The 72,089-nt window shown below is 36.0% G+C and overlaps 2 protein-coding genes and 1 non-coding gene across 5 annotated transcripts; all 3 read right to left on the bottom strand.

Annotated features, from left to right (window-relative positions):
- Positions 1 to 30,765: 30,765 nt before the first annotated feature.
- LOC116106868 (zinc finger BED domain-containing protein RICESLEEPER 1-like) lies at positions 30,766 to 33,810 on the bottom strand. The gene is made up of 4 exons (XM_031393162.1): positions 33,748 to 33,810; positions 33,521 to 33,664; positions 32,897 to 32,974; positions 30,766 to 32,616 (listed from the first exon to the last, which is right to left on the bottom strand). Exons 1-4 carry the CDS (start codon positions 33,790 to 33,792, stop codon positions 30,766 to 30,768), a joined length of 2,118 nt encoding a protein of 705 aa, XP_031249022.1. The 5' UTR covers positions 33,793 to 33,810.
- A 1,721-nt stretch (positions 33,811 to 35,531) lies between these two features.
- On the bottom strand, positions 35,532 to 38,155 carry LOC116106913 (zinc finger BED domain-containing protein RICESLEEPER 1-like). 3 transcript variants are annotated; one of them, XM_031393218.1, is made up of 3 exons: positions 38,053 to 38,155; positions 37,839 to 37,973; positions 35,532 to 37,303 (listed from the first exon to the last, which is right to left on the bottom strand). In XM_031393218.1, exon 3 carries the CDS (start codon positions 36,468 to 36,470, stop codon positions 35,661 to 35,663), a length of 810 nt encoding a protein of 269 aa, XP_031249078.1. In that variant the 5' UTR covers positions 36,471 to 37,303; positions 37,839 to 37,973; positions 38,053 to 38,155; the 3' UTR covers positions 35,532 to 35,660. The 3 variants fall into 2 exon arrangements, with proteins under 3 accessions (XP_031249079.1, XP_031249078.1, XP_031249080.1); XM_031393219.1 differs by having other exon boundaries at positions 35,532 to 37,709.
- Positions 38,156 to 43,126: 4,971 nt separating this feature from the next.
- On the bottom strand, positions 43,127 to 43,233 carry LOC116106934. The gene has a single exon (XR_004124372.1). It is a non-coding gene; the product is annotated as a small nucleolar RNA R71 (small nucleolar RNA).
- Positions 43,234 to 72,089: the final 28,856 nt, after the last annotated feature.

Below are 72,089 nucleotides of genomic sequence, written 5' to 3'. Positions count from 1 at the left end.
GGTTATGTGCCAAACTAGAAATGTCTAAAACCGCATAACGAGAAATTGCACATGGATATTTAATTGAGCCTTTAATCTCACCATCTTCAACAATATGGAATTGTCCTGCAATTACGGAGTTGCAACAATCAATGTCCCAATCTGAAGCACAGTTTCAAATATATTTAACCCAAATCAATCCCTGTGTCCAAATTTGAAAGCAAAAACCTTCTTCAGTTCCCAATTATCATCAATAAACTGGACTCTACAAAATATATACGATCATCAGAAGATCTAAACAAGCAATCAATTGTTAAACTCAAGCGGCAAGAGAACTTACTAAAATATCCACGAAGCTTTTCCTGCTCTTCACTTCATTGTAAGCATGGAGTATGTCATCCTTTATGGAGTTTAAAATGATGTAACTCCATGCTTAACAATTGTTTGTGCTCAGTTACTGATCCGTCACAGATCCTTTTTTTATAACAACATGAGCAGTTGAATCACATGATTCAGTTGGTTTATCTCTGCATATTGCAAATTGATTTTCAAGCATTGTGGCTTTACTCTTGTTTGAATATAATAATATCTCCCTACAACGCTTACATACTCCCCGTCCCCTTCCATGCAATCCTCCTAGACTTTTGCTCCAACTTTCTTCGTTTAGGAGCTAAGATTTCTGCATCTGGGTTCACCTTCTCATTATCATCATTTTGAGTAGGTTGAGAACCAGCATTTTGGTTTCTAAATTAAGCGATTCCCTATCACGAAGATACAAGCAAGTAATAAGCAAGTGCACAGAAGCAATCTAATTTTAAAAGCAATAGATCCTGAAAATGTTAAAAGAGAGCAAAATAAAATTTAATTATATAACAAGCACGTAGAAACTACGATCACATTGAACCCAGAAGTTCAGGAGAGTCACTTAACAATTTTTTTATAGACATAACATAGTATAAATTCCAGATTAACTTGTGATTATTCCTAGTTGCGGGACTCCAGATATGACCCAAAGGCGATGAATTATAGACAGAGGCTTCTTTCCTGTCCATCAAAGGACTCTTTTTTCTCAATTTTGTATACATAAAATGAAGTCTTAGTTTTGTTTGTGTTTCTTTATTATTTATTTATTTATTTTGTCTAGCTGATAAAAGGCATCCCAACCCTTCATAATCAAATCTCAAAGACAAGAAGGAACGTTCCAGTTTCCACTAACTTAGGTAGTGAAAAATTTACGAAGGGCTTGAACTAAGACATTTTCATAAGGAAACAGTCTTAGTAGACAAGTGCCTGAATATTAGACTGTCATAACATTTAAAATGATTATGTCACCTCATAACATTTATAAAACTTTCTTAGTTAAAGTAGAAGATTATATATTCGATTGGCCTAATACACAACATAATTCATATAAAACCTTCAAAAGTAAGAGATAGAAGGAGGGAAGGGTACCTGTCCATGACCACCACGGGATTCCGCCTCATCATCATTACTTGGGTTAAGCATTTTCAAGGTCTACTGTTGTGTTGGTTATGCTAGATGAAAATTTTTCCCCGGGCTTAGACAACCACAAACAATTTCACTCTTTGAAACCCAACTATAAATTTCTTCAAAGATATCATAATTACAATATAATAATATTTCATTTGTTAATCTTTCAAGCCATAAAGCCATGCCTCGAAAAAATATTTTCCTAATCAAAGCAATAGCACCCACAACTTTGAATTCAAACACAACAACTTACAAAAACTGAAATTGTTAAAGAACTTAGATAGAAAAGTATAATGATTGGAGAACAGAAAGTATAATGATTGTAAAAGAACATAATCAAAGCTTATTTGCTTATGTTGGAGAAGTTACTGAGAAGTGGAAGATAAAGTTTTAGGGTTGATAAGAATTAATGTTAGGGTTTGCGCTGGTTTTTTCGCGGGAATGTTGGTTTTTTAACCGCGCTTTTGGTACTTCAGGATAAACCAGCAATGTTACCGGCTCAATATAAGAGCTCAGCCTTTTTCTCATTTAAAAAAAATAAATAAATATTAGCTATTATCAGTAACTGTTTCCCCCATTAAATATCTTGAATTTATAAAAACCCCCTAAAAATATTAAAAACTTCTTAAGTGACTGAAACTTATCATGTCACCATTAAGTACATTTTTGTTTCTAAATTAAACTTCTTTTAAGATGAAAATAAGTAACCCCAAGACTCATCTATACCTGTCTTAACTTTTAATAGTGTAATTTTATTTATTATTATTATTATTATTTTTTTTTTTTTTTGTGATCAGGGGTGTCTCAACCAGCTTACGCGTACCTCAACTAATCCTTCGAGACCTTGAAATTATCGGTCGAGTAAGCGCTCAAGTGGTCAACCCTATTAGAAACCGAAGATGAATTCGAACTAAAGATTTATTGAGTAATACACCTAAAAGTCCCTATATGTATTTTTATCTTTCCTCTCTACATTGTCCTCAAACCCTTTATTTGTTCAAAATATAACACCTCAACATGTATTGAGCAGACTCAAATTCACATGCATATAAACATTGGAGGCCAAAAATTTCAGCCAAAGATAGGGATAAACTTGTTAATTTTAAAGGATAATATTTATCTGTTTATTATGGTGCTAAGAACTAAGAATATGAAGTTGTTGAAAACTTTTAAGTTTGATTTTTATTTTTTCTCAATTAAATGGTTGAAAGAGTTGGACAGATTGCATTTAGCAGGAAGCTGCAATGCTTGGGTGGAGTCTATTCCATAAAAAATTCAACAACCTGGAGTTCTTGCAGGCGAAAAAGCATTTTAAGTTAGCTGAACAACGATTTTTTAGATCAATGGAAAGACAAAAAATAAACAAGAAAATGAAAGAAAAAACTTTTTGAGGGCTTTACAGCCAGCGTTTTATACATGCCAAAGCCTTTTTCAAGTCAACATCCAGGCCATCACAGTAAAAAATATTAGAAAGTTCAGAGCCCAAATGGCAAGATTTTGAAGTAAAACCAAGAGTAGAAATAGGCATAGCCAAGAAATCTCGTGCCATTTTTGCAAGTGTGGGTCCGTTTATTTTATTATTTCCTATCTTATTTTCAATCCTATCCTCAAAATAACTATTTCTTTCATTATCCTCAAAATACTATTATATTTTCTTCAACTATTTTAAATCCCTTAAGTTTATTAATTTAACTAAACACCCTCAAAAAAGTTTAAAAATTAACAAAAACACCCCCAACCACCCACATTTGTCAGATTCCGACCATTACCGTCGGAAGGTGGCCGGAATCTAGTATAATGGTACAGTACCAGCTGGATCTGGCCGGTAGTATGCTGATCTATCATTTTTCAGCCAGATCTTTGGCCGTAGCTGGTCGTCAACGACAACCATATCTTTGGTCGTCAACGGCCAAAAAATGGTTGTAGATTTGACATTTTCCGGCCAAATCCACCACGGATCTGGTCGAAAAATACCATATCGGCACACGAACGGCCAGATCTGGCCGGTCGTGCGCTGTAACTCCAGATTCCGACGATGGAGGCCAAAAGCAATTGTAGGTGGGGGTGTTTTTGTCATTTTATAAAATTTTTATATATTGGGGTGTTTAGTAAATTAGCAAACCTAGAGGGGTGTTTTTATTAATTTTTAAGTCCTACCTCGCTATTCCCATCAAACTCTAAAAATATCAAAAATCCTATCTAAAATACTAAAACAAACACACCCCAGTGGATATTTTGGAGAGTTGGTGCGCCACCAAGCTAATATATCAAACTCTTCAATTGCAGGAATTATAGGTTCATTTAAGTAGAGACCAAGTTCTGAATTTGAGATGGACAAGGCCTCCCCATGGTGACTAGCATTCTTGGAACTTTGGCATATTCATTGTAAACATTAGTAACTTCATTATTAATTTTCTTGAGACAAGCATTCGCATCCCTGCCATAGAGTTCCATGTACCAACAAACTACAATGTCTGTCTTGAATTGTGGATCGAGAATCACCGCAATTATTAGAACCAAGTTACATTTACACCAATATTTGTAAAAAAAAAAAAAAAAAAAAAAAAAAAAATCCTCTTTAGTACATGATGCAATTTCACAACATAATTGATGAAGATCATTATGGAATGTTGATATTTCCTTTGAATGTCAATATTATGTTTCCTTTCATTTTCTTGATTTTGTGTGATTATAGTTTTATGACTAGATGGTATTTCTATTATTTGCTATTACATTTTGTTATAAATGGACAATGTATTCACTTAATTCATACAACTCAATACAATTCAATACAAATAAATTGAATTCATCCAAAGATATCTCTTAAGAATACTCCGATCCTTTTAGTTGCCACTTCCTTTCCATTGAAGCAATTTCATATATATGTCACAAACCTTGGGGAAATATACATTTGCAGTAGTATATTTGCTCCTCGACAAGTTATTAGCAGCATCTTTTGACACATTTGCACACTCATACGCTACGGTTGCCTTATACCATTGTACATTTTTTAAATTTATTAACTTGAAATTTAGGATCTATCTGTTCAAGCTCACAAAATGTTTCTTTAAACCCCAATGCACTCTCAAGCACCTCTAATTCATCAAAAATTCACTTTTTAGGAAGGCCTTGGGGAGTCACTCTCTTGCCCATGGACTTGGCTTTATTTACCACAACTCGAAACTTAATTTCATTTTATAGCGTCTCAAGGACGTAGTTAAATGACTTATTTATTTCACTAAGCAAGCCTGCCATCTGATTTGGTCCTTTCTAAACATTCCGTTTAAGATTATCTACCAATCAATGAATGGGTAACAAACGCTCATTAGAAGGAAGTAAAGCTCGTTCACCGATCCATAAGTTAATGAAACAGAGATCCAAATTGTTTTCGCAAATATTTGTCACCTTAGAGCAAATATTCTTCTCAACATTCAGATCCATAAGTAGACCTTTAAGAACATCTGAGAAATCCCTTTCACACCTTTCATATGCGAAATCAATAATCTTGTTCTTGAATGCCCAGAGATCACCAATAAAGTAGAGTACAATGAAAATGTACTCCATGTCATACAACTCAAATTTTAAATGGAAATGGCAGGATAGTTGATTGAAATATACCCAAAGTTTTTCTTCTCTTCTTTGTAAACGTGGAGTATGTCGCCCTTTATGGGCTTCAGTGATGAAAATCCATAATGATCATTCCTGTCGCATCCAAATGATTCAATTCTTCATCAATCAGATTTTACTTTGACAACAATTGGATCAAACAAATCATTTGTTTCAACAACTGCAGTTTGTCGAACCGGTCGTCACGGCCACAAAATTAAACCTAAATACCGTAGTTAGCAATAACAGGATCGAATCCACAGAGAGCAAGACTAATGACCTAATGTATATTTGAGTTAACGAAAGAGAAATTGGCAATTGATTGATTAAAACTAAGGAAACTAATTAATTACAGGAAATTAAAAACATCAAATAAATTGCTAACTAAAACACAATATTAAAAGCGTTGCGACTACGGATTCGGTTTGACTCGAGATCAACTCTCACAATTCCTCTCCTCGCTCTTCAATTTCCTAAACCTACAAGGCTAGGCAAATCAATAAAAATATCTCTCAGCAATCTAGGTATAATCTATCATGTCTCCCCGTCATCTTAGTTACAGATCGATTGGTTAAAGACTATCATCGACTAACCGAAAAATGCTAAACCCTTAAACACCACTAGTTGGTACAATGTTAACAAGTACAACCTATCAACCTATCAACCTTTATCATCCAATCAACTAATTACACAACAAATGCATTCCTAATAGAAATGATATTAAACGCTAATACAACTTGATTGCAATCAGTATCGAAGCAATTTAAAGTCATAATCAACATTCAATAATCTCAAACCGATATTCAATTATGCGAAAAGCTATACGTCAACATACGTTCTCAATGGACATTATCAATCCAGCACGTCGAGCATCAGAATAATATTAAAGTATCATAAACAAACTGAAATGAAAACAAATATAATCTAAATACAAGAAACTTAACCAAATATCCAACATTCGAGTCATCCAACTAGTCGAGAACTACTAAGAATATCCATGAGTGTTGATCCTGATCTCCCTACACCGTAACAGGCAACTAGGAGCTTAATCGCTCATGGTGGTGTCAACAAAGGCTGGAACGTTTGGGAACGGAGCTGTCATGGCGAAGAGGACGTAACCGACGACGAGATGATGCAAATAAGGGATGAAAATGACCAAGGGAGCTCCTGGAAGACAAACAAACGCAACTCGTCAGAATCCGGCAGCGGCTCACGGTGGCTCAAGGCAGCGATCGATGAAGAGGGATATGAGAAGATAGATCAGGTAATGGAGATGATGGATCTGCTGGTTGGAAGGTGAGATGTCGCCGAAAAGTGAGCGAAATCACGATTGGAAGGTGAAGAGGCGCTATGGCGATTTAGCGAGATGGCGACTGAACGGCGGCAATGGAGCTTGGAGGAAGGTAGATCTGATCGTGGGTAGGGTGGCCGGCACCTGGAGAAGCTAGATCAACGCCAGAGAAGCTCCAAGGTTGTCGAAAAATGAAGATATGTGATGGTGGGAGGCATAAGTCACCGGCGCGGGTTGAATGGCGGTGGAGGGTAGTCGATCGGCATGAGAAGTGAAGGGTCGTCGACTGGAAGATGAAAGGTCGTCGGCAAGCGACCAAACTCCAGTGAAGAGGCTAGGGTTTTGGGTTTGGCGTCCCCCCTATTCACGACCTTTCACCTGCAATTTATACACATTCCAAAAAATATCTTTTGGTCCCTTCATATTGTAAAATGACAAAATCAACCCTAAGTTTTATGACCATTTGACCCCTTAACAACATAAATGAGACAACATCAACCCTAGAAAATAAATCACATCCTAATATCAACTTACACAATCTCAAATTTCAATCCAAACATACCGGTTTCCTTTCATTTTCTTTGATTTTGTGTGATTATAGTTTTATGACTAGATGGTATTTCATTATTTGCTATTACATTTTGTTATAATGGACAATGTATTCACTAATTCATACAACTCAATACAATTCAAACAAATAAATTGAATTCATCAAGATATCTTAAGAATACTCCGATCCTTTTAGTTGCCACTTCCTTTCCATTGAAGCAATTTCATAATATGTCACAAACTTGGGGAAATATACATTTCAGTAGTAATTTGCTCCTCGACAAGTTATTAGCAGCATCTTTTGACACAAGTATCTTGAATTTATAAAAACCCCCTAAAAATATTAAAAACTTCTTAAGTGACTGAAACTTATCATGTCACCATTAAGTACATTTTTGTTTCTAAATTAAACTTCTTTTAAGATGAAAATAAGTAACCCCAAGACTCATCTATACCTGTCTTAACTTTTAATAGTGTAATTTTATTTATTATTATTATTATTATTTTTTTTTTTTTTTTGTGATCAGGGGTGTCTCAACCAGCTTACGCGTACCTCAACTAATCCTTCGAGACCTTGAAATTATCGGTCGAGTAAGCGCTCAAGTGGTCAACCCTATTAGAAACCGAAGATGAATTCGAACTAAAGATTTATTGAGTAATACACCTAAAAGTCCCTATATGTATTTTTATCTTTCCTCTCTACATTGTCCTCAAACCCTTTATTTGTTCAAAATATAACACCTCAACATGTATTGAGCAGACTCAAATTCACATGCATATAAACATTGGAGGCCAAAAATTTCAGCCAAAGATAGGGATAAGCTTGTTAATTTTAGAGGATAATATTTATCTGTTTATTATGGTGCTAAGAACTAAGAATATGAAGTTGTTGAAAACTTTTAAGTTTGATTTTTATTTTTTCTCAATTAAATGGTTGAAAGAGTTGGATAGATTGCATTGAGCAGGAAGCTGCAATGCTTGGGTGGAGTCTATTCCATAAAAAATTCAACAACCTGGAGTTCTTGCAGGCGAAAAAGCACTTTAAGTTAGCCGAACAACGATTTTTGAGATCAATGGAAAGACAAAAAATAAACAAGAAAATTAAAGAAAAAACTTTTTGAGGGCTATACAGCCAGCGTTTTATACATACCAAAGCCTTTTTCAAGTCAACATCCAGGCCATCATAGTTAAAAATATTAGAAAGTTCAGAAACCAAATGGCAAGAGTTTGAAGTAAAACCAAGAGTAGAAATAGGCACAGCCAATAAATCTTGTGCCATTCTTGCAAGTGCGGGTCCGTTTGTTTTATTATTTCCTATCCTATTTCTAATCATATCCTCAAAATAACTGTTTGTTTTATTATCCTCAAAATACTATTATATTTTCTTCAACTATTTTTAAATCCCTTAAGTTTATTAATTTAACTAAACACCCTTAGAAAAAAGTTTAAAAATTAATAAAAACACTCCCACCCACCCACATTTGTCAGATTTCGACCACTACCGTTGGAAGGTGGCCGAAATCTGGTATAATATCATACTATCGACTAGATCTGGACGGTAGTGTGCCGATTTATCATTTTTCGGCCAGATCTTTGGTCGTAGCTGGTCGTCAACGGCTAGAAATGGCTGTAGATTTGGCCTTTTCCGGCTAGATCTATGGTGGATCTGGTCGGAACATAGATCTAGCCAGAAAAGGCCATATCGGCACACGAACGGTCAGATCCAGCCGGTTATGCACAGTAACGCCAGATTCCGACGGTAGTGGCCGAAATCTAGCAACTGTGGGTGGGGGTATTTTTGTCATTTTGCAAAATTTTTATATGTTGGGGTGTTTAGTAAATTAGCAAACCTAGATGAGTGCTTTTGTTAATTTTTAAATCCTACCTCATTATTCCCACCCAACTCTAAAAATATCAAAAATCATATCCAAAATACTAAAACAAACACACCCTAGTGGATATTTTGGAGAGTTGGTGCGCCACCAAGCTAATATATCAAACTCTTCAATTGCAGGAATTATAGGCTCATTTAAGTAGAGACCAAGTTCTGAATTTGAAGATGGACAAGGCCTCCCCAGGTTGACTAGCATTCTTGGAACTTTGGCGTATTCATTGTAAACATTAGTAACTTCATTAATAATTTTCTTGAGACAAGCATTCGCATCCCTGCCATAGAGTTCCATGAACCAACCAACTACAATGTCTGTCTTGAATCGTGGATCGAGAATCACCGCAATTACTAGAACCAAGTTACATTTACTCCAATATTTGTAAAAATAATAAAAAAATAAAAAAATAAAAAAATAAAAAAAATACAAAATAAAAAAATAAAAAAAATTCTCTCTAGTACATGATGCAATTTCACAACATAATTGATGAAGATCATTATGGAATGTTAATATTTCCTTTGAATGTCAATATTATGTTGAGTAATACTATACTTACAAAGAAATCTTACAAAGATTTCCATACAAAGTGAGATGACAAAAAATTAATGGAAGAGTGAAATAAAAAGTCAGACTCATTAAATTCACTCTTCCATTCATTTTTTGTCACCTCACTTTGTATAGAAATCTTTGTAAGTATAGTATTATTATATTATGTTTCCTTTCATTTTCTTTATTTTGTGTGATTATAGTTTTATGACTAGGTTGTATTTCTATTATTTGCTATTACATTTTGTTATAAATGGACAATGTATTCACTTACAATTCATACAACTCAATACAATTCAAAACAAATAAATTGAATTCATCTAAAGATATCTCTTAAGCATACTCCGATCCTTTTAATTGCCACTTCCTTTCCATTGAAGCAATTTCATAAATATGTCACAAACCTTGGGGAAATATACATTTTCAGTAGTAGATTTGCTCCTCGACAAGTTATCAGCAGCATCTTTTAACACATTTGCACACTCATACGCTATGGTTGCCTTATACCATTGCTCATTTGTTAAATTTATTAACTTGAAATTTAGGATCTATCTGTTCAAGCTCACAAAATGTTTCTTTAAACCCCAATGCACTCTCAAGCGCCTCTAATTCATCAAAAATTCACTTCTTAGGAAGGCCTTGGGAAGTCACTCTCTTGCCCATGGACTTAGCTTTATTTACCGCAACTCGAAACTTAATTTCATTTTATAGCGTCTCAAGGACGTAGTTAAATGACTTATTTATTTCACTAAGCAAGCCTGCCATCTGATTTGGTCCTTTCTGAACATTCCGTTTAAGATTCTCTACCAATCAATGAATGGGTAACAAACGCTCGTTAGAAGGAAGTAAAGCTCGTTCACCGATCCATATGTTAATGAAACAGAGATCCAAATTGTTTTCGCAAATACTTGTCACCGTAGAGCAAATATTCTTCTCAACATTCAGATCCATAAGTAGACCTTTAAGAACATCTGAGAAATCCCTTTCACACCTTTCATATGCGAAATCAATAATCTAGTTCTTGAATGCCCAGATATCACCAATAAAGTAGAGTACAATGAAAATGTACTCCATGTCATACAACTCAAATTTTAAATGGAAATGGCAGGATAGTTGATTGAAATACACCCGAAGTTTTTCTTCTCTTCTTTGTAAACGTGGAGTATGTCGCCCTTTATGGACTTCAGTAATGAAAATCCATAATGATCATTCCTGCCGCATCCAAATGATTCAATTCTTCATCAGTCAGATTTTTCTTTGACAACAATTGGAGCAATCAAATCATTTGTTTCAACAACTGCAGTTTCACCTGGATTTCTGTTAGCATGATGGCATCTTTCTAAATGATTTTTCAGATGTGTGGTTCCTTCCTTGCTTGAACCATGAAAATTCCTCTCACAGTGATTGCATATAGCCCATTCTTTCCCATGTTCTTTATGTCTTGTAAACTCCTTCCAAACCTTTGAATTCAACTTTCTTCGTTTAGTACGTGACAAGTTCTCCAAATCTGCAGTCACTATCTAATTGTCATGATTGGAAGTGGGTTCAGAACCAACATTTTGCTCTCTAATTTGGGGTGATTTCCTGTCAAAATCATAAAAACAGTGACGCTAACTCCACGTAAAGGTAATGTCAATAGTGACAGGACCCATTTGCTTCTATTGAATTGTCTCAATGAAAAAAGCAGAGTTGAGAAAAGAAATATATGCTATGAAAATAAACTACTGTCTCTCTGCTTCGTATTTTTGGAGTCAAAATATGTACCAGTATTCACCCTGATCAGATTATTGAGATTCAAAAGAGGCACGCGAAAGACTTAAATTTACAGAGAATTGATCTCGTATATAGCTATGGTGTACAGAAAACTTGAAATTATGCGAAAAATACAGGAAAACCAGAAATACTTCACTTTCAGAGCTCTATGAAACAAGTTCACTTTGTGAATTTGAATCCTTTGTGCTTCTTCTAAGTCTCATTTATCTCAAGATAAATCCCGCCACAAAAATTCACTTGGGATTCGTTAATAATCACAGGACATAGACTTTTGTCAAAAAGATTAAAACAAAAAATGGAGAACTTTTGCATGTACACTAATTAATTTTTATGAGCAAAGAAGTAAATATTCCTCTGATTAAATTCAAGATTCAATCAAAACTTAAAAAGTAGATAGGGAGAGACCCACCTGATCATGATTTGGAAGTGTTTCAACTTCATCACCATTACTTGTGGAAATAAATTTCTGATGTTCCTTTGGCCGATTGAAGGATTCTACCAGGCCAAGACATCATCAAAGCAAAAATATTATTTCCAGAAGTGCTATAAAAAAATTTAACGATTTAAAGAAGAGGAGAAAACAACTGGCATTAATATATTGCTATATTTTTATAAATATTTACAATTTAGGTACAAAATTTACATGAAATGACAAAAAAAAGACACAAGTTTTTAATTCTTCATAAAAGGGAGAACTAACAGTTGATTGGTGTTAGATTTAAATTTACATAACAGCCAAAAAGTATTTTCCACCTTAATTTCAAATTTGGTTTAAAAAACAAATTAAAATTACTTTAAAAATGCTTTATGCCTGCTGACGTGGGAAAGTACGTGAAGAGTGACCCGCTCCCGTCAGAACAACAAGCACACGTCAGACCTGCAATGATATGGAGCTCACAAGTGTCCCTTCCCCTGTATAAATCGTGCGAAATCAGCTGGAAGAGAGCAATGGGAAGTAAAGCGCGATTATATCTGACAATCACACCAACCCATGGATTTAATGATGATTACACGCTTCAGTTGATATAAAAAGAAGAGAGACCCCTTCATAAGGGATTCGGCCATTTTTACACTGAGAAGCTCTCTCTCCTGAAAACAACACATTTACTTTTCCAAATCTTTTGTAAGTCAGTCCGCTGTTGCGACCTGACCCACACTATCAATATCAATACAAATCAGTGGACGTAGGACTTGCTACCTTAGCATTCGAACCACTTTAAAAACTCTCTTTGCATTTATTTCGCTTTCTATATTCGTACTCACGTGTGCTTCTTGACCAATCAACGCTGCGCACGTGACAATTAGTTGGTGCCAAAATCCAGCATCAACAAAAAATAAAAAACCATAAACATAAAAATAAGAAAAAACCAACAAAATTAACAAATAGAAATAGAAAATATAACTAATTATAATAGAACTTCAAATTAAAGTAAATAATTCAAAATAAAAAATAAAAGCTTAACCATGGGATGACCAGGTCGGCCTGCCGCCGATTTGGCCTACACTGGCGTGGTCAGCCGCTCCAAGTGTGGCCATTCATCTAGCCGCTTCACACTTCAGAATTAATCTTACTGATTCAATCCATATTCTCACACCATGAAACAACCCATAACCCATCTAAAAAATTCCTTCACTAAAACAGTCACAAATCAAATAGTAAATTTTTATTTTCCAAAACGATGTGCTAACCTGACCACCTTCATCATGATTACAAGACGGTAAAAGAAGTTAAGGAGCCAAGAAGCACATGCATCGGATGGAAATGGTAAATAGGCATTTTTTCATCTTTTTCTACATATAGTAAAACCTTTTTATAGTAATACTTTATATAAGAATAATCTCCATGTAATCATAAAAAATTATAATCCCAACTTAGAATAGTTATAAATATAAATAAACTTCACGTTGTAATAAGTTATAATTTTTCTAATTTTGTCTTAAAAAAGTTGTCTGCACATAGTAATAATTATCTATATATTGCAAAAAATATATATATTATGTTCCATTAAAGGTTTAAGATGAAATAAATATTTATTTAAAATATAAATTATAAAATAAGAAATAAAGTAATATTAAAACTAAATAATAAATCTTAATACTACTAAAACAATAAATTAATATCTTAATACATACTACTAAAACGTGAATTATAAAATAAGAAATTAAAACAGTAATTTTTGTAACCACACCTTTATTAAATTATAATCTCCTTATAATAATAAATTTGTTTAATTCCATCATTATAACTATATAGAGATTTTATTGTATTTGTTCAAATCTCAAACTCGGGTCTATGAAATGCTCTCTTTTTATTTGTTTTCTTATGCCCTTAATCAATTTAGAATTTATTTTCAAAGCAAAAATGCCAAGGGGTATATGAGCCAATAAAATTTAGTTTTTAAAATTTATAATTTGTACACTAAATTTTCATCTTTTTTAAAAAAGTTGAAAGTTTTAAACGATACCATTATTTGATCTTGCCTCTTCTCAATTGAATTCCTGACNCTGACTTACAAATGATTAGGGAAAAATAAATACAAAGTTTACAAGAGAGAGAGAGAGAGAGAGTTAGTTCAGAGTGCAAAAATAGCCGAATCCCCTTAATGAAGGGGTCTTCCTCTTCTTATAGCGAGATGAATGCAAGTAATCATCATTAAATCTATGGGTTGGTGTGAATGTCAGGACTAAATCCGGCTTTATGTCACATTACCCTCCTTCCAAGCTGATTTCACGCGATTTGGAGCAGGGAGTGGACACGTGGGAGCTCCACGACGTCTTGCAGGTCTGACGTGCTCTTACCGTTTTGATGGGAGCAGGTCACACTTCATCACGTGATTTCCCACGTCAGCCCTTGATTTCCCAGGCATAACAAAATCCCCTAGTTTTTAAGGTTTGAGAATCGAACCTTGGAAACTAAGTCATGCCGCGATTGCAGGTTCTGATAATTTCGACCTAAATGGAAGAAGCTCGGGACAGGGCCTTTTGCGAACACAACCTCGCACATACTTTGCCCAAACGACCTGACAATCATCATCCTAGCGACCTGGATTCATCGGGCATTTCTTACCGTGGCTTAGGGTTGGAGATTCAATGAGCCTGTTTCTGCGCGGTCAGGCGCTCTGCACGTGTTAAAGCGTCTGGCAGGCGCATTAAATACGTTGTGTGCTGACCCGGCGTTGTTTTGACTGAGCATTAATTGCACGACACACTCAAAATGACAAACCCTCTTCACAGCAATAAATGTGGCGTGGGGCACATTTAATGTGGAGAGAGAAAAATGTCGTTTTGATTCCCAGAGGCGGTAAACGCCAGTTCATAGTCCATATAAAAGCCAAAATTTTTCAGATGATGCCACCAGAATCCCTTCTGCCTCGAGCGAAAAATCTTTGCAAACCGAAAGTTCTTCTTTTTCGATTGGCATCTCTCCGATATCCGAAACAAGAACCGTCCTCGGTCACGCGCCCCAGAAGGTAAGGTCTTTTTCTTTCTTTATTTTGGGGGTGTAATGGCGTTGGGTCTCCCGGTGTTTCATCAGAGACGCGACGCTGGCGTCGGGTTCGAGCCGTGGATGGTGGCTCGAGTTACTGTTAGGGTTTAGGGAATTTGTTCCATGCCGCCGTGCGGGGCAACGTGCGATGGTTAAAATGACCTTCTGTCTGTCGGTGTTGCAGACTGTGGAATGGAACCTTCAATGTCCAGACCCAAGAAAGGAGCCAGTTCGTCTTTGTGGGACGTTTCCGCGGACGCATCCCTTGATGTCTTCTCGGTTCTCAACCGAGAAAAGTTCGAGAGGATAAAAAGACAATTCAACGTTCGCGCAGAGGTGTTCCTTGACGCCACCCGGTCGTCGCGGCATCTTTCCGATAGCCTAGCTGCGATCTCCGAAGAGATCTTCAAGGGTGGAGGGATGATTCCTTTCCACCCTTTCATTAGGTCGGTCCTGGATCACTTCAGGATCGCACCAATGCAGTTGACGCCAACTGCGTATGTCATCGTCGTTGCAATGTACATCACGTGCCGTGAGAGTGGCTTGGGTGAGCTAACGGTGGTGGAGCTTGGCGTCGCCTATTTTCTAAAAAAGAGTAAGGACAAGGACTCCTATTACTTGTCCTAGCGACCTACCATCGCCGAAGGGATACATAGCTATCCCAGCAACGCGGGGGCCTACAAGACGAAGTTCTTTTTCTGCTACGACAGCTACTGCCACTTTCAGAAACCAAGTAGGTTCTCCTTTGCTAGGTTCATTAGTTGTTCGCTTTCCTTTATTATAACGACCTGCATTCTTTTGTAGTTAACAAGACGACCAACCAAGACCTGCTCACCGACCCAAACAGGCTCATGTCTTTTGGAGTCCTTCCCGAGGAAAGTCGGGACGCGAGAAAGCTCGTGACGACCGCAAACTTGCGAAAGAATTTTTTTTTAGTAACAACGCATCTTTGGAGTCCCCAGAAGGTAAGTTACACTGATTCCCTTCTAGTCGTAGAATAATTTTTGTTTAGTTACTAATGTACTTGCATGCAGCGACCATGCCTCCGAAAGAGTCCGAGCAGCCCCGGCGAGCACCGTTCATTTTCCCCCGATCGAGGAAAGAAAGGGCGGCCGAAGCTGCTCGCCCTATAACAGCACAATTGGTGTGAACAGCCATGCCTTCTCAGTCCTATCCTGAGTAAGAAACGACCAGGACAGAACAGGTCGCTCAGCCACCACCTGCTCGCCCGAGGCGGAAGGCTCTGGCCCAGCGATCGAAGAAGAGGAAGCAGATTCAGGTCGATGAGTTAGAGATCGAATCTGAGGAAGAACCCTTAAGGTCGCGGTAGGACTTAAGAAGGAGGTCGGGCAAGGAACCTGCAGACGAGATGATTGCTGTCGACAAGGCGAAAGGCACACCAGTGCTGGACTCGTTGGGGAACCTGCCCGAATACCTGCAACTGATAGTCTACTCTCTGCTTGAGTGTGGGCTATCAGAGTCATATGATGAGTTCGCTAATATGGGCGATGACCTAATGACCACGTTGTTCCAGCATCTAAGCAAGGTAAACGAACTGTTCTTAAAGTTTGTCCGCCATTTTCATTCTAATTCACTTCTTGCTTGCAGGCTTTGCTTGCGATGAGGATGTCTATGGAGAAGGCTCGACTGGGGGCCATGAAGGGGGCAAATGATCTGAAAGAGGAGGTCGCAAAGCTCAAACACAGCCTGGAGACCGTCGAAGTGGAAAGAACGCAAACATTTGAGGTGGCGAACAGGTACTTGAACCAAAAGGAGGCCGCTATGCGGACAGTTGACTTCCAAAAAGTGGAGTTTGAACGACGTGTAGAGGAAGTAAAAGAGCTTCAGAGGACAACCGCTAGGCTTTCTAAGGAGGTCGGAGAGAAGGGCCAAGAGCTCCAGACGACCTCCATACGGGCTCAACGAGCAGAACAAGAAAGGGAGGCCTCCGAAAAGGAAAGGCTAGCTCTCGAGGCTGAACTCTAGGAGAGTCGGGGAAAAATTGCTTCCCTGACTGAAGAAATGCGGATCCAGTCAGAGGAGATCGAGGATAAGGCCGCCGACTGGGCAATTGGGTCCATTTATACCTTACGAACAAAGAATCCAGATCTGGATATTTCCAACCTCCTAGAGGGGTGGCAAGAGACTTGCGGATCTTGGCGAAGGAAGATGATCAAGTAGCAGCGGCCGCTCGAGGATCCGACCAGGCAGAGGGTTCGGGTCTTGCTTCGAAGGATCCCCCCACCGACCAAACATAATGCGATGAGACCGACTTCATAGGAATTAATAGGGTCTTAACAACTTTTGTACATGAAATACATTTTGCTTTCAATTTCTGTTCGCTTAATCATATATTTGTGCAGTCTACAGTTCAGTTTGTTTTACATAGGCAATATTACTTGCTAATTGTTACAAGTGAACAGAATAAATGCGAACTGTTTCTAGTGAACAAAATAATACTTTACAACAAAAAGGGAACTAACAAAATCAAAAACTAATTTATAATGAGAGCTGAGTTTGGGATTACTGATAGTATGGCCGGAGGTGCTCGGCATTCCAAGCTCGGGGTACTTTGGAACCGTTCAACCTTTTGAGATGGTAAGTCTCCGGTCTGATCACCTTGTCGACCCAGTACGGACCTTCCTAGTTAGGTCCTAATGCCCCCGCACTCGGCTCACTGGTTCCAAGGAGAATTTCTTTTAGTACAAGGTCTCTGACCTGGAAGTTCTTCGTTTGACCTTTGAATCGAAGAACCTCTTCGCACGTTGCTGGTAGGCTGCTATCCTTAGTGAAGCCTTGCTGCGGTGCTCTTCAACAAGATCCAGACTTGCCCTCATAAGTGCTTCGTTTTCAACCTCATCGTACAAGTCTCTCCAAAGAGAACCAGTTCCCACCTCCACAGGAATCATTGCTTCGCAGCCATAGGCTAGCAAAAAGGGCGTCTCTGAGGAGGAGGTTCTTGGAGTTGTCCTGTATGCCCACAAGACTTTGGGGAGATCGTCGGCCCAATTTCCCTTGGCTGCCCCAAGTTTGGCCTTTAGAGTGTGCTTGATGGTCTTGTTGACAGCTTCAACTTGGCCATTTGCTTGCGGTCTGGCAACTGAGGCAATTTTTTTATGAATGCCCAGCTTGTCGCAGAAGTGCTTGAACTCTTCGTTGTCGAATTGCTTTCCATTATCCGAAATGAGGGTATGAGGAATTCCATAGCGGCACACTATGTTCTTGAAAATGAAGTCTTTCAGCTTTCTGGTCGTGATCGCGGCTAGCGGTTCAGCTTCCACCCATTTTGTGAAATAATCTACCACAACCACGATATACTTGACTCCTCATTTTCCGACTGGCATGGGACCGATAAGGTCGATCCCCTATATGGAACATGGCCAGGGGTTAGACATCGTTATTAGCTCGTGAGAGGGGGCTCGCAGAATGTTCGCGAACCGTTGACACTTGTCACATTTCTTGATAAAATTGTACGTATCTTCTTGGATCCGGGGCCAATAATACCCTTGACGAACAACCTTGTTCGCAAGAGATCGAGCATCTGTGTGATTACCGCAGATCCCTTCGTGAATTTCCCTCATGACGTAGTCTGCTTCTTCACTGGTTACACATCGGAGGAGAGGGGCACTGAATCCTCTCCTGTACAGCTGGTCCCCGATGAGTGTGTAACGAGCAGATCTTGCTCGCAGGACCCTTGCCTCGACCTTGTCGTTTGGCATGGTCCCATCCTTGAGGTACTGGAAAATGGGAGTCATCCAGGAGTCCGGTTGAGTCACATTTACGGCCTGTTCGATTGAGCTAATAGTTGGAGCATCGACGAACTGAACAAGAATGTTATCTGGAGCTTCTGAATCCAACGATGAGGCTATCTTTGCTAGGGCATCCGCTATGGAATTGCTATCTCTGGGAATCTGAGTGATTTCAAAGTGTTTGAACGACCCAAGGGCGGCCTTACACTACAAGAAAATTGACATTTTGCAACCAATTTTTTAGCAACTAACCAAAATTAGTTGCAAAAAGGCTACATTTATCAACCAAATTGACATTAGTCGGCAAATCGTAAGAAGAATCTAATAATATTGTTTTAAAATTTTGGGGCCCACATGTTCCAACATTTGGCATCTAAAGTTAATTTTTTGCGACTATTTGTTGTCATAGAACCGGTTGCTTTAGTGACTAATAATTAGTTGCAATTTTTCCGGGTAGTTTTTCCCTTCAAAATTTGATAATTGCATCTAAATTGGCTTTTTGCATCTACATTTTTGTTACAAAACACTTTTTTGCAACTACTATAGTTGCTAAATTAGTTGCGAATATTAGGGATTATTAGTAATATGATTAGTTATAGAAAAATGAAATACACAATCATCCATATTTTGGACAGTAATTACAAGGGCCCACAATATATACAGAGCTAATGATTTAGTTGCTAATTTAACTTAAATATTCCCCCCAATTATTGTTCCGCCGGACCTCAATTATGGCAACTAACACTAATTCTTTACTGACTAAATTTTTAGTTGCAAATCGACTTATTTCCATAATAGAATTATATTTCAAAATATCTATTTGGACAGTAATTACAAGGCCCCAAAGTTATATAGCGGTTGATTTTGTCTCATTTTTTGTTTGGGGTCAAATGATATTATTTAGGTCTACCTTGTCACTTTTCATTCATGTAGGGACCTCATAAATGTTTTACATAAACCTACTCACAAAATCTCCAAACTAATTTTACCCTAAACCCTAATTGTCACTCCGTCCGCATCTTCTTCTCCATTTTTTCCCTAAAATCTGGACTTTCGTTGTCCTTGTTAGTTCTGACTGTCGTCCATCGAACCTCATCTGTTTCAATCTTTTCACGGCCGGCTTTGACCCTAAATGCTCTACAACAATGTTCTTATTAAACGATGACAGTAGAAGCGTTCGTTCTTTCTACATGCAGTTATAGTTGCACTCTAAAATCGTCATTCCAATGCAAATACGAATCTGATTAAATAGGAGAAAAAAACTTGTTATCAAGAAACACAACCACAATCAGAAATGTGGATTCGATCGCAACTGCTACACGCCTAGATCGCCACTAACCTCTTCTTCGATCCAGTTGACGCTATCCCTTTGGTTTAAATCCAATCTCTTTCTCTCCCCAACCTTTGACTCCGAATCCTATTCTCGGAGCTCCGAAATTTTTTTCCTTCCGACACTCCGATCCAAGCTACATCTCATTTATCTTCCCTCAAGCATGAACTTATTGATTTAATTGACCGGGACTGTGCTGATTTCGTTAACTTGAACACCAAGCTCGTCGATGTCGACGCGGCCATCATACGGTGCAGGCCCCAATTGGAGTTGAGGGAGGAATCGAGGGTTTTAGGTCACTATTGAAGGTTCCATTTTGGCGTTGCAGAGTGGTTTAAAGAAAAGATTGGAGGCTGCTACGGCTAGGGAGGCTTTTGAACTGTTGCTTGACACATTTCATGTTGTTTTAAGGTAATTCATTACTGCGTTTTTAGAGCTGATATATTATTCGTTGAATTAAACTCAATTATGATTGCGTTGATATGGTTGTTGGATTATAGCTAATTTCAGTTTTGGGTGTTGACTTGTTGGCGAATAAGTGTATAAAGATGAAAGAAGCATGGATCTAGAAGTTACAGAATTTGGGATTTGGGAATAGATATCTATGTTCACTTGAGTCAATTTGATTGATAGCATCTAGCTTATAATGCCAATATTTTATTGATTATCAAGGTTTTCATGTGAGTTTCATGAATTGCGTGAGATGGGTATGCTGTTAATTACAGTATTTTTTATTTTGCATTGTACTCACCATGTGCTTGAGGAAATGAGTCAAAGAATGAGTTAAAAGTGGAACCATGAGACTTATTTAAGTGGCCGTGCTCGGGTTAGTTGATGTTCTAATCAAATTTTAATGCGAATTTTAATTATGGGGTTCAAAATTAAGTTTATGCTTCTAGCCAGAGATTGGACATTATCAAACTGTAAAGAAACAAGAAATCCCAAATGGGATCTTCCACCTGTACTACCTAAGAGAAAGAAGAAGCCTTTCCATTACATAGAGAAGATGAGCGCAGGCTGCGTAACGGGTTCATCAATGTGAGTTTTCAGTTAAACAATCCCCAGTTCCTAAAGTTAGGAAAGTTGAGTCTGTGGCTCTACCTAACAATTCTGTAAATGATAGGTTCATTTAGCTCCGGAAGTAAATTTAACTTCCCAAAATATATTAAACGATCATTAGAGGATGACTTCAAGATAGTGGTGGGAGTAAGGTAATTTTTATTCATGTGTTTCTTATCATGCTATGTTTTGCAGTTTTCTTGTACCACTGTTGCCTAATCCATTACAATAGTCTATGTTTCTTCCTGCATTTTTTTTTCTTTTTTTTTTGTATTGGCAGTCCTGTCTTGGGGCATCATTTGTGCTTTTCTTGTTGTAAACGTTAATGGTGAGTTATTTCTCCTCCATAATGCCTTTTGAACTAAATGATTCTGCACTTTAATGAACTAGAAGTTGATATAGTTCATTAACATATTTATTTTCCTTTTCAGGATGGCAAGCATTATGTGGGCATCCTTAATCCTTGTGATTGTAAGAAATTATTTCTCTGCAACCTATCATCTTGACTTACTGGAAGAGTTGAAATTCTGAATACTTTAATTGGTTGCAGATAATCTTAGCTATTGGAATGGAGCTTCAATCCATTTTGACACAGATGGCTCTGAAATTACCGAAAGACATGTGGTGGTGCAAGGGATGCCACTTGTAAGGGCTCAGACAAATACTTTTGTTGGTCGGCCTCATTAGTGCTTATCTCATTACTTCGCTTTGTTTTAGGTACTGAATGACCTCCTCTTTCGCAGATAGAAGATCTTTAATAAATATGATTAGAGTGAAATTGGAGTAAAGTAAGATCAAACAAGTGAACTAAATTACTTCTGTAGACTTTTATGCATGCTGTGTCTAGATTATGATAAACGGAAGCTTCTTTATAACTTAAAGAACATTCAAGGGTTGTCTTTTGCTCTTCATCCATCTGTTCTTGTAAGAGATCAATAAGTGAAATTAATTTGGTTTGGATACCCTTACTATTAAATGCATCCATTCAATTGATGCGGCCTTAGTGCTACATTTCATCTTCGAGATGTTAATGCTTTTTGCTAGTTAAACTTGAAGTAAGTCCTGGTATGAGTTAGCTATATCTAATACCTTTATCTTCTAAAATTAAATATTGTTTCCGAGCTGAGAACTACAGATATACATTATTAAGTGCTTGGGCAAGTAAAAATAATAGAAGGCTTTAATTAGTAGTGTAATTTGATGAATCATCAGTTACATTCTTTTTTTTAATAATTTTCTTATAAAAAGTGAAGATAACAAAGTTGGTTATGAATTATATAATTAATTTTTATCTATAAGATGTGAGGATAAGGCATGCTCAACGAAAAAAATATTAAAGTTGTAAAGCTTGCTTTTTCCTGCCATTCTACAAGTCTGATTCTATCATTTAAGACTTTATATGTCTAAATCATGGTGTTACTTGTTAAACCTTGTAATTCTTACCTAATTCTTTAATTATAGCCAGTTGCATATGCTTTTTCTTTTTTATTGCTTGCCTCCATAGCCATCTTTGTCTCCATTGACTTCTACGGAGAGTTGACGTTTTTTATATGTATTTAATTAGGTACCAAAGAGAGACCTCCTACATAATAATTTAGAGTGGTGATATTTCTTTTCATATAAGAAAAATGACATATTCTTGATAAATTATAAAATTAAAAAATTATTTTTTGTTGTAAAAGGTTTTTGAGGATTTAAAGTTGACTTGAAGACCGAGGCTAAGAAGACTGCGGGCACCACAGCTACTACAACCATAACAAAAAAGGTATAAGTTACGTAAATTGATATTTAATTAATTTATTGATCATTTAGACCATTTACATATCACTAGACTATATTCTTTGCATGGATGAATGTGGTTTAATGGGTTGAGTATTGTCTTTGTGATAGAACATATTTATGATACTGAATTTATGTTTTGTTTGTGAATTTAGAAGGTCACAATGGATAGAAGATTAAACAGTTGGAGGACCAGCTAATCTTATTGATAACAAAAAGAGAAAATAAAAAGCCTTGAACACCAACAATTGGTCCTGTTAGATGAGATGAAGCAGCTAACTATAGCCCTTGAACTAGAGAAATCTGATAAAGCTCCAACTCGATAGCACTTGCCTTTGAACTGATGAAGACTCGTCCTCATCAACTACCGCTATTTCAAATACCGGAACGTGGACACTTGAAGTGCTAACGGTATTGATGGTTATTTTTGTGTTGTATGGACAATAGATATTTTGACATGGGGGTAGAACCATCTTTTTAGGATTGTTTGCTATATGTGTTGTTAGATGGTGACATGGGGTGGGCATTTTTTTGTTAGTTATGCACAAATAGATAGGTAGAAAAAGGAAAATGTGGGTGCATGTTGTTCTTTGGGTTATGCACAGTGATAGTGCATTTTGGATTTTTATTGCTCATCATGCATAAAAATCCATGTATTGACTACATATATATGTATGAAAATATGATTTTTGATTTTTGATTTAGTGATCAAATTTTAATATTGTGTCCATTATTTTGTTCATGTTGAATGTATAATGTAGGGCAATACGAAATGCTCTAAAAAAAAAACATTCTGCAACTAATATTCTAGTAGCAAAAAGTATTTAGCATAGTTGCATTCCGCTGGAGGTCAATATGAAATGCTCTAAAAAACACATTCTGCAACTAATGTTTAGTAGCAAAAAGTAATTTAGTATAATTGTTTTCATATTCAGCATCTAAAAAATAGTCGCGATAACATTTCGGATTACATTCAGCTCTAAAATGATTACAATTAACCACTAATTTTTTGTCACTAAAAGATAAATTCGGCCACTAATAAATAGTCACAAAACCTATTGGATCCACATTCAGCGTCTAAAATGACTATAATTAACTACTAAATTTTGGTCACCAAAAGATACATTCGGCCACTAATAAAATAGTTGCGAAAACCGTTTGGATTCTAACATCAGTGTCTAAAAGAGTTACAAGTAGCCACTAAATTTTGGTCACAAAAAGATACATTCGTCGACTAATAAAATAGTTGCGAAAGCCTTTGACGAAATACCCTTACACCTTTGGCGACTAATTTGCGTGGGATTCGCGACAAATTATTAGACACTAAAACCGACATTGCAACTAATTGATTAATCGCTTATAATTTTACCAAATTACCCTTCAACTTTTAGCGTCTAAGTTGGGGGACTATTTTGAACAACATTTGCCGACTATTTTGATAGTCGCAAAAAAAAAAAAAACTTTTGCGTCTAAACCACAATATAGACGCGCTATGAATCTGCGACCAGCCTACTGCAACTAAGGGGGCGACTACCGAATTTAGACGCTAAAAATGTTTAGCGTCTAAATGTGACTTTCTGCGTCTAATTTTGCTAGACGCAGAAAGTCAGTTTTCTTGTAGTGTTAGCTTCTTTCAGATAGCAGACCATGTTTTCTTCCTTTGCTTGATATTCCCCTAAAATTTGGTTGACGACCAGCATGGAGTCGCTGTAGACATTAATCGCGATTGCGCTCATTCCTTTGGCAAGTCGCAACCCGGCGAGCAGGGCTTCATACTCAGCCTTATTATTGGTCGCTTTAAACCCGAACCGGAGAATACCATGAATTCGAGCCCCTTCGGGGCTTACAAGGAGAAGACCTGCACCGGCTCTTTTTTTGTTCGATGACCCGTCAACGTAGAGGTTCCAGGTCGACAGGTTCTGAATACTTTCCTGGATGACTTCGCTAGGCTGTTGCTCGCTTGGGAGATAGGAAAATTCTGAGATGAAGTCGGCAACAACTTGCCCTTTGATGGTCGACCTGGGCTTGTACTTCAGGTCGAACTGGCTTAATTCCATGGCCCATTTGAGCAGTTTACCCGAGGCTTCTGGTTTCTGGAGGACCTACCTGAGGGGGTAATTAGTCATTACATGGATCGTATGGGCGTGGAAGTAAGGTCGTAACTTTCTGGACGCGATCAGCAGAGCATAGGCTAATCGTTCCATTTTCGGATACCGCATCTCGGCATCCGCCAGGCGCTTGCTCTCGTAGTATACTGGCCATTGTGCCTTTTCCTCCTCCCGTACTAGAGCTGCACTGATCGCGAACTGAGAGACGGACAGATAGAGGAGCAGGATTTCTTGCGGAAGAGGCTTAGAGAGGAGAGGTGGCTTCCCTAGGTGTTCTTTTATACTCTGGAACGCCTGTTCGCATTCGGGAGTCCATTCGAATTTCTTATTGGCCTTCAAAACATTGAAAAATGGCAAACAACGGTCTGTTAGCCTCGATATGAAGCGACTAAGTGCCGCTATTCGCCTATTTAGACTCATGACCTATTTTTTGCTGGTCGGGCTCTCCATATCGAGTAGAGTTTGAATCTTCTTGGGGTTTATTTATATCCCTCACTGATTAACCATGTACCCTAGGAACTTTCCTGACGATACTCCGAATGAACTCTTGAGAGGATTCAGCTTCATTCTATACAGCCGAAGGATGTTAAACATCTCAGCGAGATGTGCGATGTGTTCTGAGGCGACTTGGGATTTGACCAGTATGTCATCCACATAGACCTCCATTGTTTTTCTGATCTGGTCGGAGAACATTCGGTTAACCAACCTCTAGTAGGTCGCGCCAGCATTCTTGAGGCCGAAAGGCATAACTTTGTAATAATAGAGCCCTCGGTCTGTAATGAAGGACGTATGCTCCTCGTCCAGCCCATACATCAGGATTTGATTGTATCTTGAGTATGCGTCCATGAAACTTAGCAGCTCGTGCCCCGAGGTGGCATCCACGAGTTGGTCGATTCTCAGCAGAGGGAAGCTGTCTTTCGGGTAAGCCTTGTTGAGGTTCCTGAAATCAACGCAGGTCCGCCACTTGCCGTTTGGCTTTTTTACCAGGACCAGGTTGGCAACCCAAGTCGGGTAGAGTGCCTCTCGGATGGACCCATTTCGGAGGAGGTTTTCCACTTCTGATTTTAATGCAGCATACCGCTCCGGATCAATTACTCTTCTTTTCTGGCGAACCGATTTGGCCTCACTGTCGACGTTTAATGCATGGCAAATAACGTCCGGGCTAATCCCGACCATATCTGCATGCGACCAGGCAAACACGTTAATGTTTTCTCTTAAGAAGCTTATCAGTTCGGACGCAAGCTGAGGGTTGAGGATGCTCCTAACCCTTAGTATCCGGCTTGGCTCTTTCGGGTCGACTGACACTTCAGACAAGTCCTAACTGGGCCGTTGGAAGGGATCTCCTGAATTTGAGGATCCAAATTATCCTCTACTAGGCCAGGCTGCGGCTCGATCCTGCTGATCGCCATAGCCTGTCGGGGCGCACTTCCGGAACGCCCTTTCCTTTACTTGCCATCTACACCGCTCTTACGTAGCAGTTGCGAGATGCGCTTTGCGATCCGCTCACTTCCCCTATCCCTATTGGGGTGGGAAACTTCATCTTGAGGTGATATATGGAAGTGACTGCCTTGAAGTTTCTCAACAGAGGTCGCCCCAAGATTCCATTGAAGGCTGATGGGCAATCCACGACCAAGAATTCAGTAAGCCTAGTTACCTCGTCGTAGTCACCGAGCGTGACTGGAAGCTAGATTGTTCCTTTGGGGATCAGGTGGTCTCCTGTAAAGCCATAGAGGGGGGTTGAGGCGGGCTTCAGGTCGGCCTCGTCCAGGTTCATTCTTTCAAAAGCGGTTTGGAACAGGATGTTCACAGTGCTTCCGTTGTCTACAAGCATTCTGCAGACGTTATAGCACCCTATAAGGGGCGTGATCACCAGGGCGTCGTCGTGAGGATGGTGCAGGCGAGCTGCTTCCTTTTCGCAGAAGGTGATCGGCTCCTCCTTTCGAGCCTTTTGTGGTCGCTGCGATGTGTTCATTAACCTGATCGGGTCTTGATATGCTTCGCGAGCATACCTTTCCTGCGCGCCTTGCTTGTTTCCCGCGAGGTGCGGGCCTCCGAAGATTATGTTAACACTACTGTATCCACTGCGATCACGATGCTTTTTCTTTCGCTCCTCTTGGTTCTCTTTTGGAGCAGAGTCATCAATATACTCCTTGAAGTGCCCTTTCTTGATGAGCTCTTCGATTGCCTGCTTTAGAGCTCGGCATTCATCAGTGTGATGCCCATTGTCCCGATGGAAACGACAATACTTTTTGCTGTTTCTGGCCGTAGCAGGGGTTTTCATGGGTTCTGTCTCACCAAGCAGGCTGGTCTCCTCGGATTTGTCAAGAATTGCAGATATGGACACATTCAGCGGAGTGTATTGAATTCTGTCACGGTCGCGACGAGGAACAGGAGCATAGGACTTTTTGTGCTCGTAGTAGGGTTTCTTCCCTTTTCGCTGATCATTAATGTCTCCTTTGCGATCAGCTCTCCTACTTTCTCCCCGACCAGACATACTACTTGAAGTGCCGTGATCGCGATGGCGGAGTGCCGCCAATGAATTCTCTATTCGGAGATATTTTTCTACAAGGTTGTAAAATCTGGTGAGGGAAACATCGTCCTTAGCCTGTAATTCTTTCCACAGGTCGGTTTGCGGGCGAACTCCAACTATTATGACCGTTCGGATGGACTCTTCGAGGGCATGAGCCACCTTGTTGAGTTCCCTATGGAAACGGTCGATGTAGGATTGTAGGGATTCGTCCCTTTCTTGTCTTATGTTGCTGAGATAGCTCAAAGGCATCGAAAACTTCCTATTTGCTTGGAAATGTCATAGGAACGTCGTGCTCATCTGAGGCCGTGAACTGATCGATCTCGCTGGGAGCAACCTTAGCCACCGCTTGGCATGAGAAGTCAGCGTCACAGCCAAACAACGGCATTTTGCAAGATCTGAAACCTGGTGGAGCTCCATCAGGTCGTTGAACTCATACAAATGATCCTGCGGGTCATGGTTCCCATCAAACGGCCACATGTCGGGCATTCTGAACCCTGGTGGGAGTGGAGCAGCTAGCACTTCGGGAGAGAAGGGGGATGCAGAGGCGACCTGGGCCTGCTTATTTTGTTGCTCTCTCAGCCTGTCCAGAGCTCGCTGTAGCTCCTCAATTTGTGGTAACAGAGCCAATTGGGGATTGCTTTCACCTATGCGAGTCCGGCCTTCTCGATTACGGTTCAGGAAAGTCCGGAGGTCAGACTCCTCTTTGCCTCGGTCGGCATTTTCGACCGCTCTTGGCACACGCTGACTAGAGGTGTGTGAAGGCGATGGATGGTACAGGGTATTTTCACGACCCTCGCGGTGGTATGAACCACCCCGCGAGGTGTGGGGACCACTCACATGATAGCGATCAGGATCGCTCTGCTAGCGGTGATAAGAATCGTCCCGCTCAGCACTTTTGCTTGGGTTCATCTGTGACGTGGCGTGGGACAGCTCAGGATTCACTTTTTTTGTCGAGTCTCAGCTTTGTCGGCACCCTGCTTGGGGCATGGTTTGTGTTCGCTGGCCCTTTGGAGCCCGTAGGCTTGCTTTTTGCCACTTGCTTATCCTTACGTCTACGCGCTGCAGTGCTCGCAGCACAGGCTATTTCCCTTTGCCGCGCTTTCGTGCGACCTGCAGGCATTTTTGGCGGTTGCACCGCCCCAACTGTTCTGGATGGTACGCCTTGGTCTAAACGGTCCAGCCTTTGGTTGACCGTCTGGAGGGTGTTGTCGAACCTCTCCAGGTAGCTTCTGATGACAGGGTCAAGCTGCGAAGCTGCTGGGATATCTACCGCAGCATTTTGCGAAACTGGAAGTATTCTGGAAGAGGTATCCCCTTGGGTCAGGGGGACTCCCTCAGCGCGCTGGTTGGCTTGCTCAGGTTCAGATTGGTGGGCCATTTGCTGCTGTAGGACTAGTAGGTTAGAGATTCTCCTGATGAAGGATGAACACTAAATATGGCCCCTCCTTCTAGCGCCAAACTGTTGATGCGTGATTTTAACACCAACTAATCAACATGTGCGTAACGTTGATTGGTCAAGAGACACACGTGATTATGGATATAATGTAGAATAAATGCAATGAGAGTTTTTTAAAGTGGTTCGGATGCTAAGGTAGCAAGTCCTACGTCCACTGATTTGTATTAGTATTATGGGTCAGGTCGCAACAGCGGACTGACTTACAAATGATTAGGGAAAAATAAATACAAAGTTTACAAGAGAGATAGAGAGAGAGAGAGAGAGAGAGTTAGTTCAGAGTGCAAAAATAGCCGAATCCCCTTAATGAAGGGTCTTCCTCTTCTTATAGCGAGATAAATGCAAGTAATCATCATTAAATCCATGGGTTGGTGTGAATGTCAGAACTAAATTTGGCTTTATGTCACATTACCCCCCTTTCAAGCTGATTTCACGCGATTTGGAGTAGGGAGTGGACACGTGGGAGCTCCACAACGTCTTGCAGGTCTGACGTGCGCTTACCATTTTGACGGGAGCAGGTCACACTTCATCACGTGATTTCCCATGTCAGCCCCTGATTTCCCAGGCATAACAAAACATAAACATAAAAATAAGAAAAAACCAACAAAATTAACAAATAGAAATAGAAAATATAACTAATTATAATAGAACTTCAAACTAAAGAAAATAATTCAAAATAAAAAATAAAAGCTTAACCATGGGGTGACCAGATCGGCCTGCCGCCGATTTGGCCTAGACTGGCCTGGTCAGCCGCTCCAAGTGTGGCCATTCATCTAGCCGCTTCACACTTCAGAATTAATCTTACTGATTCAATCCATATTCTCACACCATGAAACAACCCATAACCCATCTAAAAATTCCTTCACTAAAACAGTCACAAATCAAATAGTAAATTTTTATTTTCCCAAACGGTGTGTTAACCTGACCACCTTCATCATGATTATAAGACGGTAAAAGAAGTTGAGCCAAGAAGCATATGCATTAGGTGGAAATGGTATGTACATATTTTTTGAACTTCTTCTTCTACGTATAATAAAACCTCTTTATAGTGATATTTTATTTATGAATAACCTCTATGTAATCATAAAAAATTCTAATCCCAATTTGGAATAATTATAAATAAAAATAAACTTTTTATTGTAATAAGTTATAATTTTTCTAATTTTATCTTAAGAAAGTTGTCTACACATAATAATAATTATATGTATATTACAAAAAATATATATGTTATGTTCCATTAAATGTTTAAGATGAATTAAATATTTATTTAAAACATGAATTATAAAATAAGAAATAAAGTAATATTAAAACTAAATAATAAATCTTAATACTACTAAAACAATAAATTGATATCTTAATACATACTACTAAAATGTAAATTATAAAATAAGAAATCAGAACAATAATTTTTGTAAATACACTTCTATTAATTTATAATCTCCTTATAATAATAAATTAATTTAATCCCACTATTATGACTATATAGAGATTTTATTGTATTTGTTCAAATCTCAAAGTCGAGTCTATGAAATGCTCTCTTTTTATTTGTTTTCTTATGCCCTTAATTAATTTAGAATTTATTTTCAAAGCAAAAAATGCCAAGGGGTATATGAGCCAATAAAATTTATTTTTTAAAATTTTTAATTTGTACACTAAATTTTCATCTTTTAAAAAAAAAAAAAATTATGGGAAGTAAAACCCTGAAAATTTTAAATTTAATTGTGAATTGACTTTTTTTTTTTTTTTTTTTTAATAAAAGAGTGATGATAAATAATTTTAAGTTGAAAGTTTTAAACGATAGCATTATTTGATCTTGCCTCTTCTCAACTGAATTCCTGACTCTACCACTTACTCTTGCAATGGCTCCAACTCTTCTGTGATTTTGAAGGGCTTTGTAAGTGAATTAGAAAAACAAAATGATAATATTAGAATATATATGACCTAGGATGAAAAATTCACTTACATATAAAAAGACATGAGTTAAAAGATGAAAATTTGAGAAGTTTAATATTCTCAATTTTTCATTTATTTTTATATAAATATGTTGATCCCTTGTTTTAATTTTAGCTGAATGTTTACTTGTATTAAAACAACAAAATTAAGTAAATGGAAAAAAATGAGAACACATATTTATTCGACAACTTGATTATTTAATTACACTGCTATTCAACCAAACTTTTGTACATGCCAAAGGCCATTTGAGGTCATCATCAAGATTACTACAACGATAAATATCCATAATTTCATGTAACAATGAAAAATATAAACCAGACAGAGGAGTATAAATAGGTAATGATAAGAAATCACGTGTAATTTTAGCTAATATTGGATAAGTTGGAGAATTGACACGCCACCATTCTAGTATATCAAACCCTTCACTTGAAGGACACTTAGAATCTCTCAAATAGCAGTCGAGTTCTGATTCTGGTGTAGCAGTATCATTGACATGTTGAGAAAAGGCAGATGATGTCCTTATGATGTGTAGCTTTTGTGATAGAGTAATTGAAGAATTACTAGCACCATGGCCCGAATGAGATGATGATTTAGAATTGTTAGTGCCCTCTGCATATTTATTGTAAATATTTGTAACATCATCCATGATTTTCTTAAAGTATGCATCTACATCGTTACCATATATCTCTTTGTAAAACTGTTTTACAATATCTGTTTTGAATCGTGGATCCAAAATTACTGTAATTACTAAAATCAAGTTAGACTTGTCCCAATATTGATCAAAATATTTTCCAAAACGTGATGCAACGTGGCAATAGTAATGATTTTCACTTTTTCCCAACTGAACCAATTTCAAATATATGTCACAAAACATTGGGAAACACACATTTGCGGTTTTATGTTTAGGATCCAACAAGTTACGAGCTTCCTTTCTCAAATCTTCTAATACTTTCCAACTGTTGTACAGTAAAGTTGCTTCATCCCAATCATCTTTCATAAAATTTATAGACTTCAAATCAGGATCTATATGCTCCAGTTCACAAAATGCTTCTTTACATCCCATTACCCACTCAAGCATATCAACGTCGAACCGCGAATATGAAGTAACACTGTTGGAAGTTACTATTTTGCCCATGGACAAAGCTTCTTTTACAGTATATTGAAACTTATTTACATTTGATGACATGCTGGCATAGTAAAAAAGCTTCAACGCTTTAGTTGAAATATTATTTCGCGAAACTCTTGTCAACTGATGAAAATTGATAACACATTCAAATTCATGTAACAAAAGAGAAATTGGCCAAAAATACCCAATGAAAGGAAGTGAACCTCGTTCATTGACCAAGTTGTTAATATTCTTAATAACTTCCTCACGTTCAAATACATCAAAATATCCAACTCTTACCATAGAGCATAATTTCTTGTCTATTTTCCAATCCACAAGCCAAGACTTCACAATTTCATAGACAACTTCATCTTCATCTCTGTATCTTCCCAATAAACTAATCATCTTTTTCAATTCCCAACTATCATCGATAAACCAGCTTGTCAGAAACCATAAGCATGACTTGTTCTCAATTGTTACATTAAAACGAGATGGGAGTTTACGTAAATATCTATAAAGCATATCCTTCTCTTGTTTGTAAACATCAAGTATATAATTCTTTATGCTGTTTAGCCCATACTTAATAATTTTTAGCACCAAATCATAACCATTCAGTTTTAGATCTATCACACTTTTCTCTTTTGGTTTTTCTACACCTCTACCTGGATTCTTTGAACTTGAGCAACTTTTTAAATGATTCTTGAGATGTGTGGTTCCACTCTTACTTGAACCTACAAAGTCTTTCTTACAGTGTTTACATTTAGCCCATTCCTTCTTATCTATTCCTTCATACTTTGTGAAGTCCTCCCAAACCTTTGATTTCAACTTTCTTCTTTTAGCATTTGATGTGTTCTCTATATTTTGATTCATCACCATTTCAATCTCTTGATTTAGAGTAGGTCCAAAATTGACATTTTGTTCTCTTATTTGAGTGATTTCCTGTTAAAATACAAACAACTCTATCACTTAATAAGCAATAAAAGGAAAATAAAATTGAGCTCAATGAGAGAGACTCGATCTCTTAAACATATTTAAGGCAACCAAGTCAACTTATATATTTTGCTAGCGAAGATGAAGACATTGGCCAAAAATTTCTAAATATATGCTTTTCTTTTTTAATTGAGGCATGTATAACTATACTAAAACTAAACAAATTACATAAGTTTTATCTGATTTTAATTTCTTTCATACATATAATATAGATAGAGAGAAAAAGAACCTGTCCACGTTGCAAATCTGTTCCATTGACATTGGAAGATACAAGTACTTCTCCTTGTTGTGCTAAAGATTCAATCTCCTTCCCATATTTTAATGGAAAAAAAAAAAAAACTATGTCATTTCGGATTAGACAAACAGGATATTCACAGCCAAAACAGAGAAGCATATTTTATCCCCTTCTATTAAATTTTCTGCTTTTTTTTTTTTTTTTTCAATACTATAAATGAGATTTTACAAAAGGAAATATACTATTGTTAGTGTAAACACAATAAAAATAATTTGCATTATATATCTTTTTTTTTTTATAATTACAATTAACATTTTAATTTATATTATTTTAAATAATAAAGTTATTTAGTATAACAAATAGATTAGGATATAAAACATTACTGAAATTTTCTTTTCAGGACCATCCTCTGGCAGTGCTGTGCACTTGTAGTCAAAGCCTGTGATTAATAGATATGACCTGGGGACTAGTTCCTATTATTTTGATCTATAACAGGTAAGAACACTTGTGTGAAATACTGGCATTTTATTTTTCAGATTTGAACAATTTTAGCTCAATCTAAGGACCCAAAGGCTAAAATTTGAAAGAAACGTACTTGAATTAGAATTAGAAGGTTACCTGTACTACTTGTTGTTGAAGGGATTTAAGATAGGCCATGATTTCATTAACCCTTCCATCACTTTCTGGGGTAAAGTTGTCCTTGTACCATTCTACTAAATCTAGCAAACACTTCATTCCCTCACTGATTTTTATCTTTCCCACCTACATAAATTACATAAACATCAGACAGATAAAATTTTGTGGAGCAGTGGAGGTTGAACATGAATGAGAAAACAAATACTTACTTGAAAATAAAGATGAGGATCAGATTCAATGGATATCGCTTCCATCTCTCTCCTCACGAGATAAGTAAGTTTTTGAGAGATAAAATTTGAGCAATCCTTCGGTATATACCTTGTTTTTGTTTAACCTCTGCCAGTCAAAAAGTTAAAAAGTGGACTGGTGGTTGGATTTCATTGTCACATGTTTTTTTTTTTTTTTTTTTTTTTTAAAGCATTATATATATATTATATATAATCAATCACCCCTTAAAAGAAAAATCAATTTTTTTTTTTAATTGATATCACTTATGCTATGTTGTAAATTTTCAACATTAGAATTCTTTCAATTACTAGAAAATTAACCTATTATATAATTAAAAACCCAACTTACAGTAAGATTTATTATTAATGAAAACACTATTTTGACCAATTAATTAATTTCTTATATGATATTCTGTCTAGCTAAAATCTAAAACTAAAATTTACAGTTATATCAGTTGAAATATAAAACTGAAATCTCAATAAGTTTAATATAATTGTTAGAGATTTATAATCTATTTATAAAACAAAATAAGTAACATTATATTTAAATATGGGACATAATCTTTTAATTTAAATTTTTTACACAAATTCATGGTCATTGATCCATCACAATCCAATATTTTAAAAGTTGAAGAGACGACAATGAAAATAATCTCCCTCAACTTTTATCTGATATCCGTTAGATTACAATAAATTCTTAATCATAAATTTATATTTCAATTAAATCACCAATTAAGTTATAAGATTTTAAGTATTTAATTTTGTGTCTGTGTCACATGATATGTATAGAGATAAGATTAACTTTTACTAGTGTGAAGACAAAGTTTGAAACAAACCACTAACTTTGCATGGGACCCTCTTTCATTTGAGATCAGATCTCAATCGGACATATATCATTATGAGATGCCTTTTGTAAATAGTCAATCATGCCCTTTAATTTTTTTTTGTTATTTTATTATTATTATTTTTTTTTATAACAGAAGTGTCCAGATCAACTTACGCACACCTCAACAAATCCCCCAAAATTTATTAAATATCTTATAAACCTAATAAACCGAGTAAATCAAAATTATACATTCAGGTAGATGACCCTAAGATTTGAACTCAAGAAATCAAAGAAAGGATGACACCTCCTTGACCATCAAGCCAACCTCTTAGGGTTTGCCCTTTAAATTGTTAGCTTTCACTGACTGTCAATTACTCAATTATGAAAGTTTTAGGTGTCATTTTCTGAAACCTATAAGTATCCTTATTTCACCAACACTAAGGATGTTCTTGCGATAGCGCCCAATTATGGGACTCTTATAAATTAATGTTTCTTATATAAATTCATGCATGGGTTCACCATAAGCTAACTGTAAACTCTCTGAGTTTTAAGTCTCACTTGTAGTTTGCAGTGTAATTAATGTTTCTTTTTCAATCATTCTTTTATTTTACTTTCCTTTTCTTAAAAATTTTGTAGAAACAATTACAACTGTTTCATCTTCTAATAGGCTTTTTCTCTTCGATTTACCAAACAAACATGCATGCCAATCAACAGTATATCATATTCTAACTTATCCATCATCAACATTTGGTAATCTACCTTAAGAATTTAAATCTTTTAGCATAAATAGAATCAAGATAAGATTTTGAGTTTTAAATATCTAACACATCAACTCTTTTAATTAGTGGATTTCAATTGTATGATGATTGGATTTTTCAATAGAGTTTGTGACGAGGTGAAGAAGTTTGTGAAACAAAAGTGTTATCATATATTGCACTAATATAATATTGAGGTACGCGAAGACCGATCCGGACACTTTGGATCATTAAAAAAACAAAAATAAAAACAAATAGACAAACAAACACTTTTGTTGTCTCTTTCAACAACTTAGTTGTTTACTTTCAAAGCTTTACAACCAAACTTTTGTACATGCTAAAGCAACTTTGAAGTCATCATCCAGGATTTGACAGTCAAAAATATCTTCAATTTCAGTCACCAAGGGAGAATCTAAAACTTCAATTGGAGCAGAAATAGGTATTGCTAAAAAATCACAGGCCATCCTCGCAAGTGTTGGAAAGGTGGAGGAGTTTAATCGCCACCAAGCCAATATGTCAAACTCTTGGACGGGACAAAATTTAGAATCTCCCAAATAGCGATCGAGTTCTGTTGAAACAACATCATTAACATGTTGTGAAGACATACATGGCCTCCACATGTCGTCTAGCATTTCACCGCAGCCCCAAGAAGATGATGATTCAGAATTGCTAGCGCGCTCTGCATATTCATTGTAAATATTTGCAATAGCATCAGTGACTAACTTGAGGTGTGTGTCTACAACATTGCCATAAATCTCCTTGTACCAACGTTCTACAATATCCATTTTGAATCTCGGATCAAGAACCACTGTAATCACTAAAATCAAGTTAGAAATTCTCCAATATTCATCAAAATCCTTTCTCAAACTTGAAGCTATGTCACTAAAATAATAGTCACCACTTTTTTCCCAATGAAGAAATTTAAAAAATATGTGATACATCATTGGAAAACACCCATTTGCAGTATTATATTTGCGATCAGACAAGCTACGACTAGCATCTTTTAACACTCTCCAACTGTCGTATAGTGCAGTTGCCTTATCCCAATCCTCTCTTACAAAATTTATTGACTGAAAATCAGGATCTATACTCTCCAGTTGACAGAATGCTTCCCTAAATCCCATTACCCACTCAATTAGTTCGAAGCCCCATAGCTGAAAATCAGGAATACCTTGAGAAGCTACTTTCTTGCCTATGGACTTTGCTCACTAAACCAGTTATTAAATTCTTCACTGGTTCCATTGTAAAATGGAATCGTATTATCAATCATACAACATATTTTTTTGTCTATGTTCCAATCCTGCAGTGAACGCTTCAAAATTTCATAGAAATTCTCATCAAATCTATATTTTGGCAAATTAATAATCTTCTTCTTCAATTCCCAACTATCATCAATAAAACAGAGAGCTATAAACCAAAAGTTATCTGAGTTCTCACAGCACCACTCCATTGTTACAGAAAAACGACACGGGAGTTTGTTGAAATATCTAAGTAGCTTTTCCTTCTCGTCTTCGTAAACTTTAAGTATATCATCCTTCCTGGACGCCACTGATGGAACCCAGTACTTAATAATCATCCTTGTCTCATCCAAATGACCTAATTCTTGATCAACCATAGATTTCTCTTAGATAACAACTGGAGTAGTTAGAGAAGCAATTGTTTCAATCGATTTATCCGCACCTCCAGGACTACTTTTACTTTTGCATCTTTCTAAATGATTTTTGAGATGAGTGGTTCCACTCTTACTTGAACCTACAAACTCTTTCTCACAGTGATTACATTTAGCCAATTCCTTCCCATCTTCTCCTTCGTACTTTGTGAAGTCATCCCATAATTTTGACTTCAACTTTCTTTTTTTAGTCCGTGATGAGCTCTCCACACTTGGATTCACAATTTCATCGTCTTGATTAAGAGTAGGCTCAAAATTAGCATTTTGGTTTCCGATTTGAGTAATTTCCTATCAACATATACACAAAGACAACCTTAAAAGCAATAAAAAGCTAATTTATTTAGGCTCAACGGGACAGAATGAATCTTATAAAAATTGAAGGATGACCAAATCAATTCTTACAACTGTAATCAATATATTGATCTAGTTATATTATAGAAAGAATTTTTTCTGACCTCTGACTCAAATTTCTTTCATAGATATATATAAGATTTAGAGAGAAGGTACTAAGATAGAGACATGCCGCTAAAGATTCAGTCTCCTTCATATTTTAATGGAAAAGAGAAAAATAAGAAACTATGTATGGATTGAACTATAGATGAAATTGATGCTTGATCCTCATCTGTTTGTTAAAGATGTTGTACTCAACTCGGGGATTCACAAAAGCTGGGTTCTTTAATAGGACATGCAAGAACTGTTTAATGTGATGATCAGAAGATCCAATTAATTAACATTAAAGAATCATATAGACCATATAAAAAAAAAATAAGAAACTATTAAAAAAAAAAAATTGAAGACGATTAAACGTGTTAGTAGTTGCTACCTCTACTTGTGGTTGAAGAGATTGAACATAGGCGATAGTTTCGTCAGCCTTTCCACCCTTCTCTGTGATCATGTTGCACCATTGTACTAAATCTTGCAAACACTTCATTCCCTCACTGATTCTTTCCCTTCCCACCTGAGTACAAATTGCACACAACATGAGAGATTTTTTGTGAAGACTGAAATTGAATTAACATGAGGAAACACGTACTTACTTCAAACTGCTGCTGAGGATCAAATTCAACTGTTCTTTCGTCCATTTTTTCCTTACAAAATTAATATGTAATTAGTCAGTGTGCATACAGCAATTAGAGTCAGTGACTGCATGTTTCTTTTTGTCTTCAGTCTTCAACGTGTTTCAGGAGTCAATGCACGATTAAGAGTCAACAAGTAAAGGAGTGGTGGTGGTTGGAATTCGGAATTTATTATCCGAAATATCTATCGTAATTTCCTTTGTGCGTGGTGGAGGTCCGCGTGTTATATTTTGACCAAAGCAATGAACAATTGAACTTAAAATTTAAAACTTTCACGAAATTCAAATCCGAAATACTACTTATTTTACCTTAAGAAAGAAACTACAGTCATAAGATCATTCAATCTAAGGTCTCAAATTAAAATTAAAATTATTTTATGAATAGCGAAAGGGGAAATGTGATTAGAGTAGTAATTCTAATATTCTTTTATTGTGTTGGAGGATTACACAACATTTGAAAACAAAAGAAAAAGTTTTGTGTTGGAGTCCCACAAGTGGTCACCCATCACATTTGTAACTTACCTAACTTATTGAACTTATAGGGTGTTCAATAGACCTCAAAGACTAGTTGAGATGCGCGTAAGCTCTTGGACACCCAGGTTATCAAATATATATATATATATATATACTGTAGAATATTTTTGTCAAACTTATGTGTGTGCACAAAGGTTGCCAAACGTATGTTTTGGTTTGTTTCATATCGAGTGTATGTGCACAATAGTTTGTGCTAGCACACTCGCTCTAGATATTTGCAATCTTGCACGACTTGCATTTCTGATAAAGTACCAAATATATTTATTTATCTTGTTGTTACCTTTTTAGGACCTTTTACAAGTGTCAATATATCCATTTGTGTTCTTAAGGAATAAAGTTGTTTTTTCCCGATTTGTCTGTGGTACAAACCAAAAGAATGAATCTTTTTCCTATTTGGACAAACATGGGTCAACCCTTGTTGGCTGACTTGACACAAATTGTTGAACAAGAAACCCTCTATATAGAATATCTTCTCTTGCATTTTTTTAATCTAACTTTTGATATTTTATACTTCTTTGTGCTCTGAAATTACTTTAGAGTGTTTTTCTCTTCAAAGGTTCAAAGGTTCATTTCTCTTATGCCAAACCTTACTTGTTTGAATGGCTTTTAGAACGTGGTTCCTTTGTTGATGCTAGTGTGTGGCGTCGGTGATTGAAGCTTAGGTGGTTCTCAAGTTGTGTTCGGGTGTGAACTGTTGAGTGAGAAATTATTCTAGAACAATTTGGAATGAAAATTGAGTGAATTTAGTAGAATGATTGAACTAGTTAATACACAACTTTACTCCTCTTTTATATTGTGTTAAGAGAAGAGCGGAGAGATTTGGTAAAACGGTTGTAGTGAAACTACACCGTTTTACACAATTACATATTGGTCTTGACGTTTTAACAAATAATGATCTGATCCCGTTTTCTTCTAAATCCTTACACAATTACATTTGCTTCCAGCAACTTCCTTCATGAGCATTCAGTATATATACTGAAAACTAAGTCGAAAAACTTCAATTTCCAGCTACACAGCTTCAACTTCCAGCTACAACAAATTTAAACTGAAGCAAAAAATCTAAACCAAGGACATTCTAAATCTAAGATTCTCTGAAACCTGAATTAACAAAACTTCAATTTCAGGCAAATCTTTTAGCAATTCTATAACACAAAAGATTTGAACTAAGGACATTCTGAATCTAAGACTCAAGTTTTGAAACCTAAATTAACAAAGCTTCAATTTCCAGCTACACAACTTCAACTTCCATCTGCAACAAATTTAAACTGAAACAAAAATTCTGAACCAAAAAAATTCTGATTATGAGATTCAAGTTCTGAAACCTAAAATAAAGACTTCCTGCACTTGTCATGTCTACAACACAGAAGCTTCAATTTCCATCAAATCTTTTAGCAATTCTACAACACAAAATATCTGAACCAAGGACATTCTAAATCTGAGACTCAAGTTCTAAAACCTAAATTAACAAAGCTTCAATTTCCAGCTACATAGCTTAAACTTCTATTTGCAACAAATTTAAACTAAAACAAAAATTCTGAACCAAAGTCAAAACCAAAAACATTTTGATTCTGAGATTCAAGTTTAGAGACTTGAAATAAAGACTTCCTGCACTTGTCATGTCATCTCTGAGTTTGAAACACGCAATCTGAAGTCTCATAATCTAAAGTCTAAAATAGAAACTTATTGCATTTAGTACCAACACAGTAACTTCTGAGAACTTTTTGCAACTATTTTGCACCAATCTTCAAGCAAAACTTGTACATTACTCTAAAAATTTATCTTTTCTACACTAACACAGCAACCACTAAAACGTTTCAAGCAATCAATCTGCTCATCCAACAACTATTAAGAACATTCTACACTAAAAGAACACAGCAGCTACTAAGACATTTCAAGCAATCAATAACTACATTCATTTTGCTTCTTAAATCAGTAAATTGAACAACACGTAAGGCTTTTGTGAGCAGATCAACAGTCTAGAGCTTGGAGGGCACATATTGAATTTTTAACCTTTTGGCTAGGACTTGCTTCCTAACATAATGAGCATTAATCTCCATATGTTTAGTCCTAGCATGGAAAACTAGATTAGCTACCAAAGCTACAGCACTTACATTGTCACACCAAATAACAGGTGTGACTTCAACCAATAACCCCAACTCTTCAAACATGCTCTACAGCCAAGCAATTTCTATTGTTGTTTGAGCTAAAGCCCTGTACTTTGCCTCAGTTGAAGAGAGTGCAACAACCTTTTGTTTTCTTGAACTTTATTGTATTAAGTTAGGACCCATATAGACACAATAGCCACTAGTGGACCTCCGATCTTCCATATTGCAGCCTCAATCAGCATCAGCATAGCATTCCACTCTTAAAGTGCTTGTTGCCTTGAAATGTAACCCATAATCTATAGTGCCTTTGATATACCGTAGGATTCTTTTACATGCCTGCCACTGAAGAGTTGTAGATGCTTGCAAAAACTGACTTAGTTTATTAACTGGATAACAAATGTAAGTGATAATCTAGGATTATACAATTTTATCTAGGCTTTTTGGCCGGATTTTGGATACTTCTTATGTTGTTTTTGCCTGAATTGCAACTTAATTTCATATGTTTTATGTTTTAGGCCAAAACATGCACTTTGAGCAAATAAAGAGTGAAATTGAGTTTCTGGAACTAGAAGCAAGCGAATCTTAGGATTCGAGGAAATTTTGACGCGGATTTGAAGCACTATGAAGCTTGTTCCTATTGGAGAGAACCAAAGATTAAAGATTCAAGTAAGGAAGCAAGCGGAGGGTAATTTCGTAATTTCAAGAATGGTTCAGAACAGTTCGCCGCGGCGATAAACTCTCGAGAATTCGTTACCACGGCAACGTTTATTCTTCGATGCGACGAAGTCTGTGATTTCCAGTTTTATCAAAATACACAGTTTTATTTTAGAAAATTTTTTAGGTTTTTTGACCGACTATATAAGAAAGACTTAGCCATTTTTAGAGGAGTTCGACATTTTGGGAGAAAGGAGAGAGGATTTGAGGTTGATTTGAGATTGAACTCTTTGGGATTCATCAAATAGAGAAGATTTTTGTTCTCTTCTTCATTCCAACATGTTGAATGCTGTGTTTACTGTTTTTATTGCGATTTGTGTTAATTTCATTATGAACTAACTCACTTTGGGTTAGGGTTTTGACGTAATTAGGATTTCTATGGTTAATCAATAGATTATTGTTGCTTTTACATTCGATTGCATGGATTGTGTGATTATTCTTGTTTTTATTGAATTTATTTGTTGAACATGATGAGATTGAGAAATGAATCATGTATGAGCTTCTTAGGATAATCACCATTGTTGTATCGAATGTTAGAGATAGGTTTCAGAATCAATGAAATCAATTTAGGATTCCTTTAGCTTAATGAACTTAGATCTATTAATCTTTAAATTGTTGGGTGCGGAAGCTTAATAGGGAAAAGTAGGAAAACATAGCCTGAGAAGGTATGTTTTACACCTTAGGGAGTTCGATTTATAATCTGTGCATGTGAGTGTAGAAGTAGCATAATTTGTAGATTAAATCATAGAGGCCTAATGAAGTCAAAACCCTAACCGTTTGCTTTAATTGATATTTTCTCTCGAATTAGTTTTACTATCATTAATTAGCCTTTTAAGTACATAGTAAATTTTGTTTTCATTTTAGCTTAATTTTTCCCACCAATCCAACATTTTTCGATTTCCCCAACTTGACAAACAACAAGGAAAATCAGTGCTTAACAAACAATCCTCGTGGGAACGATACTTTTCTTATCACTTTATTACTTTGTGCGACTAGTGCACTTGCTATACATTGCATGTTGTAGTTACAACGCATCAAGTTTTTGGCGCCATTGCTAAGGATCGATTTTGTGTTAACATTGAAATTTTCTTGTGTTAGCTAGATTGGGGTTTAATTTTTGTTTTAATTGTTTTATAGTTTAATTTTTGTTGTTCTTTTCTATTAGCTTCTGATCTCATGTTTTCTCTCTTTCTGTGTAGTTTATGCGAAGAGGTAGATGTCAGCCAGTGGTTCTTGTTGATTCAGATATTGAAAGAACCGCAAGAAGACATAACAAAGAGAGAAGAGAACGAGAGGCGATAGTTGTTGAGATGGCCAAAAATAGAACATTGAGGGAATTCTCAGTTCCCACGATTGATGGCAGTTGTTCAAGTATAACTAGACCCAGTACAAGCCTACACCTTCGAAATAAAGCCGGCAATCATCCAGATGATCCAATAGTCGATACAGTTTAAGGGAGATTTGAAGGAAGATCCAAATCTGCACATTGCAAACTTTTTAGAGATCTGCGATACCTCCAAGTCAAATGGAGTGTCGATGACACCATCAGATTGAGATTGTTCCCTTTTTCATTAAAGGATAAAGCAAAGATGGTTAATGGCACTACCACCAGGAACGATCACAACTTTGAATGAATTAGCACAGAAGTTCTTGACCAAATTCTTTCCTCCAGCAAAATCTGCGAAGATGAGAAATGATATCACATTGTTTCTACAGGAAGAGTCTGAATCATTATATGAGGCTTGGGAAAGATACAATGAATTACTGAGGAGGTGTCCACACCATGGTTTGCCAGTTCGGATGCAAGTCCAAATGTTTTATAATGGATTGATGGTTAATGTGCAAACGATGGTGGATGCAGCATCGGGAGGAGCATTGTAAAACAAGACACCTAAAGAAGCTTATGAGTTGCTTGAATTTTTGGCAAGTAACAACTATCAAAGACCGAATGAGAGAATGCAATCGAAGAAATCTATGGGTCTTCATGAAGTTGATGCATACACGGCCATTTCAGCCCAACTTACAACACTTCAGAAACAATTGGGAAGTATGCAAGTAAACTCTAATCAAGCGCCTCAACTAACTTGTGATTTTTTTGCAAGTAATCATGTGAGTAGTGAGTGTCAAGTGGGGAACACTTTTGCTTCAACTTCATCATCATCAAAACAAGTTAACTACTTGGCAGGAAATCAGAGGCAACAGAACAATCCTTTCTCTAACACGTATAATCCTGGTTGGAGGAATCATCCAAACTTGTCTTGGGGCAATCAGAATCAACAGAATCAGCAGAATTACCAATGGAACCAAAGAACGATACCAAACAATCAAGCAGGGGTGAATAATCAACCAGGGGATCAAAGATTAACAAAACTGGAGGATATGTTTGGAAAATTCATGCAAGAAACCATAGGTTTCATGAATGAGATAAGGGTGAATTTCAGAAATCAAGGCATGTCGATTCGAAACTTGGAGGTACAGGTGGGTCAATTGGCCAATAAGCTAAATGAGAGGCCACATGGGTCCTTACCAAGCAACACAGTGACAAATCCACGAGAACAAGTGAATGCAATAACCTTAAGAAGTGGAATAGTCTTGGGAGAAGTTGAGAAAAAAAGGAAGGATAAGAGTCCACCAAGTAAAGCAAATGAAGATTCTGATGAAGAAGTGGATGAAGAGATAATTGTTGAAGAGAAACCAACTAGTCTTAGGGAAGATGAACCAAAGCGGGAAGAGAGGCGAAGGCAAAAGAAAGAAAAATTTCCATTTCCTGAGATACCACCAGAGTTGGCACAACACACCCCTCCTGTGCCTTTTCCTCAGAGACTCGGAAAGAAAAATCAAGATAAGCAATTCACTAAATTTCTTGATGTATTTAAAAAAATTGCATATTAACATTCCTTTTGTAGATGCCTTGCAACAGATGCCAAGCTACGCAAAATTTCTTAAGGAAATCTGTCGAACAAAAGGAAGTTGGAAGATGAGGAAACAGTGATGCTCACGGAGGAGTGCAATGCCATTCTACAGAAGAAGCTGCCACCGAAACTCAAAGATCCAGGGAGTTTTACTATTCCTTATATTATAGGAGACATTACTTTTGATAGAGTTCTATGTGATTTAGGTGCAAGCATAAATCTAATGTCTTTTTCTATTTTCAGGAGATTAGGGATTGGTGAAGTGAAGCCAACAACCATATGCTTGTAGCTTGCAGATAGATCTATCAAGCATCCGAGGGGCAATGTTGAAGATGTGCTAGTTAAGGTGGACAAATTTATTTTTCTGGCATATTTCTTTGTGTTGGATATGGAAGAAGACAATGAGATTCCTCTCATCCTGGAAATACCATTTCTAGCTACCGGAAGAGCTTTAATTGATGTACAAGAAAGGAAGTTAATTATGAGGATGCAAGAAGAAAAAGTGACATTCAATGTCCTTGAGACTCTGAAAGTTCCACCGAAGCTAGATTCATGTCTTAAAATTGACTCGATGGATCAGTCAACAATCAAAACTCTCTAGCTCGACATTCCTAATTTGCCAATTAAGGGGCGCATGATCAAGTCAAGACAAACCGCGGATGAGGACCATAACCCAAAAGGTTACACAACATTCTGAGATGGGCCACAATCGAGCTCGTGTCTTCACAAGGGACGGATTCCTCAGCTCAAAAAGGTTAATGGAAAGTCAAGAAAACGGAAAGTTGTTGATGAGAATGTTTAAACCCTAAAAGAAATGACCAAGGGATGGAAATGGATGGTTAGGCTCTCAACCAAAGCTCGATGTGACAAAAATAATCAATAATTGAAGCTTTAGTGCAGGGAAAATGTTCGAGAGATGATGTATTTGGATAGTCCGGATTGATGAAGGACTTGAGAAAGTCGAGCTTCCGACTATAAACAAGCGTTTCTTGGGAGACAACCCAAGTGTTCTAATTTATTTGTTGTTTATCTGTTTTTTTGAATTTGTTTAGTTGTTTTATGATTTAGGATAAATTTAATTTCAGGTTGTTTTTGCATGTTTCAGGTGAACGATCTAATTATGGTGACAAAGTGGAAATTTCCTGTTTTTGCCGCGGCAATGTACACTTTGCACAAAGTTGGATTCAAAAAGTTCCAGACTTTGTTGCGGCATTGTTTTCTTTGGAATTTTTAGCCATGGCAAGAAATTTTCTTCGCCGCGGCGTAAATGGTATTGCGGAATTGTGCTAAGAAAATTTCGGCGTGGTGATGTTTTCACTGTATTTTTTCACCGCGATGAGAATTTTTCTTCGCTACGGCATCAACTGGGTCTTGCAATTGAATGAAGAACTTCGCCGCAACGAAATCTGTTTTTTATAAATACCCACCGTGACTTTTCATTTTCACGAAAAGTTTCAAAACACACCCAAGAGCCAAACACTTCCACCTTCAATCCAGAGATTCTCCAGTGAATTTTCATCCCTATACTTCACTCCTTAACCCTCACAAACACTAAATCAACTCACTTTGCCAAAGATTTTTGCGAATTTTTGAAGAAAAGTTTGGAAACCCTAGGTTTTCAAAAAATGGGGATCTTGCAATCTAGGCCGAAATTGGTGAGATTGGTGGTGCATTCATCTTGGGATTGGTAAGATTTCGAGTTCTCCAGCCTTTAATTTGATCAATTTCGATTGTTAGAGCTTTGAATTTGAGATATTAATTAAATGTGTTGAGTTGTGAATTTTGGTGAAGTTTGTGGTTTGATTTTGATTAAAGGAGTGTGGATTTTTATTTGTGTGGTGTTGAGGAAGTTGGGTTTTCGATTTGGAAGTGTTTTGATTGAGTTTGGAAAGGTAGTGAATTTGGGGGTGTAGGTGCAATTTTTGAAACTTTGGTGTGTATTTAGGAGTGATTGTGGTTAGTAGCAAGAGTACTTTAGCATTGAATTGTCGGGTTGAAAATTTAGTTTGGGGGTAGATTTGAGTGTTCACTTTTGAAAACCAAAATGCTGCTCAAAGTGTCTTCCAAGGGTAAAGGGAAACAAGTCGAAAATAGGTTTGTTAATGAGAAGGCTCGGCGGCGTTATGAAGGCGCAGTAAAAAGAAAAGATAAGGGATTTATTGCCGGGAGGGGATTGACCACAATCCATGCAGAAGCTTGGAGAGGAGGGAGAAATTGGGATTTCTTCATAAGTGCACCCGAACATTTAACCAGGAGCCAATAGCGAGAGAGTTTTATGCCAATTTCCCTGAGTGTGATCCCGGGCATGTTTATGTCAGAGGTATTGATGTGCCAATTGATGCGAAAGTTATCAACGATTTCTACAAACTAACTCCCATTGACTGTGATGAGTATCAGGAATTTAGGAAGAGACAGTTTAAAGAGGACGAGATTCTTAAGGTCATAGCAAAGTCAGGTACCTTTTGGGAGATCTCGAAGAAGGGGAGAAGAAGCATTAAGGGAACGAATTTGATACCTATGGCTAGATTGTGGCAGTATTTTGTTTGTGCGAGGATGGTTCTGGAGACGCATTATACTACAGTGGCTTTTGACCAAGCAATGTTGCTTTATTCTATTGCCACTGGAAAGAAAATGGATGTGGGTAATATTATCATGGAGAGTATATGGCATGCAACCAAACTAGGGCGAGGGAGCTTCGCCTTCCCACATCTCACCATTGAGTTGTGCACTCAAGCGGGAGTCAAGAAGGCAGATGATGAACCACTTATTCATCTTGCCCTACTCCTCGACACCAATTACTATTACAAGCTACCTGAGTGTCCTCCCAAAGAAGGACCCAGCTCCGAAACGAAAAGACAGAACCACAAAAGCTGTCACATCATCCAGTTCAACATCCTTGACAAAGGAGCTGCTGCAGCAAATTTTAGATAAGGTGAACCGGATAGAATTACGTCAAGATTGGATGGCAGGGCAAACCCGAATGCTATACGATATGCAACACAGCTGCTGCACCAATCTGGGGGTTGATGTTTTGAACTTCCAATGGGAAGACTGGCAAGAAGAGGAAGAAGATGATGACACCGAAGGCGAGGAGGAAGACGGGGAATGAAATCTGAAGCATTTGTTATGTATTTTATGTTTTCATTTGTTCTTGTTCTTGTTTGGTACCTTGGAACTAATTTTCTTTTCTTTTTAGATTGTTAATTGTTGTTGAATTTTCTAGTTAGTTGTAAGGGCGAGATTAGGTTGTAATATTTCCATATTATTCAGTGAAATTTTCTAACACAGTGGACACCACAGAATTTCAATTGTTTTACAGATGATGATGGGAAAGCCAAGGAATGTGTGTGCATGCTGTTGAACAAAAACCAGACTCCACGGAATAATCAGGGAACTATCTCGCACCCTTTTAATTATTGTTTTTCTATTCCTAAAATGTGCATGATGTGACGTGACATTGAGGACAATGTCATTTTTAGTTTGGGGGTAGGAAAATTTGGAATTTTGATTTGTGTTTAGTTTTTTTTTTTTTTTTTTTTTTTTTTTTTTTTTTTTTTTTATGTTTTTGTATTGTTGTGCCAATGATGAATTGCAAAGTCTATGATGAGAATATGATTGTTGGGATTTTATTTATGAAAAATGTTAAGCATTGCTTCAAGTTTAGGTTGGTTGACTTGATTTAGCTTGAGGTTTGTTGAGTGGTTCAACCTCCATTTTCATTATTTTGACATGTTTAGAAACATTTTATGTGGTTAGGTGAAGCCTTGATAATGTTGGTGGACTCTAGAACCTAGTTGAGAAGTGCTTGAGGCGAAATTCTAGGAATAGGCATTATTGAGGAAGTGATTTAGGCAGTTTTTCGGAACGTTTGTGCCTTTCCAACCAACCATGAAAATTTATCCCTAATCACCTATTTGAGCCTTATGAAATCATCATTGTCATATTCTTCGTGTGCAACCAAAAAAAAAAAATGCCCAAACACTTCACCCTAAACAAGTATCACGACCTTTAAGAGAATTCTAAACCTAAGGCAAACATAAAAGAACTTGGAGAGTTGTGTGAGATGTTGATGAACCAAAATGATAAGTTTGGGGGTCGCAAAAGGGCGAGAATAAGGAGGTAATGGACCTCAATAAATTTTTCATGCTTTTAAAAAAAAAAAATTGAAAACTTCATTTTAGAATCAAAAATAAGAATTGCACATGTTGAGGTGTATAAAGAGTTTTCACCTTGAGCGGTGGTTAATAAAGAAAGTGGAAATTGCTATAGTTCTTAGTGTTTGCTTAAAGGAAACCGAATTCTCTTGTTTTGTTTATCTTACCTTTTCTTTGGAACCCACTAACCGAGCCTAACGTTACAAGCCTGTAAAGACCTTTAGATTCTTAGTGATGTCTAATTCTCATTAGTAGAGAGTAGTTCGATATTTAGGCTTATAGAGTCTACCACCATTTGATAAACTTCACATTTCTGCATGAAATAATCCGGGAAGTCAGAATGTGGACTGAAGTGGAAATTACCTACTCAGGGGACTAATAGAGAAAGATAGTCAATTCAACTTATAACTTCTTGGCGTGTTGAGCATTTTCCAGTAATAATTTTTCAACAACTTTTTAGACTAGTATAAATTCTAGGCAGTTCTTTGTATTTGAGTTTGAGTATAATTTTTCTCATTTCATTTTCAATTTTGTTGTTTTGTGTTTTTGTTTGTTAGTTTTTTTTCTTTTAGTCACGTTTTGTACCTGATGCTTGGGGATGAGCATGTCTTCAGTTTGGAGGTATTTTATAATCCTAGGATTATACAATTTTATCTAGGCTTTTTGGCCGGATTTTGGATACTTCTTATTTTATTTTTGCCTGAATTGCAACTTAATTTCATATGCTTTATGTTTTAGGCCAAAATGTGCACTTTAAGCAAATAAAGAGTGAAATTGAGTTTCTGGAACCAGAAGTAAGCGAATCTCAGGATTCAAGGAAATTCTGACGCGGATTTGAAGCACTATGAAGCTTGTTCCTATTGGAGAGCACCAAAGATTAAAGATTCAAGCAAGGAAGCAAGCAGAGGGCAATTCCATAATTTCAAGAATGGTTCAAAACAGTTCACCGCAGCGAACTTCTTTCTTCGCTGCGACGATAAACTCTCGAGAATTTGTTGCCGCGGCAACGTTTATACTTCGCCATGGCAAAGTCTGCGATTTCCAGTTTTATCAAAACGCACAGTTTTATTTTGGAAAAGTTTTTAGGTTTTTGGACTAACTATATAAGAAAAACTTAGCCATTTTTAGAGGAGTTCGACACTTTGGGAGAAAGGAGAGAGGATTTGAGGTTTATTTGAGATTGAACTCTTTGAGATTCATCAAATAGGGAAGATTGCGATTCGTGTTAATTTCATTATGAACTAACTCACTTTGGATTATGGTTTTGATGTAATTAGGATTTCTATGGTTAATCAATAGATTATTGTTGCTTTTACATTCTATTGCATGGATTGTGTGATTATTCTTGTTTTTATTGAATTTATTTGTTGAACATGATGAGATTGAGAAATGAATCATGTATGAGCTTCTTAGGGTAATCACCATTGTTGTATCGAATGTTAGAGATAGGTTTGAGAATCAATGAAATCAATTTAGGATTCCTTTAGCTTAATGAACTTGGATCTATTAATCTTCAAATTGTTGGGTGCGGAAGCTTAATAGGGAAAAGTAGGAAAACATAGCCAGAGAATGTATGTTTTACACCTTAGGGAGTTCGATTTATAATCCGTGCATGTGAGCGTAGAAGTAGCATAATTCGTAGATTAACTCATATAGGCCTAATGAAGTCAAAACCCTAACCGTTTGCTTTAGTTGATATTTTCTCTCGAATTAGTTTTACTGTCATTAATTAGCCTTTTAAGTACGTAGTAAATTTTGTTTTCATTTTAGCTTAATTTCTCTCACCAATCCAAACATTTTTCGGTTTCCCCAACTTGATAAACAACTAGGAAAATCAGTGTTTAATAAACTATCCTCGTGGGAACGATACTTTTCTTATCACTTTATTACTTTGTGAGACTAGTGCACTTGCTATACATTGCATGTTGTAGTTACAACGCATTAGTAAGGCCAAGTTAGGGTTAAGTATTGTAAGGCACCAATTGTGCTTCTATACAAACTTGGATAAAAAAAAAGGCTCACTATTAGTTAAGTACAGCTTAGTTCCTACTGCTATAAGTGTGGCACAAGCATGACAATCCATCATTTTGGTTTTAGACAGAAAATCAGAGGCATATTTGTTCTGTTTTAGGTGAATTCCAGCAGTATTTCTTATGGCTTCTAAACCCAAAAAGTAGTGCAAAGATCCAAGAGTTTTAAGAGAGAACTCATCATTTAGATCTTACATAAGATGAGCAATAAAGGAATTGTCTGAGCCTGTGATTAAAATATCATCAACGTACACAAGTACATATGTTAAAGTGGAGTTTTGTTTAAGAACAAATACTGTTGTCTGACACTGAATTCAGAAAGCCTTTGGAGTAGAGGGTTGCCTTTAGCTTGTCAAACCAAGCTCTTAGGGCTTGTTTTAGTCCATATAAAGCTTTATTTAGTTTACACACATAGGTAGGATGAATAGAGTCTTCAAAACCAGTAGGTTGCCGCATATAAACTTCTTTATTTAAGTTACCATTCAAAAATGCATTATTTACATTCACTTGTTGAGTGTCCCACTTATTTGTGACTGCTAGAGTAAGGATTATGCAAATTGTGGAGGCTTTGATTACTTGACTAGATGTTTCAAAGTAATCAAGGCTAGGGGTTTGTTGAAAACCCTTGGCTACAAGTTTAGCCTTGTATTTTTGTAAAGAATCATCTGCATTAAACTTGGTTCTAAATACCCATTTATTTCCTACAACATTCTTATCAGGAAGAGCACAAACCAAGGTCCATGTTTCATTCTTCAATAGAGCATCAAACTCATTTTTCATGGCATTCCTCCATTCAAGACTATTAAGAGCCTCAAAGACAGTGGTTGGTTCAGGAACTACTTGATAAACCTCTAAGTTAAGAACCTTTATAAGAGCTATTATGGAGGTCTTGAGTTTCTATCTTGGACTTGGTCATCATCAGTTGACAGTTTTGGGTAGCATATGGAATAATTTCCAAACCAACAGGAGTAAATCAACTTCCAGTGAGCAAGTAGGAATCGAGATAGATGAAGGAATTATTGGAAGTGTTGAAATTGAAAGGTATATATGTGAGGGTGATTGTGATGACTGAGATGTAAAGGTGGTAGTCATATTAGTATGAGCAGAATCTAAATTGGAATTTTTGATAAAGGATGGGGTAATTTGAGTAGGCAGAGTATCAGGTAGGATAATAAGAGAAGGACAAGAAGTAGTTGAGGTTTTAGTGTCAATTGTTATGCTGACTATGGATTAACTTTTAAAGCAAACTACTATAAGAGGATCTTTCAAGGTTAGTTGTGGAGCTGTGTTACTTGGAACTATAGTGGATGGAAATGAATTAGTGATGGTAGAGGTGGAATTATCAAGAACAAAGGATACGTGGTAAGAAGCTAAATCAAGAAAGGTATTAGAGTGAAAAGGAAACCCTTGCTCATAAATCTGACACTAGGAGTAACAAAGATTTTTCCATCTGACCTTAAGCACTTGTAACCTTTATGGACAAGACTATACCCAACAAAAACACACTTAGTAGAGTGAAAACTGAATTTATGATGATTAAAGGTTTTAAGAAAAGGAAAACATGAACATCCAAAGACCTTTAGACTATTATAAATAAAAGGTTTCTTGAAAAGTTTTTGATATGGAGAAATGTTGCCCAAAACAGGTGTAGGCATTCTATTAATCAAGTATACAGTAGTTTCAAATGATAACCACCAAAATTAAAGAGGCATATGTGCTTGTGCAAGAAGAGTGAGACTTGTTTCCACTACATGCCTATGTTTTCTTTCACATCTTCCATTTTGTTGATGAGCATGTGAACATGAATGCCTAAATTGAATGCCTAAGTCTATAAGATAGGAATGTAGGGCAAGAAATTCCCCCCTTTGATCAGATTGAAGACACTTTAACTTAGTGTCAAATTTTCTTTCAGCCAAATGGTGAAATTTAATGAAAATGGATTTAACCTCTACTTTGGTTCTTAGTGGAAATAACCAAGTATATCAACTAAAGTCATCCAAGAATTGAATGTAGTACCTAAAACCTTCAGAGGATGTTAAGGGTGTAGGACCCCAAACATCATTGTGGACTAATTCTAGAAGAGCATTAGCTTGTGTGTATGAGGAAGGAAAAGTGGCATTATGCATCTTTCCTAGTTGACAAGCATCACGGAAGAAATAATGAGTAGTACTGCTTGAACTAGTGTGCTGTGATTTTGGTACTGAAGATAAAATTCTATTAATAATACTTTGATGTGGTCTATGCCAGGTTATAAAATTCTGATCAGTGGTGTTCACATGTAAACATGAGCCTGAGATATGTGCATGAGACGGATCAGTACTACTTAGGAGATTATGTGACAAAATAGCATATCTTGGTTAAAGGCCACTAGGAGTAAACAGTGTAATTGTATCAAACTTCGCAAGTTTATTAACAATAGCAGAGGATTCAGTTTAAGTATCAGACAATTTTCCACATAATGGTTGTTTATTATCATCTAACTTATCATGAGCAGAAGACACAGACACAACAGTATTATTGACAAATTCAACATGAGCAGAGGGCATAACCATAGCAGACTTGGTGTTTGTTTTATTAGATAATAGAGAAGATGCAAGTTCAGGTGAAGTAGCAGGCAAATTTCTATACACACGCAGCTCATTATTAAATAGTCCAGCATGCAGAGAAGATAGATCAATGCAGTTTTGCAAAGATACAACAGTCTGGTCATTCTTGCTAACACATTTTTTTCAGTTATATCAAGTTTTGTTATCAAGGGATTTAACATGAATGATAGGTAAGACATTGTAATCTTGTGCAAATACACCAGAAGTGGGAACTTTATTGGCACTAAAAGTTTGACAAGTACTAGCAACAATAGGACTCAAAGATCCAAAATCAGAGTTACAAGAACTGACATCTGCGGTACAAGAAGAAATATCTATAGTACCATTATTTGAACAATAGTTGGCAGAGTTTTGAACATTTTGAACAACATAATTGGTTTGACAAGCTAACCTTGAGTCATCATTAAGAAAATCTTTACAATTGACATTGTAACAAGTAAAATTAGAGTTCTTTAAGACGGATATGTAGGCTGGTTTTGAGGAGGAGATCTAACAAGGGATATGAAACACATGGTCCATCGCCCCTGAGTCCATGACCATATGGGATATGTGGGAGTGGATTGAGAAGCACATGGAAGTTGTAAAGTGTGATTCAATCTAGAAGAGGTTGCAGCCATAAAAGCTTGATTTGCAGCCAAGTAGGCTTGATTATGAACGAGTCCAGCAGATTGTTGACTAGGCAATCCAAAAGTGGATGTTGAAGAAGTATTGTAATGCCACATTACTTGGTTCTTGGGAGATACCAATATATCCAAGAACAAAGGTTGACAGTTCAGATTAAGAATCAAACTGCAATCGGCCGACTTGAGGCATTTGTTTAAAAGAAGAGCCAGATGTGAACTGATCCTGATTGAAATTGTTGTTTGTGTTGTCGGATTGTTGGGGATTGTGACTAACAAACTGTGAAGAACCGGGATATTGAATATTGGCATTGTAGGTGGAGTTAAATTTGTGATAACATTGAATTGCAGAATGACCAACCTTATTGCAAACTTGGCATATCAGCCTATTTCTATTATTGCCACGACCTTTTCCTCTGCCATATGGTACAACTTTAGGAGGTCTAGGATGGAACATGGGACTATTATTGTAGTGAAAGGCTTGAATGTTTGGATTAACAATATAGTTGTTGGGTGGAAGTGTATAAGTGTTTGGTAAATGTGGATTTCCTAAGGAGTTAAGAGAAGGAACATTGTTGTAACTACCAGTGAATACTCCAAAGGATTTGTCACTATTTTGACATTGTTGAGAGCTATTATTAACTATATTTCCAGTGCTTCCAGTAGTATTAGTAGTGGAAACACGGGCTAAACTATTATACAAGTCAATTGAGTTGAAATTGTCAAGCCTAATTTCATATTTTTGAAGTAAAAAATGGGCTTCCTAAAGCGTAACTGAATCAATTTTAGACTCAAGTCTAGAGGTTAGGTTTACAACCACAGGATCATATTCAGGACCTAAGCCATCTAACACAAATTGCAGCAAATCTTCATCCGAAATAACCATACCGCTAGCCGTTAGGCTTTCACTTATTTCTTTCATCGTTTTGATGTATTTGCCAATACTAAGATTACACTTCTGAGTTGTTTGTAGTAGATTCTTAAGATGCAAGACCCTAGCTTTTGAGTCTATGATAAATTCGTTCTCTAAACTCTCCGAATATCAATAGAATATCTACACTTAGAGACTGTACCAAACATGCTTTCTAAAATTGCAGCTAACAACCAGCTGACCAGAAACTTATCTGTCCTCTTCCACATAATATAGCTTGGATTAATCTTGTCTTTAACAGACTCATTTTTAGCTCTAAGTTCTCCACTAAGTTGATTTAACTCATCTTCAACATTAGAATCAGATAGAACAAAGAGAGAGGGACAAGTGATTTTACCTAACAAGTGATCTTCTAGTTCGTGCGATCCTATTGCAAATAGGACTTGTGAGCTCCAGAATCTATAATTGTCACGAGTAAGCTTCAAACTTATCACTTGTAAGCTGGAAACAATCGCAAAAGTTGATCGATTAAGAGCCTCTCTTAACATTTCCTCGAAGCTGTTAGGTAGAGAAGATGAAGTTAAGCTAGGAGACTTGGCCATTGGACGTTAGTCACGACTCTGATACCATGTTAGGGTGAGAAATTTAGAAAGAATTCTAGAAACATTTGGGATGAAAATTGAGTGTATTCAGTAGAATGACTGAACTAACCAATACACAACTTTACTTTTAACTTTTATATGTGTTAAGAGAAGAGCAGAGAAAGAGAATAGAGAGATCTGGTAAAACGGTTGTAGTGAAACTACACCATTTTACACAATTACATTTTAGTCTTGACGTTTTAACAAATAACGATTTGATCCCTTTTTCTTCTAAATCCTAACATTGATACCATGTTAGGGTGAGAAATTTAGAGAGAATTCTAGAACAATTCGGGATGAAAAGTGAGTGTATTCAGTAGAATGACTGAACTAACTAATACACAGCTTTACTCTTCTCTTTTATATTGTGTTAAGAGAAGAGCAGAGAGAGAGAGTAGAGAGATCTGGTAAAACGGTTGTAGTGAAACTACAACGTTTTACACAATTACATTTTAGTCTTGATGTTTTAACAAATAACGATTTGATCCCTTTTTCTTCTAAATCTTAACATTCCCCCTGAAACTGAACTACATTAACTAAAGACAACAACTTCCATCTAATTTGCTTCCAGCAACTACCATCACAAGCATTCAGTATATATACTAAAAACTAAGTCGACAAAACTTCAATTTCCAGCTACACAGCTTCAACTTCCAGCTACAACAAATTTAAACTGAAGCAAAAAATCTAAACCAAGGACATTCTGAATCTGAGATTCAAGTTCTGAAACCTGAATTAACAAAGCTTCAATTTTCAACAAATCTTTCAACAATTCTACAACACAAAAGATCTGAACCAAGGACATTCTGAATCTGAGACTCAAGTTTTGAAACCTGAATTAACAAAGCTTCAATTTCCAGCTACACAGCTTCAACTTCCATTTGCAACAAATTTAAACTGAAACAAAAATTCTAAACCAAAGTCTAAACCAAAAACATTTTGATTTTGAGATTCAAGTTCTGAAACTTGAAATAAAGACTTCCTACACTTGTCATGTCTACAACACAAAAGCTTCAATTTCCAGCAAATCTTTCAGCAATTCTACAACGCAAAAGTTCTAAACCAAGGACATTCTGAATCTAAGACTCAAGTTCTGAAACCTGAATTAACAAAGCTTCAACAACACGTTAAAGACTTAGAATTTGGTGCTAAGTGCAACTAGAACATGATGTTCTCTTTTACTATAACTTTGATCAACTTTGAATGTTGTCTTTGCTAGGGCCAAAAATCGTCTTTGGCCCAAATAGGAAAACAGGCCCACACTGAAGAAGAAGCCAGACCCAATCCCGATATGACCCACAGCCCCCTCAGAATACTTTCTTACTCCTGATCAGTCTCCCATTCAAGGTCACCTTCCTATTCCTAATCACTTTCCTACTCGGTGTTACTCTCCTAATCAGAATCACCTTCCTATCCGAACGCTGATAAGAGAGCATACAACGGCCCTAATTCTTCTAGGGTTTGCATCAGAGTCACATTAGGACTCCTACTCCCACCAAGATTGGGAGACCAGACAGTCACTACATAAGCAGAGGCCAACCCTCTCACAAAGAGAGATTACATTACACCTTCTCACTGAAAGCTCTGACTTGAGAGCTCCACACCTCCGCCGTAGTCACAGTCCCCGACTAGACTTCTGGTAATCTCTACTCCCTAGCCCTCACTATAGTAGCCTCTCTTAGCCTTGCTGACTTGAGCGTCGGAGTGCTTACGGCAAACACCACCCCAGTGTTTCCCATTCGCTTCATGCGTGTGTTTCTCTACATGTGCAGGTGCAATGGATCGCTAGTGGCCTCAACCTCACGGGATCAGACCCCCCATTCGCACTGGTAGAATTTTACGTCTACAGTCTTGTAATGTGTTTTTGACTTAGTGGATTGCTTCAATCTTGACAAGGTTCCATAGATGCAGGCTAAAAGTGGTTTTTAGATGAACCATGTACATGATTGTATTCTATATTTTTTGCATTTGTCTTTGATGAATTCAAATCAGAAATCTCCTTATCAACTTGGTAAATCTATTCCACTGCAGTTAAATATGGGTGACCTGACACCAAATAGAGCTCACTAACTCTAACAAATACAAATTAATGAAATGAAAATTAGGAAAAACTAATAATTATTTCTACATCATCCATCTCCAATTGATATTTATCTATAAGCTTGCTAAATGTTTAATTACCCATATTGAAAGCACAAGATTAAGTGGTGGAGAAAACGACACGATCCTACTTGTTTATTTCAACAACTTAATTATTATCTTCTAGGTGATACAACCAAACTTTTTGTACATGCCAAAACTTGTCTTGAGCCACCACTTAGTCTTTCGCAACATCTGATATCTTCAATTTCATTTTGCAACGAAGAATCTAATACATCCATTGGACCAAACAGAGGTATTGCTAAGGAATCACACACCATTCTTGCGAGTGTTGGTTTGGTGGGGGAGTTGAAATGCCACCAACCTAGTATGTCAAACTCTTTGACCAGCGGAAATTTAGAGTCTCCCAAATAGCATTCGAGTTCTGATTTTGAAGTCCCCACAGCATCCATCATTTTAAGAAAGTTGAAGAATTACTATCTCCATCATCCAAAAAAGATAACGATATGTAATTGTTAGTGCCTTTTACATATTCATTATAAATATTTGTAACAGCACCAACGATCTTCTTAAGGTGGGTGTCCGCATGAGTGCCATAAATTTTCTTGTACCAATGTTCAACAAAATCCATTTTGAATCGTGGATCAAGAACTACTGTAATTACTAAAATCAAGTTAGAAATGCTCAAATATGCATCACAAAGTACTCTCAAACATGATGCTATCTCAGTAACATAATGATTGTCACTTTTTTCCCACTCGAGCAATTTCAAAAATAAGCCACAAACTATTGGAAAATACTCGTTTGTAGTGTCACATTTGTCGTTAGACAGGTTACGGGTAGCCTCTTTTAACATTTTGTAATAGTCGTATATTACTGTTGTGTATCCCATTCCTCTTTTGTAAGACTTACTAACTTGAAATTGGGATCTTTAAGTTCCAGTTCATCACAAAATGCTTCTTTGCTTCCCATTCCCCACTCAAGCAGTTCGAGTTCGAGGAGTGGCCCAAATTCGGGATCTGCGTGAGAAGCTACTCTCTTGACCATGGACTTGGCTTTATTTACTGCCATTTGAAAATTATTTTCATCTGATCATGTTTTGTTGACGCAGTTCCAAAGCTTCTCAAGTCTATTAAAAATGTCACATTTCCATTCATCGCTCCTCCGAAATATATCATATTGACGTTTCGTTAATAACGAAGAAACTGGAAGAAAGTTCCAATGGAAAGGAAGTGAACCTCGTTCACTTAACCAGTTGTTAATCTCAATAACTCCCTCTTGGTTTCTTGTACCAAGAACTTTATATGTATTATCAACCACAGAGCATATGCAATTGTCTATGTTCAAATCCTGAAGCAGCCAATCCAAAATTTTGAAGGGCTCTTCAAATTCAAAAAATAAAAAATGAATAATCCTATTCTTCAATTCCCAACTATCATCAATAAAGCAGAGAGAAATAGCTTTAAAGGTAATTGTTACACTGAAACGACAAGAGAGTTTATCCAAATATCTACGGAGCTTTTCCTTCTCTTCTTGGTAAATATTAAATATATTGTCCTCTGTGGACTACACTAATGGAACCCAATACTTAATAATCATCCGTGTCTTATCCAAGTGGTTCAATTATTGATCAACCATAAATTTCTGTTTGATAGCAACTGAAGCAGTTAAAGAACCAGTAGCTTTAATTGATTTATCTATACCTCCGCCTGGATTTCTTGTTCTTGGGCATCTTTCTAAATGATTCTTCAGATGTGTGGTGCCACTCTTACTTGAACCCACAAATTCTTTCTTACAATGATTACATTTAGCCGTTTCCTTCCCATCTTCTCCTTTATACTTTGTGAAGTCATCCCAAACCTTTGACTTCAGCTTTCTTCTTTTAGTACCTGACGAGTTATCTGCATTTGGATTCATTATCTCAATGACTTGATTTAGAGTAGGCCAAAAATTCGGATTTGCTCCATCGATGTTTGAAGTTGTAGGCATTTCTGCCGGTGGAAAGTTTCCGTTAGGTGAAGACAGAGCAAGACCAAGAGCAATATCAATGTTCGAGACCAGAATTTAAAGAAAATAGCCTTGAATGGCAGTTGAAGATCAAATACGATGAATCATGCTTTTTCCTGTTTTCTCTTGCAACCTTCTTTGAGTTGATCCAGATCCCTTACAGATAAAAGGCTAATTTAGTAGGTAATAACGTAAGCTTTTGAGCTCTCAATGAAATGTGAAGGGAGCTCTCAATGTATAAATAAAGTAATTTAGGAAGACAAAAACATGTCCTCACTCCTCACCACCTGCATCCGTGACCTTCGGATGGCAATATTTGGGTAATGGCCTATGGGGCAACCCGCCCCAACCCAAATGCAATTCCGCCCTGCCCCGCCCCTTAAAATCAACATTGGGGACCCGAATCCACTTTGAACCATTCTTATTGTTTTTATTATGGATATTTAACATTAGAGCAATGGTAGTTTTACAAAGACACATACAAAAGGAGTATACAAAGACAATCTTTACCTTTGATTTTCATGATTTTTCTCTCTCTCTCTTTCTCTTTTTCCATTTTTTCTTTGTTTTTTTCTTCTAGATGATGTCACTTTGTAGCCCTCTTTGTATAGGTCTTTATAAGGATAACATTTTTCTTAACATTATTATTATTATAATATGTTTTAAAATATTTGTTTTTAGGTATAATTATCACTCATGTTGTTATAAATGATTAAAAATAAATATTTTATTTCGAAAGTTATTTTAAGATGACAAATAATAAACCCGTAGGACTCTGACCATTTATCCAGGAGTAATGCTACAGTTACCGAAGGGTGTGCACCGAATGACGTGATAAAATCCTGACTATTGATTCATTATAAGTTAATATTAATCAACGGTCAGGATTTTGTCACGTCATTCGGTATACGAATTTGGTGTATAACTTTCGGTAACTCTATCATTTTCCTTTATCCACATTACATCCCTACTCTTGAGGATCAAATTCAATGTTATCGGATCCATCTCTTTCCTTTCAAATGAGCCTAATTGATTAATTATGTAAAATTTTGAATGACAAGAACTGAGCCACCCTTCTGTGTATGTATAAGAATTAGGGTTAGCGAGGGGTTGTTTCTTTTCTTTTCTTTGTTTGTCTTTAACTTGGTTCAGTGTATGTTGTATTAATGAGAATGTTATATTAATGGAAAGATAGATTACCTTGAAAATTATTGGGAATGTTTAGGGAAATGTGTTTGGTTAGATTGGATTAAATTGGTGAATATGTTATATTGATATGTTTGGTTGGGAGGTAAATGGGTGAGTATGTTATATAGATTACTAAATTGCCCTTCTTTGAAAATATTAATATTATTTTATTTTTTGAATCATTTTTTTTAAACCCCTACATTTGAAATTTTACTAAAACACCCCTGCCACATAAAACTTTAATTTATAGTAAAATCACCTCCAACCACCCCAAGCATCTGCTGGTAGCCAGCCACCACCGTCGATAGTCATTGGAATAGCGCATGATCGGTCGGATCTGGCCATGAAAGGGCTAGATCTTTGGCCATGATTTGGCTATTTCTAACTAGATCAAAGGCTAAAAATAGTTAAATCAGCACACAACCGGCTAGATCTGACCGGTCACCGCTGATATAGCGACTACCGTCAGTGGTGGTTGGGGATATTTTGTTAACTTTTAAACTTTTTTGTGACTAAGGTGTTTTAGCTAAATTCTCAAATGCAGAGGGTCTAGGTAATAGTAATTTGGTAGACATTGAAAGCAATTGTGTTCAAAATGATATTTAGGTATAAAAATCATATTACCCTGAAAATCTTTTAATAACACCCCTTTGCAAGGTAATTTGATTACTGCATATATTACTAATAGGGATGGGCGCGGGTCGGGTCGGGGCTAGGGACCCCATGGCCTATCCTTGTTACCCATTCCTAGGACCGTCCCCGGCTCGTTGCCGTAGGGGGGGATTTTTCTCAAGACCATCCCCAGCCTGTGGGGACAAAATCCCTCCCATCCCTGTCCTGGCCCAGCCCGATGAACAGGGCTTCTTGGGGAATTTCTCCCCGCGGGGATTTATCCCCTAAACAGGGATTTTTGTCCCGTGTAAATCAAAACTTTTCGTAACAATAATATTTAATTATTTTAATTGTGAAAAACTAGCACGTTGATAGGTATTATATTTGACTATTTAATTTTAGTAGTTAATTTATTAAAAAGACATAATTTAAGGTAAGAAAATATAAAGTCAACAATTTCTTGTAAAATTCAAATTAAGATTTAAAAAGTAATACATAAACTAAAGTCTATCTCCACTACAACTAATAAAATTAGTCCATTTGTGAAAGGGACAAATCCCATTATTTGATTAAGTTTAACATCATATTTAATTGATCAATTAATTAATTACAAGGATAATTGAATTTATGTAATTTGTAAATCGTTAAGCAATTGTATATATTCTTGTATTGGTTTGTAAATTGTAATAATCTAATTAAATTTATTTTTGGGCCATGTCCCATGTATTATTATTTTGTGAAATTCACAAAGTAATAATACATATATTTAATTATTAACTCCCTCGTTTAAATTATTTTTCTATAAATTTAATACAAACATTAGAAAATATTATAAAAGTAAATATCATAAATTTAGATACATTATTTAAAATCATGATTTAAACTCTAATTTTATATACAATCTCATAAAGGGAACAAATAAAAAAAAAAAGAAAAAACATAAAATTCTAAAAAAGGCGTTGCGAGTGGGGCTCCATGGGTCCGGGCTGGGGATTGCACTATCCCCTTCCCCGACCCGTCACCGGATGCAGGGATTTCACTAAGGACCATCCCCGGCCATTATTTACTTAATCAACGGTAGTCAACCGGTGGTCAACAGGATCAACAGTGGCTCGTTGGTCACTCAATTGTTTTTTTTTTTCATTAATTAATAATTATTAGTTTCAATAATTTATTTAATATAATTTTTTGTTAAATACTTTTAAAATACAAATTTAAAATTATAAAAATATTTTAAGAAATAAAATGTCCTTTTAGTTCATTACACGTTATCAAAACTACCATAGAGACCTACCGTTAGTTTCTCCAATTAAACTTAAAGGGAATAGAGGCAAAATAGACATTCTTTAATGAAACAAAATAAACTTTAAAAAAAAAAACCGTTAAATAAATTATATAATTATTAAAAATTTAAAAAAAAAAAATTAACATAAATATCACAGTCGTGGGATCTAGTTAAACAAAATAATTTTCGACGGATCAAAGTTAGAAAAAATTAAAATATCACAATCGTGAAATTTGGAGCACTAGATCACATGGGGGTAAATAATAAATTATTGTTGTTATTATTATTATTATTATTTTTATTCCATTATCACTTATTTCAGATAATAAATTTGAATATAAAAAGTTGAATTTCATATCTAGATGTTAAATCTGAAAATTTTCAACAGTAATAAAATTAGGATTTAATTGAAAAACGACAGTAATTTAAATTTGACCATTGGCGGTCGTAATTCGAGGATAGAAAATTTTCCAAAGTTTTTCAGTGATAATATAATCTTCTTTGAATGATTTATTTATCAATCTAATATAAGTTTCAATAATAACAAAAGTGACATTTGACTAAAGTCTAAATGAAAAAGTTTGGCATCAAGACGACTTTATTGGCATATTGTTTATTGTAGTAGTTAGTTTATTGTAATTAATGTACGTAGCTGCTTAAACATTTAGTTTAAATATTGTGATGGGCCATTACGAAGGCAGATGGTAAAGAATGATTTCTCTGTTTAGTATGAAGTCCTTCCATCTTTACAGCTACCAAATCAAAGTTAATAGAAGCAGCCAGATTAAAACAAAATTCTAACTACTTTGAAAATGTACCCTTAAAAAAAATTTATAACCCACATAAAATATAATGCATAAATGAGTAACCTTGTATTTAATTTATGCTTTTCTCTTACAACAAAATCACAATGAGCACAGATATAATATAGTACATGACAATTTTTTAACTTACAAAGAAACTGTTTAGAGGAATAATAGAAGTACAAACATCGAGTGAAAACTAACCTACAGGTGTTGTGATAGATATCTCCGAGGGGAAATACTAGGTGGTGGTGGTGGTGGTGGCGGCGATGGCGATGGAGCATCTTCTTTAGATTTATAAAAGGGATACAATTCCCAGCGAAAAAGACAGATAGGTCTCTGAATAAAACCTCCTCGATGCCCATGACAGCAACTCTTATAGAATAATACAGATTGCCGTAGGCAGTAGTCACAATTACTCTGTGATAAGTCTGAAGTACACATCATTAATGCGTATATCTTCTCAAAGTAACTCAAATTAGCTTCTTCAGTTGCAAACTTGAGCTTAAAAGAACCCGTAGAGGTTTTTGTCGCTAAGCGGTCCATTAAACTTTCCCAGGTCTGATCAAACTGTGACAGATTCGTAGTGATATTACCCGTATTATACGCAGCTTCAAAAGGGTCAAGCTCCCGTAGTCCAAAAAAAGAGCGGTTGGCATAGCGTACAATGCATGGAATTTTATCTCCTCTCCAAGAAAGTGCCTCTTTTTGGTTGGGACAATTTGTTATAAGATTTTGGGTTGAGGCATTGACACATCTGAAACAAGTTTCTAGAGAATAATCACCATGGCAATTTGCAAGAGCGTAAACTTTGTTGGTGTCTTGGCCAATAGTTGCAGTAACAAAACCCCCATTTGCTGATACATTAGAAGCAAGATTTGAGAGGATAAGATAGCGGTTTTCGCCATAAATACTGTTAGTTGTGAAGTTTCCTGTGTCATAACATCTCTGGCCATTGCTATGAGTAATGCTTATAAATAGGTGAGGAAGAAGAAAAAAGAGATTTGTAAAACCCACGGCATGTTTATGAAAAAAGAGATTTGTAAATGGTTTAGAGAAGATGAAACAAGATACAATTTAATGAAGCAAAACTTCAATAATTCAGAGGTGGAGGTCCTAGTGCAGGAACTATCTATTGCAGTTGCTTAAGAACTTGTCTTTACAACAAAATAGCATTTAGAAAGTGCTTTAAACTAAAATTAAAAGTGAAAGATACGTTCAGTGCCAGAAAGAATAAAATTTGATAATTGCTGTTCAAACCAAAAAAAAAAAAAAAAAAAGATAGTTAAATGAACACCTGCTCCGAAGATGAATTATAAAAGAATAGAGAGATACATGTATTCAACTTCTGTCTACATCAAACCTTAATGTTCAACGAAAGCATTAAGACGCCAGAAAAATTAAAATCTGTAATGATTTGGATAGAGAAGTTGGAGTGTTGTAAAAGTTCTTGACCATTTACATTCTCTTAATTCGCCGTATTTTCTAAGCCTGGTTTACACCACTAACAGTCCATAGTCTAACCCTTATCAAGAAGAGTAAAGCATAGAAAAAGAGTTAATTACAAATAACCTCGCTTGAGGTTCAAACCCAATAGAAAAGATTATTAGATTAACGCAAACAAGCCACTCCTTTAACTTCCGTTAGGGTTACTTCCAACTTTATTTCCCTTGCATTCTCTCCAACATATAAAATTGAACTTAACCACGTTAATTAGTCACTTTCAGTTAAAGGTGGAAAAGAAACCCACCCGGCCCAGCCCGACCCGACCCGCGACGGTTTGCTGCAAATGACGGGTCGGTCCTGACCCGCTCGACGACATTGGCGGGTCGGGTTAGGCCCGTCAACATTAGAGAATTGGCTGGCCCAACCCGGACCGCCAACCCTAACCAGCCAGGTTAGGCGCGGGTTGGGCCGGGTTAACCCGCTTTTTGACTTTTTTTTTTTAATTTTGTTTTGTTTTATTTTATTTAAGTTTAAATGTTTAATTAACTTTTCAAATGAATAATTAACAATTTATAAATATAATTGTTTTTAGTTAATTGTATTTCTTTTCAAATATCAATAATTAAATTAATTTTTTTTTGTTAACATCCAAATATTAATTCAATTTTAATACATTAAATTGTAATATAAGAATAATTAATTTATTCATTTTTAAAAATAAAATAAGAAATTACATAATTATTAGCTCATTAAAAACCTCACCAAGAAAACCCAATAGGACAAAAACTTGGTAAGGAAAAAGAGTGCAATAATTGACAATTAATTTACAGTTACATTTACAAAACAACTAATTTTGGAGTTCATTAGGACCTCCCTCATCCGATCATCTATATTACAAAATTGAAATGATTCTATTAAAGTATCGTCGACAACCTCGTATTGACCTTGATCGCGCACTGTTCCCAATCTCAAAGACATGTGAGACTTCATCATTGTGTCATAAGTTTAGTCCTCCTTTCATTTAAAATTCTTCCACTTGCACTAAATATTTGTTTGGATGAGACGGTTGAGGTAGAAACACGAAAACATCCAAGGCAAGTCTTGATAATACCGGAAAAATTATTTTCTGGCTCTCCAATATCTAAGAGATCAATGTTGGCTCGCTGTTGTGGATCTACTGGTAACATTTCAGGGGTTGCCAAATATTGTTGAAGCTAATTACTCTCGCGCTGCATGGAAGACAATACATTAGTTGTTGTTGTTGTTGGTAAGCCTCTGAAGGAGGTTTGCTTCGGATTCGTCCTCTTCGCCTATTTATGCACCCCAAGAGTAGAAGTCTTCATTTTTTTCTTCTGATGTAGCTTCCCTGGATGTTTCGCCTCTTTGCGGATTCTCATACCGTTTTTTATACTGGAAATACTTCGAAAGTGTATTTTTTATCTCTCCTATTTGATTGGCATATACTTCGGTTTGTAAATTTTCACATAAATTGTCAAAACCATTTTCTAAACCTGCTAATTTAATTCTAGGATCAAATATAGCACCTAAACATAAAGAAAAGATGGGTTCCCAATATTTAAAAAAAAAAATTTCCATGCCTTTATTGGTGCATTTAAATTACATTGTCTTGTTTTTTATAAATACTCAAAATTTTTATAATTGTATGTATTACCAATGGACTAGTAGGATTACACACCAAAAGTTGTAAAGTAGATTGGTAAAAGCTTTAAGAAAATATGAATACTTAAGCTATTTCCAATCATTTTCTACCAAATAATGAGGACCTCTATTATTTGCTACAAAACTAATTATATAACATAAGGTAACATGAATCAAGCATTAAATAGTACTATTCCATCTAACAGGCATGTCTAATGCAAAAGTTCTAGGAACTTTTGATTTTATACACGTCTTGAAATTCAGCATTTCTTTTATTACTACTAGTAATCCAAGCTAAACATCTCTAATTCTATTAATATTTTCTTTAATTGTTTTTTAACCACTTTTCACAATTAAATTAATAAATGGCATGCACAACATTGGTGAAAAACTTAAATTGTTATATAAAGGATAATTACTTGAAAATATCTATAGCTTTACTATTAGAACTTCATTATCTAAGTTAAACTTATCACTTTACTACACAAATCATAATCTTCTAAACTTTAACATTTTTTATTAGAAATTTGTTCCACACTATGATCACCATCCATTAATCTAAATCTTAATAAAGATTATTTAATTTACATTCATCATCAAAATAATGACTAATTACACAAATATAATCTTGTGTAGCTCTACCACTCCAAATATCGGTAGTTAGAGCCCACTAACATGACATGTATTTTATTTTTTAATTCTATTTCATTTTTTAAACAATTTTTTAATCATTTCTAGTTAAGTTTTAGATAATTTAAAGCCTGGAAAAAATGAATTTTGAACAAATCTTTCAAAATATTTATCTTCAGCCATATTAATAGGTTGATCAGTTGCAGCAATATATAAAGCTAACTGTTCCATATATACATCAGAACCTATAACGCCAATTAGTACCCATTATAGTTTTTGAGTTATGGCTTTCTCTATTTCCATGTTGATAATATGTTTATTAGCTGCCTTTTAAAGTACTAGTACCATTACCTGAATCAGCTTTATAATATTTCCACAGTATTTGCTCTCGCTTTCTTGACTTGAACTCATTTTCTATCTCGTAAACTTGTCGAAATGCGCCCAAACATCTGATGTCTGTCTGTCTTTGCTTCCGACGGCAGTTGATGATCCCGCCTCAGCTTGAAATGAAGTTTGACAGCTGACGATTACGAGGACCTTCTAGACCACCGGAGCTGTTGGAATTGGGGGCATAGTTTGGGTGTATCAGATTCTGAGAATGGGAAAGCGGGACATTTGAATCTCCTCCTGCATTTATGTTAGTAAAATCAGCGGGACAGGTACAGGATAGTAGTTTCCATCATCATTGTAATTGATGGGAGAAAAATATATATTCCATTGTAGTTGAAAAAAAAAAAATTGATGTAGAAAAATAAAAATTAAAGAAAGAGAATTGGAGTATGGAAATTGGAATTTGGAATTTGGAATTTGGAAAATTGGAAATATGAATTAAAAATTACAAAAACTAATAAAATTAATATGAGCAAATTGCAAAAGCTATAAATGATAATTGAGTTAGAGATTGAGATAATGAGATGAGGAGATTTGAGTTGTGAGAAAAAATGTGAAGTTTGGGCCAATTTATAGGAAAAATGAAGAAAATGATGAAAAGACCCCTCCAACGGCTATAAAACGGCTATATTCAAGGGTAAAGGGTAATTTGAAAATGAAATAAATTTTTTTTTTTATTATTTTAGGCCAACCGGTTGGGTTGGCTGTTGCAACCCGGCGGGTTGGCAGGTTGGCCGTTAAAACTTGTCGGCTTGGCAGGTTGTAACGTACAACCCTCGGGTTGCCAAGTCTCTTGCAAAAGAGACAAAACAGCACCCGCCTGGTTGCGGGTTGCCATGTGTCACCGGCCTGCCCGGGGTTGCTACCGGGTTTAACCCGTATTTTTCCAGGCCAGGTTAGGGTTGACCTGCCTACCCCGCCCAAATTTTCCACCTCTACTTACAGTACTCCTTATTATCAACTTATAAGTTTTTTCGTTTTCCAAAAAAGAAAAAATTGTAGTTTAGACGATCTAAGAACGGCGGTGTCAACAATAAGAGATCATGAGACACCTTCTTTGAAAAAAGAATTTTTTTTTTTTTAAATGATATTAAATCTTAAATATTATTACTTTTTAAAACTTTTTCTAAATGTTTTTTATTTTAAAAATATATTTATGGGTCTTATTTTAAATTATAAGGTTTTGTTCCCCTTCACTTAGTTAATTTTAACACCAAAATAGATGGTAGGGGTTGTCAGAGTGTAAGTGGTTAATTAGGGGGGTTAATTAGTGGTTAATTAATTTGTTTTATATTGAAGGGGTGTAAGTGAAAAAAACCCTAAAAGAGCCCCAACGGAAGTTAAAGAATGAGATGTTTTGTGGTAAACTATGATTTTTTCTATGCACTTGTGAAATGTTGAAACCTTGGGAGAGGTCTGTGTAATTAACTCAAGGAAAATTTGAGGTCAAGTAGTGAAAGGTAAAAATGGTAGGATTAAAAAGAATTAAACTAAGAGAATTCTAAATTTATTTTAGGCAGTTTTAGAATGCAGAATAATGAAAAATAACATAAGTTGAAAGTGATGAATGCACCTTCAATCACGCATTTAAGGTGATGAATGCACCTTCAATCACGCATAATTAATTAACATCAGCCGATTTTCTTCTAGCTAACTTTCAAATAGACTTCATTACAACAAAGTAAAAGGGTTCTGGATAGCATACATATTCTAGGCTCGTCATTTTAACTTTTTGATAATTATCCTCAACTTCGAGAGATTCTTACTCTAGAAATGAGTAAATATGTGATTGTGCTTGTTTTTTATTTGTTAAATATGTCTGATTATTGCATTAATTAGTTGATAACTGAACCGGTTCTTCAAATTTGCCTTAACATGTGCATGCTCGATGCCTATGTTGTTTTAGTGATTTTACCTGGACGTGAATTTCACGAATCCTTCATTTCATACTGAGTTCTTTCATAATTTTTGGACTTCTCAACGGATTCTTTTAGCTAATTACAACACCTAGATGAATCCTGAATGTAGAGATCTTCACAATGTTTTCATTCTTTTTTTTTTTTTTTTTCTAATAAAAATCATTATTTTTATTTAAATATTGAGGTGTTTGGATCAGTTTACATGCATATCGACTAATCCTTAGAAGAAAACTATTCCACAGCAATCCTTACCATGGCAGCTCAAATAAATCTAGACAAAGATATTACATTTGTGTCTAGCGAGAATTGAACTTAGGACTATAATTCTACCTATTTGTAGTCTCTTTGGTTCGTCCTTACAACTAAACTGTCCATGGGGGTGTAAATAATGATGCTATTAATTTATTGTGCAATCAATAAAATAGAGTTTTTTTAGACAGTAGTCACGATCAAATGATTTTGGTATCTGCGGAGTTTTTACTAAAAATATTTGAAATCCAAAGAACTAACTGATGAGAATTAGCCTTATCATTTGCAAGTTACACGGCTGTCTAGTAACTCCCGAAGCAAAGAATACAACGATTTTTTACTAATCTTTAGAATATAATACAAGGTCAGTGCTATAAAAGTGAAGCAATCGTATATAAAACTTCTTATATTTTATTTCTTACTAAAGCAATAATTTTTCTGAGAAAACCCTTTAACGAAAAAGCGTTTAAAAAATATGCTGTAAATAAAAATTAAAATAAATCTGATTTGATAACAAAGAAATAATTAAATCAATTCAGATTTAAACTTTTCCGTGTATTCTACTTTTGTCTCCATCAAAAAGCTTTAATATCACAACTAAAAATATTTTGACCATTCCAACATTAAGACACGAGAAAGTCAAAGTCTTCATTGATTAAGATAGAGAAGTTGGAGCGTTGTAAACGTCTTGCACATTTTTTCCTTAATTCTTGCACTCTCTATATGTGGTTTATGCCACTTATTAAAGTAAAGAGAAGGAAGGAAATAATGGTGAAGAAAGTGGAAGGGAAAAATGTATAAGACTCAAACGAAAGAAGTCAAGTCTAAGCTTTATTTTAGACAGTTGTAAATGTAAAACCAATCAAGGAAAAATACTTGGAAGGTGATAGATGTATAAGTAATTTTTACCAAAGAATGAGCTTTTCAACCATGCATAGAAAATTTTCAGATCATTTTTCTTCCAACTTTTAAATAAGAAAAAAAAAAAATTCCTAATGCTTACTTGTGGGAGTCACTATTTATACGGGCAAAATGGTTAAACTACTTTGGGCTTGATTGGCCCAAACAATATATTGGGTTAGCTGTGAAACATGCCCAAATAAGGCTCATAAAAGGCCTGCGAATAGTGGATCAAAACCTCATCCATAAAGGGACCTGTTTAACCTAAGCTAAACTTGAGAGTCTTCCAGAGTTCATTCTATTTTAATTAGTTTTTCTTCTTTTAATTAATTTTGTATTTAATTAGAATTTTATTTTCTTAACTGTCACTACCTTATATCAACTATTATTCGTTTCTTTAGAGATATAGAATAATTTTTCAAATTTTCCTTCAAACTTTATCAATTAAGTTTCTGTAATTGAAACTTATTTATTAACACTAAAAGCATAGTTGCTAGACAACGTCATAATTTCTCCTGTTTATATTATATTTTTCAATTCAACATGATTCCCAAGATTCATTTGAAGAAGCCACTTAATAGGTATTTCTTTCGTTAACCTTTTTTTTTTTTTTTTTTTTTTTGACATGCTGAGGATGTACGTATAATATGTGAGCATTTATCTTCATAACAATTTTTGTTTAATGAGTTCATAAATTATAAAGTCTATAATAAATTCATAACCTGAATAACATTAAAACAAACAATTCATTAAGGCAAATCATTCAATCTATAAATTATAATTATAGGATTTTATTTTATTTTATTTCAGGAAGGGATACTCCACCTAATCATTACTTGTTCAAATTGAGTCCTTCTCAAATCTGTCTAAAATTCTTCAAGGCATACTCTCCGACGAGTTTGATGCAGGGGGCTTCATGGTATGTTTTGTCTCCATTTATTGTCTATGAATAGATGATGCTACATTCAATAAAATTTCTTGTAACCCACAAGTTGTTTAAAACGACAACAAGGTCCAACAGCCCCTGGCCGTCTGCTGTTTGGACTGACTATTGGGTGTTTCCTCCTTCCTTTGGTTCGTTCCTTTTCGGGCCACAGCTTCCCATTTGAGATTGGAGCCCCAAGCCCTGTCTGCTGTCTGGACGAGCTATTGGCGAATTCTCATTCTAACTTGGGTTCTGCCATCTTGGCCAGCAGATACTGTCTTGCGCATAAAGATCTGGGCCTGTGTCGTCTTGGCCGGACGGTTTTCTTTAGCTTCTGCTGGCTTGCAGTCTAATATTCTTTTGGATATTTTTGTATGCTTCTTTTAGTTTAGTTGCCTGGGCTTCTTTTTGTCTGGGCTTAGCTTGTAAAGGATGTTTATGCTTTTGTTTTGTTTAGTTTGTTCCTTGGGCTTGTCAAGGTTCTTTGAAGGAGGAATTCCCCTTATTAGATATTTTTTTTTTTTTTTAATACAATTAGTTTTCCAAAAAAAAAAAAAAAACTAAATAATGTGATATTAATACATTATACACCAAAACACTTAATAATAAATTTAACATATAATATATTTAAATATTATATTAAACATCGATTATATGATAATAATTTTTCCTTCGTCCACTAAATCTTGGCTATGTCCC

This window comes from Pistacia vera, unplaced genomic scaffold, assembly GCF_008641045.1.
Source record: "Pistacia vera cultivar Batoury unplaced genomic scaffold, PisVer_v2 Contig524, whole genome shotgun sequence".
Lineage (NCBI taxonomy): Eukaryota > Viridiplantae > Streptophyta > Magnoliopsida > Sapindales > Anacardiaceae > Pistacia > Pistacia vera.
The sequence above is the reverse complement of the archived record's forward strand: the minus strand, read 5'-3'. Positions and strand labels throughout refer to the sequence as shown.

Excerpts from the sequence above, each read along its gene's own strand:
- LOC116106868 (XM_031393162.1), bottom strand. The coding sequence starts at position 33,792 with ATGGAAGCGATATCCATTGAATCTGATCCTCATCTTTATTTTCAA. Across the intron at positions 32,975-33,520 it reads TTCAACAACAAGTAGTACAG|GAGATTGAATCTTTAGCACA; the intron begins GTAACCTTCTAA and ends AAATATGGGAAG. Across the intron at positions 32,617-32,896 it reads CAGATTTGCAACGTGGACAG|GAAATCACTCAAATAAGAGA; the intron begins GTTCTTTTTCTC and ends GTATTTTAACAG.
- LOC116106913 (XM_031393219.1), bottom strand. The coding sequence starts at position 36,470 with ATGGGATTTAGGGAAGCATTCTGTCAACTGGAGAGTATAGATCCTGAT.